We start from the raw sequence: 72,089 nt of genomic DNA, 5'->3' as shown, positions 1-72,089 counted from the left end.
GCTAATGATAATGATAAAGTTAATGATAAGGATAATGTCATTGATAATGATAACGATAATGATAATGATAATGATAATGATAATTTTATATATCTATTTGATGAAAAATATCAAAGGAGTAAATCTAATAGGAATAGCAATAGTAATAGCATTAGTAATAGTCCTACTAATGATATCCGTGAAGCGGTTCAACAGAGTTGTTTTGCCAATTCACCGATATCTGTAAACATAAATGATGATCTATATTCATGGTTAAATGATGATGATATAATTACTGAATCCGCATTCCCAGATAACTTTAGATGTATAATATCTGGTCCTAGTGAATGTGGTAAGACATTCTTATTGAAAAAACTAATTCTAGCTAGTATAAACTTTGATAAGCTATACATCATTGGACCTACTGGTGATCAGTACCATGGTATAGAAAGAATAAACCCAAAAGCAGATGTTGAATTTATTAAAGATTTAAAAGATTTACCATCTCCTGTTAAATTACCCAAAGGCTTAAAGAAACTAATGATATTTGATGATGTTAGAGCCAAAGAACCAGTTATTAATGAGTAATTTTGTAGAGGTAGACATAATAACTGTAATATGATATATCTTAATCAAAACCTGTTCTCTCTGGATAGGCAGAGTGTTAGAGAGAGCTGTAATCTATTTATTTTATTTGAAAAGAGAGGTAAAGTCCTCATATCTATATATCAAGATTTCTTTAATAATGTTGAACTTAGTTATAATGATTTTGCTAATATATGTAATAAGGTATGGAAAGAGCCTTATAATTATATTGTCATTGATATAACTAAAAATAAAAATATTAATGGTAAACTAAGAATTAATTAGGATCGGAGAGTTTTGTAGTTTAGTTTAAGTGTAAGTCTAAGTCTAAGTACAAGTATCAGGGGACCTGCTGCGTAGATAAGTTTAAGTACAAGTATCGGGGGAACCTGCTTCGCAGATAAGTGTAAGAATAAATCAGATCAACGAAGTTGTTAACACAGATGTAAAGTAAAACTTAATACATCACCATTAAAGTCTATAGGTCTTCCATGCTCATCTTTAATATGAAATTCAATATATTCTATTCTATCTTTAGTTACATTTTGATATAAGATATTAGTTGGTATAATATTTATCAAGTAACCTGGTGGTTCTGTTAGATTAAAGGTATATAGTATGTCTGTATCTTTACCATTATCTTTAGCTCCAGATATCACATTACAATGAATGTGAATAGTACTAAAATCCATAATATCAATAATTTTCCGAGATTTATATCTACGTTTTTTATAAATTATTTTTCTAAATCCTAATAATGAGGCTAGTGAGTTTTCTATATCAAAGCTGAGTGCTCCTTGTTTTATTTCCATTAAACATTTCATCGTATTCTTATCAGGTTCTATTATAACATTACCATCAGTTTCTTCTTTTATTAATTCTGCTATGTCAGTTAACTGATATGCTCCCGGTGTAATAGCTGAATATAGCAACGGGATTCCTTTATAATTATGATTAAGTATAGATGTAATGTTTGGGCTCGAGGTAGAGATAGAGTTAAGGATAGGGTCAGAGCTAAGAGACCGAGGTAAAGCTTCATCATCTTCTATAACAGTACTAGCATATAAGAATTGATTGTTTCTCCTATTCACATTAAACACCGAATTATGAACAGATAATCTAATTAAACCTAACTTCGTTGTATTAAGCATAGGTTCACTAAAGTTAAACTTTTCTGTTGGTTTTATCATTCTAAAATTAAGTGTATACTCTTCTTTAGTTTTAGTTAAAGCTTCGTGTATATTTTGTAGTTCATATAAAATCAAGTTGTCTGTCATTTTTTATCTAATAAAAATGGATTTTAATTTGGATACAACTTATGGTTATAATAATGATATACATAAAAGTAAGATTATAAAATATAAACCTAATAATCTAGCAACAATGATTACGGTTAATACCAATATTAATATCAGACTCAATAGAGAAGAGAATCACTTAAATATACATGATTCATATCTAGAGATAGAGTTTGTTGTATCAGATGATGCTGGTGCTGTAATTGCTAATGATGCTAATATCAGATTAGTTAATTATGGTATGATGGCATTGTTTAGTTCAATTAAGCTTGAAACTAGTGGTGGTAGGACTATTGAATATATAGATCATTGTCATCCTAATCTATTGATGTATAAGTTATTAACTAGTACTGATGATAAATATGAGAGTGGTTTTGTTAGAAATCAGGGCAATAGAGATAGCCAACTTAAAGGTGACCATATTGCTGCACAACGAGGTCATATGTATATGATGATTAAGATGAGTGATCTATTTGGTTTCGTAAATGATTTAGAAAAGATTATATATTGTTCAGGATTTAAACTAATATTAATAAGGAATAATAATGATAGAGCTCTATATAGAGTTAATGCTAATCCTGGTGCAGTTGCCAATGATGGTAAAATAGAAATTAGAGATATATCATGGTGTGTTTCTAGTATTGATCCTAGTAATGATAATAGAATTATTGTGCAAAACGGTTTAAATAAAAAGAATAATGTAGACTTTAGTTATTATGAAAGGAAGACATTTTATAAGAATGTACCTAATGCTACTAACTTCTTGTTTGATATAGGTATGGAAAGTGGTATGGAAAGACCACAATATATCATAGTTGGTTTTGGAAATAATAATGTTAATGAGCAAACTCATGATGCAAGTACATTTGATGTAATGAATGTTACTGAATGTTATTGTAAGATTGGTAGAGAGTTTTATCCCGAGGATAGAATAAATTTTAATTATGGAACCAATAATTATAATGAGGCTTTTAAAGAGATTGTTAGCTTTAATAAAGATTATAATGGGCTACCACATAATATAAAACCATATATAAACCATAGAAAATTCAAGAGTAGTTATAGAATATATGTATTTGATACTAGATATCAAAGTGATCATATAGGTCCACAACCAATACAACTTAATTTTAAATTTAGAGCTGCAGTTGCTGATGTTATATGTCATGCCTTAGTATTAACTAGAAAGGTTATTAGTGTTAATAGTGATGGTAATAAGATGGTTGATATAATATCATAGATATAATTTAAGTCATAGATATAATTTAAGTCATAGTTATAATTTAAGTCATAGATATAACTCTTGCGATAATTAGAATTTTAGATATAACTCTAGCGATAATTATTTTTTTAGATATAACTCTAGCGATAATTTATAATTATAGTATAATATAATTATTGTTATAATTATGTACTTATACTTATACATAACCATATACTTATACTTATATTAATAGCTAGTCAGCTCTAATTGTTACTCTTGTTAATACCCAACTATTTCCTATTAGTATTAACAAAACCTTTAGCATTAATAATGTCTAATTTCTTTTTATTCTCTAGAGATAGGACTCCGTCCCATCCTGGATAAGCCTCTAGCTTCAAGCTTAACCTTGGGCTTGGGCTTAACCTTTGGCTTAGGCTCAGTCTTCGAGCTTCGCTCGCGGGTGGAACCCGTAGTCTTAGGCTTAATAAAAACAAAGGGATTATACTTTTTAACTTCCATTTTTTTTTATATATATAAATGGGTCTTTTAAATAAGTTCAAAACTAATTCATATTGTGTTGGAGGTAGACATTATAGTGGTACTGTTAATATAAGAGGAGCTATTACTTCAAAAGGAACTAAGATCTTAAAAGGTAATTGTGTTTTATGTAGAAGGAATAAATCAATGACAGTATCTGATGCAACAATAGAAGCAGAAGGACTTAAAGATTTCTTTAAAAGTGTTGGTAGGGCTACAGTTAACTTTGGAAAGAAAGTAGCTAATAATCCAGTAAGAGCTTTAGAAATAGCAAGTAAAATAGGAAGTGCAGCTGCATCTAGAAACCCTAGATCTGCTTTATCAGCCACACCTGATTTCACTAAATTTGCAACTACTGGTGAAGGTATAAAATTAGTACAAAAAGGAAGAGGGTTATAGTTAGGTACAAAGAAAAGATAATTATTTGATTATGATTATGATTATATTATGTTTATGATTATGTTTATAATTTTGATTATAATATGATTATATTATGTTTCTGATTATATCCATGATTATATAATGTTTATGATTATGATTATAGCTATGATTATGATTATATATTTATGGATAAATATTAATACTAATATTATTATTACTAAAAACATTGTTATTACTAAGCACTAATATCTTTAATCTAAAAAAATACTCAGCTTGTTTTTCTTATTCTTCTCATAATCCTCATATAACTTAACAAATTCATTATACTCATCATTATCTATTTTATTATCATTCATTGATTTAGTATATAGTTTATTAAACTTATCACTAAACTGTTTACTTAAAATATACATTTGTGAATACTTTATAATTTTATTTCTAATTTTAGTATTAATTGTTTTTGATAATGAACAACAAACAGTTGCTGTAGCAAAAGCTGTTGGTATAGAATAAGCTAATCCTATACCTGTTAATGAAACTGATGTTGTTGTTGCAGTTGTTGCTATTGATGATAATGCTATTTCTGTTATCTCAGCTATGTTAATATAATTCTTATATCTACTTAACTTCTTATTATAGTTATTAGTTTCAGTTTCATAATAATTTCGAATATCTTTTATAATGTTAATATTGTTGTTAAATTTATTATTAGCTTGAATCTTTTCGTTTATCAATCTTTCTGATACTGATGACAAATCTGGACATAGTAATCTCTCACTCGGTGCTGTTGGATTGGTCATTGCTTTGCTTTTTTTCATTAATAAAAATTCTTTCTATTTCTTTCATTATATCTTCTTGATTAAAACAATATTGCATCTCAAGTCTGTCTTTCTCTTTATTATCAAGTAACTTACTTTGTAAAAGTATAGCAATTATATATTGTACTATAACACCTCTAAGAGATTTATTGTATTCTTTCATTTCTCTCAGACCGTTAGTAAACCTTTCATCTAAGTGTATGTTAGTTATATTCTGATTAAATTTATTATTATCAAATTCTTGCTTTAATTGATTGAATTTAGAGATAGTATCTGCAGCAACTTTATTACAAAACTTAACAGTATTTCTGACTTCATTTCTTGATTCAGTAAACTCATTATTTAGTTCTTCCTTAACTTGTGTTTCATTTAGTTGTAATGTTTTAGTTGTAACTTTATCAAAGTCACCTTTTCTTAGTTCAGTTATGTTTTTACTTAAAATGTCTATTTTATTAGAAAAGGATAATAAGTTATTGTCACAATACTCTTTATTAACAACATCTTTTTCATCTCTAGGAGGATGAACATTTGTAATTTTATAGGTATCCTTCATATCAATATTATCTTTATCTTCTAGGAATAACCCACGAGCCTTACTTAGTGTTAAGTTGTTTCCATTCCCTATATGACGTTTCGCTTGGTTAAATCTATTTCTTGTCATTATTTATATTAAGAAATAAATCCGGCTTGCCAGCTAAGGACCGTAGGTCTATATTTAATGATTCTAAAACTTTATTATTAGATTCAAAATCAAACTCAGATTTTAATAATTCCTGTTCGTAATATTTACCTTCTATTATCTCACCATTAATACCTCCTATTTTATAAGTTGGTGGTTGTGTTTTTAGAACTTCATTAACTTTAAACAATTCTCTATTCCAATTAGAAGTGTAACCTTTAGAGAGGATATTACGTTTATCTACATTTCTAACATAATCACCCACGTTAAATTTAGGTTTAATATTCTTAAAACTAAAAGTGTATTTAACTTTATCAGGATTATTAGAAGCGTCAACGAAATGGTGTCACATTAATTGTTGAGTGAATGTTATTGTTATATGTTATGACTGCATCATTTAATATATTTAACCAATTACCATCACCATTGATGAACATTGGTTTAATAATTATATGTAATATTGTTCTATTAAATCTCTCTATAAACACAGCCTGTAAATCACTATAAGTAGAATATAGCTCTATCCCTGAAGCGGCTTTGCCGGTTCCATATTCTTTAAGTAAAGATTTAAATGTTTTATTGTAAAACTCACTACCTCTATCTACCCATAACTTTTCTGGTTTTCGTCCTTCTGATAGGATTGCTTTAAAACCAATAGTTATTGATAAACCAGATTTATTCTTTAATGGAATAGCCCATGCATATTTTGTGAATATATCTATAACTGTTAATATAAACTTATAATTATTATTGTATTTACTTAGAGATGACTTATCAATTAAATCAGCTGACCATGTTTCATCTTTATATAATGGTATTATTCTTTGTCTTCTAAACTTTGTTATTCGAGGATTGAATACTTCCTTAGCTAGTTGTTGTTGTTGGTTTGTTTTTTCTATCGTTTTATTTATGGACATAGTCATCTGCGAAGCAGGTTCCCTGATAGCTTCGCTCATTTACCATAATTAGAAACAAAATTATCTAGTTGGTCTCGATTATTTTTATTCATAGATAATAGTTGCTTAGATATATCTAGCATTTCATCATGTAATCCATCATGACCAGCTTTTGTTTCTATTATTAATAATTCTAATCTTCCTATTAAGTTATTTGGGTCCACGTAGTGGTGGCAACTCTGTTGGTCTGGGTTGCTATTTAATCCCCTAACATATACATCATCTTTTGCCCCCATCATACGTTTTATTGTTCTATATCTAGCGCTTTTCTTATCCCCTTTTCCCAAATCATATCTAATATCCTTTAAAAACCTTTTAGTTTTGTTTCCATCTTCCTCAACCTTATCATCATATGTTACATTTGATTTAGTAAGAAAATCAGTAAATCCTTCTGAAAACTCATATACATTATCCTTAACTAAAAATGCACCCTGCTCTAGAGTTATATCAACACCATTCATTTTATATCTCCTACTAGGTAAATCTACGAGCTCTAATTTTAATTGAGGATTAGTTTGAGCCCCCATGTCATGAAGAAGTTTGGCTGTTTTTGTATCAACATAAACTGGTGCTATATCTTGAGTTTGCTTTATGGTCCCCTTTAACGTTTCACCAATCTTGGAAGCAGTTTCATGAACCCGAGAAGCGGTTTCACCCATCTGCAAAGCAGATTCATTAAACTGGGAACCAGCTTGCTCGATCATCTTAGTTTGTTTATCTAACTCTTGATTTTGCCAATCTATTGCACTTAATGTTTGTTCACTTAATGCTAGATTCTGTTCATTGTTTGCGTTTAAAATTTTGGTTAGCGGATCAAATAACTCTTCTATTTCACCATAATATTCTTGTTGTTTTAATTTATCTTGTTTTTCTTTGTTTTTCTAGATTGTTTTTCTAGATTGTTTAATTCTATAAGTTTATCTAGTTTAGTCATTTTATATGCATTGAAAAATTATAATAAGAGTAAAAAATGGATAATGAAAACAGCTTCTCTCTTAATCTAAAAAGATGTTTAGCTTGTAAAAGACGTTTAGCTTGTAATACTATAGATGAGTTTTTTGATCATATTAAGGAACCAAATCATGATGATTTAATAATTTCAACTTATTTCTAAATATGTAGATGGGGCTGGGAAGATAATAAAATTTCTAGAATATAATAAAAATATAATAGCTGGAGCTACACTACATATGAATACAAACATGGGAGACGCTATGGAAAATTATATGGCTCAGATAATGATTTATAATATACTAACTACCAACAATATGGATGTAATGAATGAATTAGGTCTATAATTATTTGTTATAAAAATTAGCAAAGCTCGTTATATAATATAATAGCAACTTCAATTAACTTTCTATCATCGTTAATGGTTAGTTCTAGAATATTATTAACCAGTAGGTCTTTGTCTCCATCTAATGATGCTTGGTGGATCATTTTTATTAAATCTCTTTTGAATAGATATAGATTCTCATCATGAGGATAGCTTTTAATATTATTTAAATAAAACCTTTTATCATCAAATATATTTAAACTAATCTTACTTGTTTTTCTTGTTGTCATGTTATCGCCAACTTTTTGTATTTTACATTCATCTACTGTTCTCCGTGTATTATTCATTAATGCATCATAATATTCTATGTGACTAGCATTATTATGCTTCTTTATTCCTTTTTTTTAGTGTTTTTAGGATAATTTTTGAAGCTAAATGTTTTGGGGGACAATGCTATAAATTCCTCAATAATACTACTCACAAGCTTGTGCTTAAACTTGCCGGGGACTTTATTGTTAGTTTTTATAGGTATGTCTAGATTACTTAAGTCCATATGCTCATCACTAACTTTACCTTCACTATAACTTAATACGAAACTGTCTGTATCCATATAATGGAGTTGTAGATCTTTGAGAAATGGTTGTAGAATATTATAGAATACATCCTACATGTGTAATTTACTTAATTCTAAGATAGTAACACCTAAATATACTGGGGAATCATATTCCATTTTTTTCTTTATATATTCTATATGGCTATAATCTCTATATCTAGTTATATTCTTAAATGTTGGTTTACTTACACTTTTCATTATCTTTTCTTCATCTTGCAAGAACTTGCTTTGAAAGAAGTGTAGAGGATTCATGCACATTCTTCCATATAATGAGTTATTCATTAATTTCCTTACATCCTTTTCTGCTTCAGTTTTAGCTGTTGCTCTTTTATTTGTATTGTTTTGAATATAATCTCTACATATATAATCTTGTTTAAATTTAATTACCTTATGTATTTTTGCTAGTTTTACTCCCATCTTAACATAGAACTTTAACATTCTATAATGAACCATATATTCTGTTTTGTTGTTTTGGTCTAAGATTAATTTCTCGGTTCTTGCTTTACTTTTCTTATGCCAATACATTATCATTTATCTTTCTCTTATTAGGCATTAGTGCTATCTGTTCTGTTCTCTCTTTACATTCATTAGTATAATCAATATCACAAGCTATATAGTAATCATGATCACTGTCATCTGGAGTATTCAATATTACATCTAGAGTAGTAGTAGTAATAAACTCAAAATCCATATAAGGTAACTTTTGCATCATTGCAATAACCATATAGGTTGTTTGCGTCTATGTACCATATATTTCTATTAATAACTTTATCATAATTATTAGTTTTAGTATTAGTACTAGTATTAGTATTAGTATTAGTATTATCATTAATATTAGCATTAGTATTAGCATTACTATCTGCGAAGCAGGTTCCCTGATTATTTATATATCTATCTCCCATTATTCCACATATACCACCTCTCTTTGCTCCGACAAAATCATCTAGCATTTGTTCATCTTATAACGTATCTAATGTTACACCGCTTGACATTAACCAACAATCAAAACTATAACCTGGGAGACTTACATAGTGTAGGGGATTGAGCTTGAATTCTTTCATGCTTAGTTTAACATATTCATTCATGCAATAGTCTAATATTTCCACATCATTCTGTAAATACTCTATAGTTAGTTTTTTTCCAGTTTTATGACTGTTTTCATTATTAAAGTTATCTACTTGCTCTTGTGTTGGTAATTTATTATGTAGTGAGGACTTGAGGTCTTCTATTTTTAGATTGCCTATAGCCTCTTGGTAGGTAGCTTTGCTACTATACGACTCTAAACCAAAGTATTCATATGGATATAATGTTTTAGTTTTACATCCGTATATCTTTGCCATTTGATCTAGAGGCATAGCTAAGAAGTTATAACTGTCTAAGAATTTGAGACAACCAATGCTAAATATCTTAGATTTACCAGCAGCTAGTGGTATGTTATCCACTTTTCTTTTATCATTATTCTGTTTGAAGAGTTCACTGTATAGTAGGTTGAAGTCATAGCCAGAGCCATTATGGAATATTACTGGAATGAAGTTTTGTTGCTTGTATCTTAGATTACATATTTTACCTGCTGGTCCTCTATATTTACCAGTTTCATGACAATGATCTCTTACTTTATTAATACATGTTTTGCTGCAAATATGACAAGTGATATTAGTTTCATGATATAATTTATCTTCTTCTGTGAATATCATCTTTTCATTAAGTTTGAAATTATTCTCAGTTTCTATTTCTAACAGATCTCTAGCAAATCTTTTGATGCAGCCTAGACCGAAGTAGTGCTTGAAGTTAACTTGCCAGGTGTAACCCACAGCTATTGGAATATGTTCAGCTATTACATATTTACAATCATTAGTTGTGACATCGGTGAAACCGCTTCGCGGATCAACAATGCAACATTCTATATCGGCAGTTATAATATTTTTTATATTCTGACGCTTGTGTTCATTTATAAAAGTAATATGTTTTTTCTTAGGACAAACAATCTCTGGTTTGAATGAGTTGTTGCATTCATGTTTGTCATATTTAATTTTTGAATCAAACCAATATGTACATCTATCACAGTAATAGAATTTGTGATTCATTCTATTTGGTCGACATAACAAGGTTTCTATGTTTTTAATTAGAGCACAGTGTTCTATTTGTCCATTACTCCAAACTAGTATTCTTACATCTTTTCCATCTTTTTTAAAATCATCCACTTGTTTAAACAATTCTATTTTACCATTACCACAAGATGTGTATAACCAAATATTAATATTATACAATTTCTGTATTCTTATTAAATAAGCAAAATCATCTTCATGTTGTTGTCTTGGTTCAATTAGTTTATCTACATATTTACTTTCTCGAGTTGCATGGTGTGGGGCGGGATGTAGCCAAGCAGTAATAGTTAGTTGTAAGCAGTTGTTTTTATAACTACGTATATTTAATATCGATATAGAATTTTTTGAGATCTGGAGGTAAATCTATTTAACTACCAATAGACGCTTTAGTTGGTTCAATGTTTAACTGCATACTTCTTATTCCAAGAAACTCAAAATCATAACCATAACCTTCATTTATTTGCTTTTCGAAATCTAGCCACCTATTGAAGTCACCATATTCATATATTGCATTATTATTAATATAATCAGTATTGAAAAATATTTTAGTAGTTTTAACTTCTTCTTTGGTTCTCTTCTTATAATCACATTCAGCCGTGATCTTATATTCAAAACTCTTAACTTTACAAACTGGTAACAGTTTTTAATTTCTTCTAAAGAGTAATTAGTTGCTTCATCTATATCTTCAATGTGATTCCCACCTTTATCAGTAATACAAAATTCTCTCATGTTCTGACTTGAGTTTATATCGAAGTCTTCTGTGTTTTCTAGATACATGCGATTGTGACTATATGAATGAGTAGTTAGAGCTACTTTACTTCTAAATTCTTCATGACATTCTTTACATTCATACTTAATTCTGGTGTAGATATCCTCTTCAGTTTTAGTATTAGGTTTGGTGGCTGGTTTAGTTTTAATAATATAATCATCTTCATCCAAATTATACACCCTCTCCGAGATTTCCTCTTCTTCAGACTCAAACATTTTGTCCAATAGTTCCTTATGTTTGAGATCGTATGATTGATGCCTGTATAAAGCCTTCTTTGATTGAAAGGATAAATTACAGACATCACAGAGGTTTATGACACTAGTATTAGACACTGATTGAGACATGATGTATTTTTTAGGGAAATAATCAAAAAATAATTTTCCGAAAAATGAAAATGGAATGCGATAAGTGTATAAATAAACCTTGGAAAGAATGTTGTAATAATTGTAAAGAATTAGAATATTCTTGTTATGTATGTATAAATATGGTTAAGGTTAAAGATTATATAGAACAATTGGGATATCATTATTCTGATCCTGATCAATATCTAACGTCTAGTATGTGTAATGTTTATAAACATATATCATTATATAGATTTAGAAATAGGAAATGTAGACTATGTATTTATCTTCATAGATATAGATATGGTCATACTAGAAATCAATTCAGAGAGCATGTTTATAAGTATAATATTCAAGAAGACATAGAAAAACACTAATCACTGTGTTTCCACCGATCTCAGTGTTTTTGACTGTGCTATTATTGTTCGCTTTCTTTCATATTTAGCAACCACTAATAGTACAAGAAGTCAACAAGCTTGGTTTAACATCGCATTACACTGCTTAGCAGATCGAATAAAAAGTGCATGTCATGCTAAAATGGCCTTCGCCATTGACAAAGAAAGCCACCACCACTAACAGAAAGAAAACAAGTGAAAATTTCGAATATCAGATACCCTCAAAAATTAGCCAGTAAAGTGAGTTTTTATTAAAATCTCAATTTCATTTTTAATAGATTATACAAATCACTCAATTTAATAGAAGGATTTAATTATTATTTTACTTTAAAACATGTAATTACTGGGGAAATGATAACTAATTTTAAGTTAAAAATCATGTCAGAATATTCTAGAAAAAAGAATGTTCTAGAATAATTCTCCACGTGGGACCTTTATTCTCCACGGCATTTTTTGGCTGTTCATCATGAGCTTCACTTCACTACAAAAACTGTAAAATGATACATTAATATTGTTCAGTCAGCTTAATATTAGACTTCAGTCAGCCTAATAATTAAAATTAAAAGTGTTCAAGCATTCTGTAGTTGCACCCTCCCCCCACAGTTGCCATTAAGAAAGGTCGAGCAGTACTGCCGTAGCGTGGTAAAGGCGAGTCAACCTTTTATCAAGACCTCCCAAGACTCGGCTCAAAAATGTAACCAGGTACATAGAATCACTCAGTTAAACATCATAGATCAATCGTCTCCTGGTTAAAGTCAAAAATTTTAAAGAAACTTGTTTCTTATTATCCAATTCTAATAATTTTGAGTTATTTTCTGTCCATCCGATTCTATTGAAAAAAAACTTTGTGAGATGATTAACCTGATTTATTTCAGTATAGTTTGGCATATTAGATATGAAATTAGGCTTAAATCTAGCTTTGAGAATTTTTGGATATTAGTGTATGAATTGCATAAATTATACTAGCTATGTACATTTTTGTACACAAATGTGCGCGTAGTATGTATTTATACTCGTGAATATAGTAGTGGATAAAACAAGGGATTCAACAAACAGTAAAATTTGGCCCGATTCGACATGCGCGATTAGCGTTAGGAGAAAGGGACAACTTTTACTGGTGGTTGAATCCCTTGTTTTATCCACTACTGTTAATATGTAAAAAATAGCAAGTGCTCCTAGGGGCGTAAAACATATAATCCCACTAAGCTATGGAGCCAAAACAGAATAGATCCAATTTTTTTTGCAACTAGAGGGGGTGCTCCCCTTTTGTTTTACAAACTAAAAAAAACTCACTGAGCTAACAATAAAACTAAAAAAAAGCTCACTGCTACTCACTGAGTTGACAAATTTCTGGGGTCTTTCCCATTATAGCCCCCCCCCATAAAATTGCAGCCCCCCCATTATGGTATAATTACCATGATTGGGGGGTGGGGGTGGGGTGGGGGCTATATTTTATCTGACCATTAAGCGGGGGGGCTATAATGGGAAAGACCCAATTTCTGAAAGCTTTTAGTCTTCACCTTTTTGCGCAATATTCGTCATCATTTTTTTGTTCGAATATCTCCCGCTCGTTTCAGCTGAATCAATTCTTTTGTTTTTTAGTAAATGTTTCCCAGTTCATATTACCTACAGTCTGCGATTTTCAGTTCTTTTCATTCAATGAGCTCAAAAGCGTAAGAAAATTCACCCCTAACAGGCCGAGGTCTTCTTGTTTCTATTCAAACACCGCCATGACTACATTTGTCGAAAAAGTCCATCGGAGACAACAAAGAAACAGTCAGAAACTTTAGCTATGATCTGCTTTAATCGTAAGAATGCTGTGCTGGTCGAATAAACCCTAATAAATTTTGTGACGTTTAAAATCGCCAATTTCTCTAGAGGCAGGGGAAACGGAAAACTAAATATCGTTTTGCGAAGCATTTCAGTCTTCCCTTCCCCTGGCATATAGCCCCCCCCCCCCCAGACAAACGCTGTAAATTTACCATAAATGCACCATAATCGAGATTATAGTTTTGTGGGGATATGGTAGACACAGCAAAGATTCCTAGCTTATAATATTAACAGAATCCTAAGTACATACCATCATCCAATGCCGTGACGTCATCCAATACGGGTGCAACGTCCTCGATATAAATTTTCAAACTTTGTGCAAGAATAAAACTTTACTGGCCTCATCAATAGCTTAATTGTGGTTAGGATTGTGTAAATCTTTGATAAATATAAAGTAATTTGAAAACAAAGGGATAAGTCTAACGCAACAGAATTGAAACTTATTGGATGAATATTATTGGAATTACAGGATTTTTGGATTTTTTTCAGTTTGTGCCTATGATTTATGGAGATTTAGTATCAATACAACGGTCATACAACATTTTTTTGCTGCAAATCAAGCAGAACAATTTTCAGGGTCCAAAAACTTTTTATGCACGCAAAATTTCACTTTTTTCAAAAAATTTTATTGAAAAATAAAACAAAAAAAAGTCGTAAAAGAAAAATTATTGCATTTTATAGTAACTGAATTTACATAATTGTTGATATCACTGAATGAATAAATTCTCCATTTATTAGATTGTTTGCAGTTTTAATTAGAATTGACGATTTTTTTTATTTCTTTGAAAACTTTTTGAGGTGATGGTTCAGTTTCCTTTGCAATGGCAAGTTTTCGCTGGATTGATAGGCTCTCGATTGTCTCAGGAAATATGTTGTTCGTTGTTCGTACAATGAATGCCCTGGGCAAAAAGGATTGCTATCTTGCTATATCTTGCAGCATCCTTATAAAACATGGTCATCTTGTAATTTCTGACAAAATTCTTTCAAAAGATGGTTATCTTGTAAGATCTGACAATACAAATGGCAATCTTGTACGATTCTTGCTAGTTCAATCCGGTTGAGCTTCACCCTCATTGGTTCTTTTCAGCGTATTTATTTCAATTAATGCATTGGAAACTTGAGAAATGGCTGCGCATTTTTGAGCAATTCTTTGGCATTGGCATTACCCGGACCTATCTGTCATAGCATTTCAGAGCTGAACCATGAAAAAAACATGCTGGATTTTTGCGTTGAGCATGAATCTGTTCATGTCACATCTTTCTATTTACAGTCTGGCTGTAAAACTTAAAATGACTCATCCGTCTGAGCAGTCTGCACTTATTTTCTGCCTTTCATCTGAGCAGCTATAATTACCGCATGTCCTCTATATGCGCAACTATGATTACCGCATGTCCTCTATCTGAGCAGTTTGGTTACACGCCGCAATTATCTCTCTCTCTCACTCTCAAAACGCGCGGGGAAATGAAAGTTAAAATGAAAGCTAAATTGAAAGTTGAAATGCATGCTCAATAAATATATGAATTTATTTAAAATGGTATTTAATTTAAAATCGTACTAATGGTATTAAAATGGCATTAATTTAAAACGGTTTAATTTAGTTCAAGTTAATTTAGTTTCAAGCTGTCGCCCTCCGGAAGTTATAAAGCCGCTCTCTCTCTCTCTCTCTCTCTCTCTCTCTCTCTCTCTCTCTCTCTCTCTCTCTCTCTCTCCGACTGTTGCCCTCCGGAATTTATAAATCCGCTCTCTCTCTCTCCGACTGTTGCCCTCAAGAAGTTATAATCCGCTCTCTCCGACTGTTGCCCTCCGGAAGTTATAATCCGCTCTCTCCGACTGTTGCCCTCCGGAAGTTATAATCCGCTCTCTCCGACTGTTGCCCTCCGGAAGTTATAATCCGCGCCCTCCGGCTGTTGCTCTCCGGAAGTTGTAATCCGCGCCCTCCGGCTGTCGCCCTCCAGCTATCACCTTGCAGGTATAACGCGACAGGGATGAGGCCAACTTTTCACCCGCCCTTGTCAAACGGACCTGGCCATTAGGAACATCACCTCGACCTCCGGAGGATAGAATTATAGAACGCACACATTTGCTGTAATCTAAAATAGAGGAAAGCGAAGCAGCATCTTGAGTTCCAAATAGAAACGATAATTGAAATAACCGACTACCTTCAGGGGAATTGCTATAAAACGACTGATGGAGGGGGTGATGTGATGAGGGGGGGGGGGGGGGGGAGGGGGTGATGTGATTAGGGGGGAGGGGGGGTGTGGAGGGGTGATCATAAAAAAACCTGACACATTTCACTGACACATTTTCCGACTTCACTGACACATTTTTCGAATTCACTTTCACATCCATGATAAACAACTAACTACTATTTTTCCACGCACACAATTCACAAGAGTAACAAAAACAACTTTCAATCAATCTGAAAAACACAAAATATGATAAGCATTGAGTCTACTATTCTGACACTGGAAAAAGATAAACTGAAATGGACTGATAAACAAACACTGGGATTGACACCCCAAGGGCGAAGCCCTAAGCTTGTTCTACTACTACTACTACTCTACTACTACTACTACTACTACTACTACTACTACTACTACTACTACTACTACTACTACTACTACTACTATTACTACTACCACTACTACTACTACTACTACTACTACTACTACTACTACTACTACTACTACTACTACTACTACTACTACTACTACTACTACTACTACTACTACTACTACTACTACTACTACTACTACTACTACTACTACTACTACTACTACTACTACTACTACTACTAATACTACTACTACTACTACTACTACTACTACTACTACTACTACTACTACTACTACTACTAATACACCACAACTAATTCTGACTCAAACATCAAACTCCGTCTCCGCCTCCGACTCCCGCCTCCACCTCCGACCCCCGTCTCCGCCTCCGACCCCCGTCTCCGCCTCCGACTCCTGCCTCCGACTCCCGCCTCCGCCTCTGACCCACGTATCCGCCTCCGACTCCCGCCTCCGCCTCCGACCCCGTCTCCGCCTCCGACCCCCGTCTCCGCCTCCGACTCCCGTCTCCACCTCCGACCCCCGCCTCCGCCTCCGACTCCCGCCTCCGCCTCCGACCCCGTCTCCGCCTCCGACCCCCGTCTCCGCCTCCGACTCCCGTCTCCACCTCCGACCCCCGCCTCCGCCTCCGACTCCCGCCTCCACCTCCGGCCCCGCCTCCGCCTCCGACCCCCGCCTCCGCCTCCGACCCCCGTCTCCGCCTCCGATCTCCGTCTCCGCCTGCGACTCCCGCCTCCGCCTCCGGCCCCCGCCTCCGCCTCCGACCCCCGCCTCCGCCTCCGACCCCCGTCTCCGCCTCCGATCCCCGTCTCCGCCTCCGACTCCCGCCTCCGCCTCCGACCCCCGCCTCCGCCTTCGACTCCCGCCTCCGCGTCCGACCCCCGCCTCCGCCTCCGACCCCCGCCTCCGCCTCCGACCCCTGTCTCCGCCTCCGAACTCCGCTTCCACCGCACAGATGTAAATGCACCAATATATGGTATAGTTCGAGCTAGAATAGCTTTTGTGGGTATCGCCATATTAAAAGTTTTAAGCATGATATCAGCTATTCGAAATTTTCAAAACTTGCTATGTTCGTTGTATGTACAGTCTGATGATGTGAAACGTTCTGTGCAGTGTTCAGCAATAATGTAAATTAGGCTGCGAAGAAAAGGGACAGACTGGGATGTTTTTTAATCGACTCTGGGCAGACTGGCAGAAGTATTTACACTTCTATTTGACTGGTTCAGTAATGGTTACAATTGAGAGTCAATGCTACAGCGCTGAAACTCACTGTGAGCAAGGTCCGGGTAGTCTATTTGAAAAGTTGCTTTTCAAGATAACAAACTCAAATTTTACTGCCTAAGTTCAAAATTGTTACTTTTATTTTTGGTTTAAAGCCAAAAACTGAAGCTTCCATAAGCTTGAACTCATTATAGCTTAATTTTTATTTCTTTGTTATACGTTTTTTTATCTTTGAAAATTAAGTTGTTGAATTAATTCTCTTTAAATAGATGTTTTCCTTTTACACTCAATCTGGAGAAACAAAGAAGACATATATTTGCACGCCAATTACTATTGGGTTATACTGTTTTTTCTCAAAAATATATTTTCTGAGTTTCAATTTTATACCATTGAAAATCTTCTGACACAACCTTACAAGATCTTACAAGATATCCATCCGCAACTTACTCGCGTCTGAGGTAGTTGATTTGGCCTGGAAACCTTTGTCTTGCGGTGTGGGTTGACGTACGTGTGGCTGCCTTTCCTTTCGAGTTACTCATTGGTGATAAAACTAATCTTGGGGTAACTGTGTATACGCGAACTCGTGAAGGCACTTGTTCCTGATTGGCCTATCCTAGAATGTAACCGGAATGTGATGTGTGTGAAAAATAAAAATTAGTATTCGGGATTCGTCCATACGAGTGCGTCCAGCTTGCTATCCTTAGCCTAACTGATTTCCTTACATGCCTATGTTCTAGCTCTGTTTTTGTTTTACCTTTTTGATTATTATTTGCTGATTGTCTGTTTCCATTTTTTTCTGCTGATTGTGTTGCGAATCTCTTCGTCCAATTATTTACCGTTGCTGGCGATAGAAGATAGCACCTGAGCTTTTAATTTGTTCTCTCCCAGGTTGAGGTCGCGCTCGAAATCACCTCTGATCAGACCGTCCCAGACAAGTGGGACCTCTGGTCAGACCGTCCCAGACCGAAGTGACCTCTGATCAGACGAGTATGCGCTCGAAGATCATTGTGCGCTCGAAGTGCGCTCGAAGCCGCCTCTGATCAGACAGCTCCAGACCGAAGTGACCCCTGATCAGACAAGTTCCAGACCATTGTCCAGACGAGTTCCAGACCATTGTCCAGACTAAAGTGCGCTCGAAATATTGTCCCAGACTAAAGTGCGCTCGAAATCACCTCTGACCAGAGAATGATTTTGAACATGAACAAATCTCTCAATATCGTTATAATATATTCATTTCATCTATCATTTTATCAATCTTATATTCAACTAACAAAAAAAACCAATCCTGAAAGTATTGTTAATGAAAGTAAATCGAAAAAAAATGATCAAAAAAATTACTGAGAATGCCATTTTTTATGCTTTTAACTGAAAAAATGAACTTAGACAGCTCTGCATAAAAACGTCTTGATCTACTTTGATTCAAAATCTTTTCTTGAGGGGACCGGCATTTGTTATCAGCTGGACCCCTTGGTTCTGATCAAACCCATCAGATTCTCAGATGAAGTTCCGATCAGAATGCTGTTTTATTGTTGTCTCTCACCCGAGACAACCAAAGTCAGTAAGAAAACAAAAAAAAATTGAAAAAAATTTCGCTCGAATTGGTCTCTGGTCAGACTAGTGTGCGCTCGAATCGGCCTCTGATCAGACTAGTGTGCGCTTGAAACTGCCTCTGATCAGACCGTCCCAGAACAAAGTGGCCTCTGATCAGGCAAGTTCCAGACCATTGTCCAGACAAAAGTGCGCTCGAAGCCTTTTCCAGACCATGTAATTCGAGCGCACCGGGAACATGTGTGCGCTCGAAACTCGTCTGATCAGGGGTCACTTCGGTCTGGCCACCTCGACCTGGGCTTTGTTCCGGAATAGAACCTAGTAGTAGGTAGTCCGTGTAGAGGTATCTAAAATATAGTTTTCCAAAATTGTGTTCTTTTTTGGCTCCGCTTCTGTTGCGTAAGCGTTTTTCTCTACTATTATTTACGAATCAACAAGAATGATTCTGTCATTTTTGGTCTCTGTCTTGTTTTCTATTGTGTTCTGGTTGGTTGTCTCTGGAGTTTCAATAATGTTCACCTGAATAAATTTTTGGTAAAGTTAATTTGCTCTCTATTTCTCTGCTTAGCACTTTTTGTTGATCTGTTCATTTTTTTTTGAATTTCTGCATGTCCAAAGTTTTCATCTTTGAAGACTCCTCGCTAATAAAATTTTTTCTTTTGTTTAGACAATTGTCGTGTTTCGGCTCGGGTAGCTTTTTTTGTTTTTGACTTCAAGCCTCCGTTTTGCTCCTTTTTTTTATTTCGGTAGTTTTTGAGTAGACATAAATCTAATCGTGATTTTTTTAGTTGTTTGAGAGGCTTAATTAAGCACAGTAACTTTGCGAACCGAAAAAACTTTGCGAACTGTTTCTTGTGCATTTTATCAAAACTATAAATCCACTAATTGATGATAAAAAAAGTTAACAAATAAAAAATCTCCATTGTAAAATCACAAGTGCAACAAGCGCTTTCATGATTCAGACGAAAAAAATAAAGTTATATGATTTTGTAGTGTACTGAGACAAATGTACAATTTAGTAGTTAACAAGTTAATTTGTAGTTAATTTTATAGAAACTCCCGGGTCACCACTTCTTAGTAGTCATACAAGGATCTTATATGGTATCATACAAATCATAACGTATTTCCTAGTACAATCCTTGTATGACTACTAAGAGATCATATATGACAACTAGGAAATCATATATGAACCTTGTATGACTACAAAGAAATCATAAATGATCCTAGAATGAATACCAGGAATCATACATCTATTTTTCGAAAATCTTTAACCATTTATGTCTTTTAAAAATTTCATTTGTCAAGGACTCACTTATGTGATTCCCCGGGATCACTTTGTGATCCGCCAAAATACCCAAACGTACAATATCATTTGCAAAGTTGGGCACGCAATTAAAGAGTAAGTCCAAATAGATAAATCAAGTTCTCATATTGTTTGAAGCCAGCTTAAAACTATAAATGCTCATTTATAAAAAAAGTATTTGAATTTTTTTTGCAGATAACCTCAAATTCGTTATCGGAATATATTTAAGCTGGAAAGTTATTCTTTTCACCCACACAAAGGGTCAAATGTGGAATTCAAATGCGATATAATAAATTCTTATGTCCTCTGACTTCATTATACGGGAATTTGTGGAACCAAATAATGTTTTATGTATCATATATGACCTTGTATGATTTCCAAGAAATTTTTTCAACATGAACAGAAATTGAAAGATATACAGTTTTTAGGCTTTGATTTTTTTTGTATGATCCCTAGATGATTTCTAGGAAATCGTATATGATACTTGTATGGCTACAAAGAAATCATACAAATCATATATGACCTTGTATGAATACTAGGAATCATATATGACCTAGTTTGACTAATAGGAATTGTGTATGATGAGCAACCCGGGCTTTGAAAAAAATGTTTACCATAAAACAGTGAGTTGCTTAACTTTAAGATACCCTTCAATTAATATGGTGTTTTTCAGTTAAATTTGAGGTAACTTAAAGTTCGCTAATGTAAGGAAAAACTCCTTGAGCGTTTCGAGAAAGTCAAGGTGTTTTTTAGTTTTATTTACCCGAACATTTATTAAATTGTCCTCGAAAAAGTTTTCTCTCAACTGTATGGTGATATGGTATCTAAGGTTGTTCAACCCGGACCTGGGTATCTAAGGTTGTTCAACCCGGGATTTAAAAAATCTCTAATTGGGGAATAATCAGTTCAAAAAAGAACCCTGGCTATTTATAAACAAAGGGAAACCTAATTTGATATCAATGAGCGCTCATGCGGATATGAAAAACCTAATTTATAATCAAATTTATTGAACCGATCAGCCGTGATATTATCAGATCTGGTTATTTTTTAAGGAAGAAATTACTTTCCTTTAGATTTGCCCATCCAGGAAATTATTGTAAATTAGTAATATCCTATCATAAACCCAGCCATTACTTTTCATTTGAACTCTTATCAAGATCAAAATGTAAAAGGAATGTACTGAAGAATTTTCTGAAGTCAATATCAAGACTCAACTTATGAACTGTAATTCAGGGACTCTAATTTGGAATTTTAGCATGTACCAGAGTGTTATTATATATCAGCACTGATTCATATCAATTCAGAGCTAAAGTATGTCAAAACAGTTCTGTATCACTATAGCCAGGGCTTCTTATAGACCTAGTCTGGTCAGATCATCTTCAAATTCTATTTCTTAATGAATCTGGAACTGACTGTGGGTTGTAAGACGAATGTTTATCTTGTAAGATTCTGTCAGAAAATCTTGTAAGACGATGCTTCCTCTTATAAAATTCTGTCAGGATCTTGTAAGATCTTACAAGATAACCATTCGGAAATGTCCCGGGTAATGACTGATCTTTTAACAGATAAAAAAACCTTTTAAATTTTCGTGAGCTTAAAAACTACAGCTCATTTTGAAAAATTTCAGCTGTCCATTCAGTTTTTTTATGAGCTGTTCGGATCGCGTAGCGCTGTGATTTTTAACTTACATTCCCAGGCCGAGAAGCTCATTCAAAATTGCTCATCATCGAAATTTTTCAGGCTCGATTTTTGTCTGAGTAGACCGAAGAAGACCAAACAAATTTATGATAATTTTGCGGCTTGTTCAGTTATGTCACTGGGTAGATTTTAAGCAGACACTGAGTAACGTGCTCATCCGTGTAATGATGAACAACCTAATGAGCATTTTGGAACGGTCGGAAAATAATTTATATTGAACAATGAAGTGAACCTGAATTATCATTCGATGATCATAACACGCAATTTTCCAGCAACACTTAATCTGGGTCTTGATTCAGGTTGCGCTGTATTGTTGTGGGACCCACATAGTTGGGGAGACTATATGCTCAACAGTTTTTTTTGTTCTTTCAACTTTGGCCGGTCGATATGTTTGACGTAGAAATACATGAGTGGTATCATTCGAAATCCCATCAAGCGTAGAGTAGTTTATAAAAAAATTTAAATCATCGATCTATTCGAGGAGTTATGGAAGTTTAATTTCTCTGCGAATAACTCACCGTAGTTTTGTTCACTTTTACCATAATTTTCAAACAAATTTTAAATATATTTCCTAGTTAGTATCTTCTAGTACGCTCTTGTTAGTATCCCTCTGGTGTTAACAATCGAAAGATTTTGGATCATACTTTGGAGCCATTTTTTGCAAGACCGTCACATTTAATTGCAAATTTTATTTACAAAGTCAATTAGAAGTCAAAACAAAAAAATGATTTGGTAACGCTGGAACAGTTAAGGGAGCAGAAGAATGAGTGTTTCAAAGCGTAAAGTTTAATTGACTGGCTTTCAAACTGTAAGGAGAAAGTGTTTTGCTGTTTTTCTCTTGATTTTTTGCAATTGCTAATGAAGCTGATAGACGTTTTCTAAAGGTGCATAGTTGAATTGGCCAACGGACAGAATTTTTTTTGAATGTTTACTTTCATTATCAATGAAATAATTGTGTCTTTGTAGTTTTAAACGTATTGCTAGTAATTTTTGTTATGCTGGTCTTTTTATCCATTAAATATATATATATATATATATATATATATATATATATATATATATATATTGTTTTTTATCAACAGCTTGCTTTTTTTTATTTTGATTTGTCTCCTAAAATTTTGCCGAATTTTTGAGTTTATAATTGTTGTTCTTTTTTTATCCAATCAAGTGAACCCAATGTAACTATATTATTTTGACTCTCTACAATAGCTTTAAATAACGTTTTCACTGGATGACTGACTGTTTTTTTCAGACAAAGAAGCCACATGTCACTTGGCTTTTAGAGTTTTTTGTGGTATTATCCCTGCACTGGTTCTCACTACTGAGAGCACCCTTGCGCAACTCTAGAGAACTATTGTTGAGTTTTTATACTGTTCAAGCATTTAATGACTTCGAATTGGTTTTCTTTTTAGAAAATAATTGAACTTTGCATTTTTGCATCTTCTTATCAGTTTCTTCTTGACTAGTTTATTAGTTTGAAAAGCTTCAATTACCATTCAAGTAACAACAAGCCAATCTGCAACGCTCTTTTTAAACATAGGATCAAAACTGCCTCCATAGGTTAAATTGCAACCATAATTTCACAATTGCGTTTGTCGACGAAGGGAGAAAATAACAACAAGGCAGTTAAATACCAACAAATGAAGGCGGGACAAAAAAATCATTAATAATTGTCAAAAACAAAGTTTTTCCCATTGCGTAATTTAGACATTAATGCTCTCAGCAACAATAATGGAATGACTGAACCTCGAAATTTGCATTAGAAATCGGATAAAACCTGTTTCTCAAGAATAAAAAACAAGACAAAAAATAAAAACATTGACAAAATTTAAAAACAGACAAATTTTTGTTAAAACAGCAGAAATAAAGTAAAAATTTTTGGATGAAATATAAAAACACTAAAAACAATTGAAACCAAGACAATAATTGAGTTATTACATCAATTTTAAGTTTTAATAATGTTTTTTTTTGATGGCTTGTCTTTTATTCTGAAAATTAGTTCTCATCTTTTTAAAGCAACTAGGGCTTAGTTGTTCAGAATTTTTTTCGAAAAATGTTAACGGTATTTAAATCTCTCCTTCATTTGTTGGTAATAACCTGCCTTGTTTTTCTTTATTCACTTTTTCAATAACCGCAATTGCGAAACTATGGTTACAGTTTTGAATTATTGAATACCAAGAAGTGATCAATGGTTTTTTATTGTACTTTTTCAGTGTTTTAACAAGAAATTGCGTGTTATTTAACGTTGACGCTATCAACTTTCAATTCAGTTAATTTTTTTGCGTTCCAGCCCAAATAAGGAATCTTATTGGAGAATGAAAAATCTAAACAAACTAAATAGGATTTAATCACGCTGAATAATCATAAACATTTGTTTTATTTTACAAAATTTATGTGGTAAGATTTTGAGCGGAGAAATCGATGGAAGTTATTATCAGAACTTAGTTCTCGTTGTTTGACGAAATTAAGTGTATAAATTACCAAATCTCCTGCTTGTTTTTTCTGCTTGATTTAAATATAATGTTGATTTTCTTCAACTAATAATGAAATGGTTCTCTCATTTGAGCCTCTGTTCATTATAGTGAGAAAAAAAATAACCAGACTGGTGTTATCTTCCTTGATATGTCTGTTTTTTGGAATACTTTCGGTTTTAATAGCTTGATCTAATATTTTGAACTTCGTTCTATCTGTTTTATTTAATTTGGTAGATTTTGAGCAAAGAATCTGGAATGAGTGGGGTCAGAACATTTTGTGCAAATGCACTCTGCCAAGCCTCTTTGAGAGACTTTTTAATAATAATAATCCGGAACCGTTGAAACTATTAAGCAGAGGTTACGCAATTCTGCTTGCAGTCACATGCACTTCTGGCGTTCATCGAGAACCGTGCTCCGGTCCACATATTCAGCCAGAAAGCTGCGAGATTTCTACAGAGTCACGTAACTCTGCTTAAAAAAGGCAATTTGCATTTTGCGAATTGCGAAAACTCGTGGAGGGTCAACTTCTGGCAACGCATAAAGAAATTTCTGGCATTTTTCTCTTGGGACAGTGCAGGCTTTTGGCATTTTAAAACTGGAAAATCGCAGGTGCGTGTTTTGATGGAAGATTTTAATCTTGTACGAAATAATATCCAACAGGAGTTAACCTCCTGATCTACAAAAATATTAAAAACATGCTATGTTTTTGGGAGGATATTGCAGTGAAAGATTTTCCATGAAAACAGTTTGAATGAGAGGCTAGGAGGTGAACAATAAGCTAAATTTCAGCCCAAATTGTATTCAGGCCTGATCTCCAAATTGTGGAACGGGTCGAATACGAGTTAAACCGCCATGTAGTACCATTAACTGTGTATGAGTCATAGAAAGTATAGTTAAACTCACTCGCAAAATTATAGAAAAAGCCGTAGACTTGGTCACGTTTGAATCGAGAACACATTCTGTCTGGTCAAAACATTTCAAATTGTTTTTTTTTGCAATAAAACTGACTTCCACTGTAACGATGTGAACATGAAAACAACTATTTGAATTAAGTTTAAAAGTAATTTGAGGTCTGGTAGTTGATAGTTTTAGCGTTTATAACGCAGCTAAGATATCATCTCAGAGCAATAATTATAATTTCCAGGTGCTTAAATTTTAATATTTCTTGCACGGTCACTTGCAGAAAAATTACTTTCAGCTGTGAATAATTTAATTGTAGTGAATCAAATTAGGCGCTAAGGTTAAATTTTTCAACTAAAATTTTTTTCATCATTTTTGGTACTAAAAACTTCTGGTCTTTCATTGTCCGGGGTCTGAAAACCAGGATCTTCTATCAACCAGGATTTATTTTTTTAAGTATAAGAATAATCATTCTTCCTGAATTTAACTTGGAATTCGAAAACGGTCAGAGATATGAAAATTAATGGTTTTTTGATCAAAGCTGTATTAATCGTTTTGCGTAGATTAACAAAAAGCCCAAGGGTTCTGGAGTCTAAAGGTGTACTATCGTGCAAGTATTCGAAATTATTCTTTGCAGAATTTTTCAGATAAAATAAATCATGAAGAAAACCTCGGACGTTTTATCAGTTACACAAAAAATTTCTGCATCATCAATCAAATCTTACCCCCTATAAATTCTGTCCCGCAAAATTTTACACATGTTGAGATATTATATGACGTTATTTAGCTAAGCTATTTCATCAAAAGGGGAGATTCTAATTGACAACATCTATCATTTGAAGCACTGGGTGATACCATGCACATTTTCAGTTTCAATCGTGCGTTTAGCTGAGAAATACAACTCCTTAATGGATGTTTAAGATGTTTTATGCAGTAAACATCAAAACCTTTGTATAAAAACACCAAAAGTATTTTTTCATTGAACAGACATTACATACGTAAGAACAATTAGAATACTTAAACTATAGGATGGCTACTAGTATCTACATCATTCTAATTTGTCACAGATGCCAAAATTTTGTTTGTTTTTTTAATACTCTGTATGAAGATTAATCTATAATTTTTAAATTTCTCAACAGAATTATGCAAAAACAATATATAAGCTTATATTTATACAATTAAATAAGTGAAGTATCGCAATTAGTCACAGAAATTTTCCGTCAAGTGTGGAAAGGGAACAAACCATCAAAATCTTCAACCAAAATTGTGTGGCTTTCTGAAAAGCACTTCACCCGGGAAAAATAGTATTAATCTTTTTTTAAGAATCTTGTCGCTTGCTTCCTTTTACATTTTCAGTCTTTTAGCGCTCGTTAAGATTTTCTTTGCAATGGGTTCTGTAGCGTTTAGGATGCTTTTGATTAAGGTATAAATTAGAAATATTTCGTATACTTTCGAGGTTTGAAAAATTGGTCAGAAAACGGGTGATTGTTATGTTTTAATGACGCAAGCTAGAATCCCAGAAAATTCTGTTCTTTTCGCCGTTCTCCTGGAACTAATAATCAATTAATTGCGAGACTCAAACTATTAAGTATTGATCTTTCCTATTCTTTAAAGATTTTTTCATCTTTCCGAGAAAGCAAATATCAATAAATTTTGCGTTTTTTGGAATCGAGTAACCAAAATTAAAACGTGTCCCCACTTTTCACGATTCATATACAACTTCTAACGATTCAATTTCGGTACTAAGTTGGTTGGAAACAAAATTCTCATACCGTGGAAATCGTTTACATTTTTTCAGGTGTATATCCACAACTTTGAACGTGTCATTAGCCTATAACATTATTGCCCAAATTTGATTTGCAATCACTCGAGATCCAATTCAAAGACCTAATTGTTTTTGTGAACAATGAAATGTGTAATAGCAAAATCGCCCATTGCCCTTATAGCCCGCAATTTATATCAAGATTGAAAATCATCACCATATGGACTTTTTTTCATTTCAGTCTAAATAACGCTATTTGTGTTACCTGGAAACAGTTACTTATAGTGTAGAAACCTGCAAGTTATCAAAGTGAAGACCATTCCGTGATACAAATTGAAGCATTTAACCTGCTTGTCATTCGATAAAACCCTGGTGTTGTGTTTCACTGGCGTCCTATAATTACAATAGCTTTTAAATTTCAGATCCTATGGCTAACTTCAATTTAATCCAATTATTTATGAGAAATAATTTGGTTCATTTCATCTCGTTTGAGTCAATTTGTTTTTTTTGGTGAGACTGGACTGATGGTAACCTATAATGTCCAATTGTAGTACAGTGTGCATAAAAATATGAGTTTTATGGAGTTTTTTGTGCAATGATAGAAATTTTGACTTATAGTTGGTTTAGTATGGTTCTGTTTTGCTCATTGTCTAGAATGCTTCAGTGATTGTTTACTATGATATCAATGTACAGTTATAATAAAAGATCATCGCTGAGTAACAAAAACAAAGCAAAGAGTCTTGACAACGGCTACATTGCGAATCGTAAAAAAATTTATATGTATATTTTAGAATTTTGCAACGATGTACGGATTGGTTCCAAGAGGAATCTGGCCAAAGCATCGTCCTTGCCTAATATCAACTGATTCGTCTCCTGACTCTTTGTAATATGTCAGGAGAAAACACCGAATGCCAAATTACCCAATGTGATAAAATACCCAAAAAGTACAGAATATTTTTCACCATTCTCTTAATTACCAGAAAGACCATTTAGCATATACAGACATCTAACTGAGATGAGTTAGAGTGTAAATAAGTATATTAATCGATTTTGAAATGTAAGACTAATTGACTTGGCCATTTTTAATCGGGCTATGGAACGAAATGGTTTGTCATGTGATAAACTATCATGTAAAGTCATTGTGGAGTAAGCCATTCCTGAACGTTCACATTTAAACACTATTTTCACCCCCCCCCCCCTCCATTTTTGTTGACCGCTCTTTCGAACTAGCTAAAATTTAAATAAGACTAGTTATAATTTGTAAATTTTATGACTGACGAATCATTCGCCCTTTTGCCTTTTGAATTTGCTTTTTGTTATGTTTTGCTGTTTTGTTTGCAAACGGTGTTAGATCGATCCAACAGATCTAGTTTATGAAACATTTTAGCTAATGTCATTCGCAATTCGACCAAATACACACCAATACTTGTTTAGTTTGGTTTAGTTTAACTAATTGAACTTGATTTATATCATTATATGAAATTATGATGCGAATTTGAATTTCGATATAGTTTCAATTTGAGTAAGTGAAATAATGGACCCAGAAATTAAGAGATTAGTCGAAGAAGTCGAAAACCAACTAACTGTAGCTGGTAAGTATAACTTGTTATAAACCTAGTTATAACTAACTATCTAAATTGATTTTGAAAAATAGATATGTCTATTAAACCCATAGATTCATAACATCGAGAGAAACTTGTTTAATATTCGTGAATTTAAGTTCTGGTTTGAGATTGAATATACAAGAGATTAAGATATCTTAACTTTAAATTTCGTATTTCGTTTCAGTGTTCAAACTTTAAACGTTGGTTCCACGATCAATGATGAGATAGTTCTGTTTTCGTTTTCTGCGTTTTATATTAAAATTAAATCGTTTTATTGGACAATCGTTGAATTGGTGATACAGCACGTACCAAAAAATTCAGCGAACACCATTCATTTGAATGGTTTTTTATTCACAATTGACAATAAAAATAAAAGTTAGGATGATGCGTAATTTCAAAACATAAATAACGCTAAAAAAATTAGCAACGAGTCCATTTTCTTTCATTTTGTCCAGGAGTTGACCTTCAAAAATGGAAGATTCTCAGACAGGAAATGCAGAAGCGAATGGTCCAGTCGAACTTCCCAAAAGTGGGAGACAAGATATATGCCAAGTACTTCCAGCACCAGTACTTCCCTGCCAGGGTGGACTCTCTGGACAAGGATAAGCAGGAGTTCCACATCACTTGGGACGACAATGATCCGGATGGTCGGGTAGTTAAGGTCAGAGTCTCTTAAAGTGCCATGATTACATCATTCGAGGTGACCTTACCACCGAGGCAATAATGACCTCTGTTCAGGCTCATTTAAGGCCATTGCACAGACTTTCGTGCGATCGAACGGAGATCCAGACAACATAATTTTGATCACAGACTTTCCTCTTGAATCCACGAAGATGACCTGATCATGTTTTACTTACGGTTTTCACCCAAATGGTCGGTCAATTGAATGCTAGTATCAAGTTGCAAGAATGGAAGATTCTCGGAGGTTTTCAATTCACCTGCAAGAATTTTTCTACCATTTCGATTCATCTTCTAAGATAACTTGCAGGATCAATCAAAAAGCTCAAAAAATGAATAAAAATTTTTGCAAAATGAATAAAAAAGACTTAGAAAATGAATAAGAAAGATTGCAAAATTAATCAAAACGCTTGCTCCATTCGTGCCAACGTGTCGAAATAATCGAAAGAATCTTGCAAATATCTTAGAACCCGTACGCATTCGCTTGCAAGATAGTATCATAAACAGATTTCTAACAAACAAGAGGCATCGGTAATGTTCGACTGCACATAATGTTGCGACACAGCTCTAACACATTTTTGACTTAATTGTCTGCCATTGAGGAAGAGATAGGAAATTTTCAAAAAACTTACATTATTCGAAAATAATTGATGTCTCAAGTTAAAAATCGCTTTCAGCTCAAACCACTAAGCAAAATGAATAATGGCTCTTAAATGGCTGATGATACTTGCCATTAAAGGAGATAAGCCTGGATATAACACTAACAACAAAATCAAATGATAAGAAAAAGTATTAAATAGGACCAAACCTCATTGTTCATCTATTTTTTAACAAAAAACTTAATAACAAAGTCACAAAAGCAGAAAATAAAATAAAAACTAAACAAATTGAATTTTATTTCAGCATCAAAAATATGAAACCTGTCTTTGTTGAACAAAATTAACGTGTAGACAATTACAAAAAAAAACAAAAAAGGTAATGATGAAAAAAACGTTTATACTTTTGAGAACAAATAATTTCTTTGAATTATCCATCAACTGAAATTAATAATTTGTTTCATTTTTACCTACATAGGAAACCCTCGAGACCTAAATTTTTATCGTGATCAAGATATAACTTAAAAAAGAAGCCGGACTGGCAAAGATCAAAAAGTCAGTTAAATTTTGTGAGAAAACCGATCAAAAAATAAACATTAAATTTAACCATTAAACCTTGTTACAACTCCATTAGTGTGGTGTTTCATTTGTTATGAATCTGACGACTGGAGAACCCAGCAAAAAGATACAAAAATTTGGAAAAATCCGAAAATGGCAAAAAATTATGAAACTCTTAGGATCAAATCCAAAAAAATCATCCCATAATTGATAAAACAGCAGTGCAGACAAATTTACAACTTTACAAATTCACTTAAAAAGGACGTTAACAATTTCTTTACTTAGACTACGCTTAAAGGTGACAGAAAACAATGAAAAGTGGCGCACCACAAAGAGGCAACTTAAAAAACAATATAGTAAATAGGTTAGACAAAAACCTTTTTCTTTTCAAAAACCTTTTTCAAAATCCTTTTTGTCGAGCAACTCAACGATGAGACCAAAACTGACTTTGCTATCACTGCGCGGCTGCCAAAAAACAACATTGTTCCCAATTATTGCGGTATAGATTTTAGCTAACAAGATTCTTAATATATCAAAAAAGAATTAATGCAGTTTTGCTAAATATCGATATAAATCAGGGAAACGCAGCCAAAATGTTAGATCCAGAGCATTTTCTTCGAAACCGAAGGTACAATTATTCCTCGTGTTATTAAACAAAGGTCGTTCCAGAAATGTTTTGTACTGCATTGTTGCTAAATTTGGTCTCAATGGACTAAGGAATCATATTTGGTGCCATTTTTCATGAAAAATGAGAAAATATTGTTAAATTGTCCAAACTTTAGGCAAAATCTTAGCCAAAAGTGTTGGTTCAAACAGTTAAGCATTTCTTTTTTGTCTTTAAACGAATAATAAACGAGGATATCATTAAAACTTTAGCACTTTCTCATTAAAATTGGTCAAAAAATTGGCGAAAATTTTGAAAAACTTTAACAAAGCAGCATAAGTGAGCCTAATGTTCATATCATTTCAAACGTTTGTAATTCATTAGAGAAAGAGAAATTTTAAAGAAAAAATTATTAATTTGATATTCTACGCTTGACAAGATTTCTAAAGATACCACTCACAATCTCCACCTTGAATAAATCGAATCGACGAAAACTGACTGACAAAAGTGTAAACCCAGTGCAATTTTTCAAAAGTACACTTTTTCACTCATAATAAGGACTGTATTGACTAATGCACCCTTTACCCTGGTAATTGTGAGGTAGATTTATGGTGATACCTCGGCCCGGGAACGGCTATAAGGTTTAAATTCGCTTACTAATTTATGCCAGTTCTGATAAGGCATTTTAAGTAACTATTTGGGCAATAACTATTTAGGTATTTCCTGGCGTATAATAACTTGCTGTCGTTTGTTCTCACGGGCTTCCCGGACCCTAGTGCCGTAGTAAATCAGTGCTGAAACATTGTATTCCAATTGTATATCGTCGGCCCAGTACTGTATCAGTGTATCCTAAGAATATCTTCCTACTCATGATGTTCAGTACAAGTCCCATAGATACTTTTTTTCTGAAAATAGAGCGAGCATTCTTGGTTTTGATTCCCATGATGTTCAAAGCAAAATCATGAAAAATTGTAAAAATTTCGAAAAAAAAATTTTGAATTATGAAAACACGCTCAACAGAGAAAAATTTCAGGTGGGTAATTGTTTCAGGTGACAGACGTTGCCTTGGACAAGGTACCAGGAGTGGCAGAGATTGGAGTGGGTAGCAATGTCCTGTTCCAACAGGGTTCCTATGGCGCCAGTGGGGACAGATCGGGGGGCACTCGATGGCACATGGGCCGCATCACAAACATATCAAAGTCGCCCGATGGTACTGTGAACAAATTTAGAAAATTGAACAGAATTTTTCTCTGATATTAAGAGATAAAAGACATGAAAACCACCCGTTGAGAGTTTACAGTGAGCGGGGGGGGGTTCATCGACCTAAAGAATGCAATGTTTGATAAACAAACTTTAGGAACGTTCCTAATGTTTGTTTATCAAACATTGCGTTCTTTAGGACTATGTTCAGACTTTCGTGCGTTCATGTCCAGACTTTCGTGCGTTCATCAGACCTTTCGTGCGTTCATGTCCAGACTTTCGTGCGTTCGACAGACCTTTCGTGCGTTCATGTCCAGACTTTCGTGCGTTCGACAGACTTTCGTGCGTTCATGTTCAGACTTTCGTGCGTTTTTTGATGTTTCCAGACTATGTAATTTTGAACGCACGCGTCCCCGTCGTGCGTTCATCTTGGTCTGGACATACTTGCTTCTGTCTGGGACCTCAACCTGGGACTGTTTCTTTTTTTTTTATTTTTTTTTTGGAAAACTAATTTTCTGTTGTCATATCACTATGTGAAACAAAAATGAGTGTTTTAGCATTTGTTATGTCTTGTACTACCAAATAAAAGGTGGGATTCGCAATTACAGAAGAACGGTCATTCTGTACTGTAAAATTGAACTAACCAGAATGGGTCAATATAGATTGTTAATGAACAAACACAACTAGCGGTCAACTTAGTAGAACCATGGTTAGAGATCACCATATTTAATTAAATTGCGTTAGAATCAGTTGTGAATAACTAACAAGTCAAAGTGAGCATAACTATCGAAGGGTTAGTAAATTAAAAGTAATTGTAACTGGAGAAGAGAAAGAAGGGCATGTGGGCTAGAATCTGAGATAAAAAGGTTTTTGAGAATGAAGAGATAGCCAGCACCGAGGAATCTTCGTTGCTGCATAGCTTTCCCATAGTTTTCCGGTTCCCCTGGCAAGCCAATATAAATATAAAGTTTTGTGCGAAAAGCCTGTGCAAAAATTTGACAATTTGAGACCCAGTAGCTGTCCGCCCCCTTTTTGTTCACAACCACAGTCTTGATGCCAATAATGAACTACTGGATTACATGAATGAGTTACTGGACCCATGCGATCAATTCCAGGCACCAGAAAGACCCCAAAACGCTTAATTGGTCCGGAAATTAAAGTTTCATTATCCATTTGTCGACCATCTTGACTAAATTTTACTAAGGGCGTAATGATGGAACTGGTATAATTGAAATTAAAAAGGCTCTGTGCCACAATGACGGTTGGTTCTTTGTGCGCAAAAGCAAATTCTTTGCTGGGATTGAAAGTGGCTTAACAATGAGTTCGTCGCAGAAAATTATTACTATGATAAGGTTGTTATTCAATCTTAGGGCCGAAAATGCTATTGCTGTAGACAGAGGAAAAGGCACTTGTAATCGTTGCTAACCGTTGCTGCAATTATTTTGATCTAACGCGAGAGCGAGATGTTGACAGCCGCTGCCTTCTGTAAATTTAATTTTCTAGAGCAATTTAGGAAACGCCTTTCAACTCTCAACTTAGAATATTTGAGTTACCTGCGTTTTTTTCAGTGATTGAGAAGCTCGGTAACTTGCAAAAATTTTGCAAATTATTTTGTGTGGGTTTTTAAAGAAATCGATAGCGTACAAAAGCGGTATAAGATGCCAGTCATCGTCGAATTAGTTCGATTTATGTGTTGTTGTATTCTTACGAATTACTGCTATTTGTTGTAGAGGTGTTGATAATTAGATTGTTATAACAATATCGCTTAATTGATTAGTTACAGTGGCTGTTTTGAATCTGGCCGGATGATCGAAATAATGCGTTATACAAAAAAGAAATGAGCACCAAATGAAACCTTTTAATTTGCCCGATCGGGGCACTAGTTCCCGTTTTAGACCGGCTATTATTGTTCAAGATCTCTGCACGGGGTGGGGGGGGGGGGGCAGTTTCAATGTCGCTACTTTTTACCTGAACAATTGCCAGCTGTTACCTAGTTACCTAAATGGTAGTTAGTAGCTGTATGAGAGCGAAGAAAATTTATCTAAAATTTGATCCAAGACAATAAGTTTTTAAACAGAAAACACGGAAAGCTGATTTTCAAAGAACAAGTTGGTTTAAGTCAAATTTTTGAAACTGACGTACAAATTCACATTTAGTCTAATAAATTATATTTTTTTAGAATTTCTGGTTGCGTCTCGAATTCTGTAAGACAGTTTCAGTTTGGAAATAGGGAAGCCGTCCCAAACAGATAAAAACCTGTTTATCAATCAAGCTTTTAGCATCATTTTGTATTTTATTTTTTTTCTGTTTTTCTGGCATATAACATTTTTAAAAATGGCGCTCTTGGTCCTTTAAACAAGTAAATTTCTCTCCGCTGGCGAACACGCATTTGGGGAGTTAGACGGCAAATGGGTACCATAATAGGGATTTAAAGTGACATCTGGATTTAAAAGCTTCTGAAAATACTGCTCTAATTTTTTTAATAGGTAAATTCCTCTACGATGGTGAGCACGTATTTGGAGAGGAGGACGGGAAATGGGTAACATATCGGGGATTCGAACAGACATTCTCAGCTCTCACAATCGAGCGTCTCCGAGTTTCGCCAAATGCTCTGGAATCCTTCGAGGGCTCCATCTCCGAAACTACCAGTTCCAACGCCAGTCGTTTCTTCGACCTTGACGTGTTCGTGTGCTATTCTAACAAAAACACTTCAGGGAAAGAAATCAACCCAATGCGAATTATTTCAGATGTCGAGGAAAGTTTGGGAATCAAAACAAACTTGAAGTTCCGAAACCCGTCATTAGAAGAGGTCGCTATCATGATTCAAAAATGCAAAGTTGTTCTGGCATTTATTTCTAACGAATTTGCCGCTGATGAAAGTTGTCAGCAACAATTCCAGTTCGCTAAAAAGACCAAAGCTGTGCCTGTAATTCCGATTGTGGTCGGGAATGGTTTTGATTGGACCAGAACCGTTATTGGGTTATTAATCGCTGGTGAGCTTTACATCCATTTCAAAGATGAAACTGTGTACTCTCAAAAACTGCAAGAGCTAGAACGATCTATGAAAAAGTCGCTAAGTGGCCCTCACGAAGATCAGCAAAACTCCGTTGCCCAACAACCCAAAAAGGAACCGTGCCCAGTTTTTGTAAGTTACTGCTGGACGAATTCTTACCTTTCATTCGAAGCTAATGAAATCCGTAAAGTTGCGGGTGGTGTCTATTCGGATCCGAGGAAGGTCAAAAAGGACGTTGAGAGGCAACTTCAAGGTCAAAAATTATGGCTTGACATTGAACAGCTTGGAACGTCAAATCAAAGTGACCGGAATTCAAGTATGTTTGAACAAATTGCTGAGGGTTTAGCCGGAGCCCAAGTCATTTTGACCTTCATAAGTTCGGAATATAGTAAAAGTGAGAATTGTAACATGGAGTTTAACCACGCGGTCAAAACGATGAAGATTCCTACGGTACCCATCATAGTCGGCGAACGGGGTTCTGCGGATTGGGTGCAGCGACAAGTCGGTATGGTTCTGGGGCAAATCGAAGCAAAAGATGAAAGAAGCGAACGAATTGAAATGCGTGAAATAGATGACGAATACAACTATCAAAGTAAAATTACAGAAATTTGTAACAGAATTTCGAGATACAACGTTACTGGGCAAGTGTTCGAGAGACGGGAGCAGGTTGAGACGAAGAGCCGAGCTCCTAAGATTGGCGACCATGTTATTTCTCACTGGCAGGGGGGACAGTTCTTTTTCTCAACTATCGTGGCCTATGACAAGGTACTTACAAATCGTTCATAACCTCATTTTATCAGTGTCAACAGCGTCCCGACCTTAACTCAATGAACGCCGGCAGACAAAAAAGTAACTGAGATAATTTTTGCAGATCTATTCTGTCCCCCCCCCCCAGTGTTTTTTATGACCCCCAGTTACAAATTAATTAAATGTTGTTATATAGCAGGTTACTATGTAAGAAAATAGCACATGCGCTTGGGGGTCATAAAAAAATTATAAGCTGGGGGGGGGGGGGGACAGAATAGATCCGAATATTTGAATCACAAATGAGAGGTTAAGTGCGATACAGGGTTTGAGTGTTATATTCAGGTCTTATAAGACATATTTAGATGGATGGTGAAACCCTAAATTTTTTACAAGTGGCCTGGAAGCTATATTGGTGTAGCATGTCTGTCCATAAGTCGATTGATTGAAATTTTCATTTTTTGTGATCTGGTCTAAAGTCTGAGTCCCGAGGATGAGAAGAAGACCACACTACTTCTATTGTAGATATTGCTGACAATCTTTTACTTACGCACAGGAGAATTATTTCGTACTTCGACTCTAAAATGCTATTTATCACCGTAGCTTTTCAAAATTGTTAAGTAACTTAGAACTTTTACATTTTTTAAAGATTTAAGGAACAACTGTTTTGCACATTAATAGTCCTTCTGACTGTATTGTACCCTAATACACAAGTGGTTGCTTGTCTGAACTCAATTTTTTGTGTTTTTTTGTCACAAAAATTTTTTTATTTCTCTTCGGAGAACTCTTACAGTTCCTTCACATCATATACCCACCTGTCTGGTAACGTTTCAATGCACTCTCTATATTTCTTCTCTATTTTAAGCTGCGTTAATTTTTGTTTTCCTTCCAAGAAAACTGTACATTTCGAATCACAGCAAAATAGCAAATCAGCTTTACTTTCGTTTCTTTTTGTTAACTTCTATTAGTTTTTTTAACAGATAACTGTTTCTCTAGAAAAATTGAGTTCATTCTTAGAGAAAATAAATTGTCCTAAGTAAACTTCAATGAGAACTAGTCATATACCTCTCAGATACAATAAACACTTAATGATTGTTTAAGCGCTTGGTCGGCTAATAATTCAGAAAACTGGAATTGTTTCTCACAAAATCCCATTGCATAAGGCCGAATTTTTGGCGTGTCAGAGATTATGGAGACATATAATTTGCCTGTCATTTTTTAAAATTTTTCGTTAGATCTCGCGCGATTTGATTTTGAAATAATTGGGTCTGAGCGTAAATGGATATATTGTCTCAAAATTAACAAGGATATCGGATTTTAAGTCTGGTGCCTACCTCGTAAGAAATAGCATGAGACTTTTATGCAAAGCATTTCAAAATATGAACATCGACGTTCTCCTCTTTTCTTTTTTGTGCCCCCTTCATCTGCGGCCTGGGGGGTACAAACAGAAAAAAAACAATAATTTAAAAAATATCACACTAAACTGGCTCACATACGGAAATACCCGGGTCGAGGTTTGGCGGTGAATTTTCGTAAGAAATGCGGTGAAATGCGATGAAATATTTGTTTTCACCGCATTCACCGCAATCACCGCAATTCTTACAATAATTCACCGCATTCATCGCATTTCTTACAAAAATTTACACAAAAACCTCGACACGGGTATGATGATGTTTGCACAGGATACGATGTGTTTTACTGTTGACTGGGACGACGGAGACACAACAGGCAGAGTGGTAAAGTACAATGAGACTGCTAAAGATGAACTTCTAGAGGAGGGTGAGGGGGATGTAGCTGTAGGGACAACTGTTCTATTCCCTCAGGGACAGTACAAGTTGAACTCTGCAGATGAGAACTATTCTGGGTTCCGATACTTCGAGGCAAGTGACGTCAGCTTTTTCGTAATTTTGCTTCGTTGGAGAAATATTTGGAAAACACGCTCTTTGGTGTAATGAATTTAGGCATTCACCGTACTAGTCTTGGAAAAAATTAGAAAGCTAACAATTTTTGCCCTCAAAGGTTTTTTTGGATTCATTTTTTGTAAGAGGATTAACGTTATTGTTACTTTCCCGCAATTCACATGCCAAATCAATTACTAGTCACTTTCTTTACAGATTTGAAAAAGACCAATTATCGGTAGATTGAAAATTTTTCCTCATAAAATAGTACGTCGAAAAATTAAACATGGATTAAAAAAAAACAAATCAGTATAGAAAGTGAGCCAAAAAAAACAAATCCCCTCAATGATTGATATAATCTCCAAATATTGCTCTAAATTACTGCTCAAGGTCATCACAGCTCATCAAGGCAAATTAAAATCATTACATAACGCTAAAAACGTTCAATTTTGGACTTTTTCAGAAAGAAGACTAAAAAATTTATTAAAAGACCAATTTTTTCGCAGATAACAATTTAAACAGGCAGTTTTAGAAGTCTGTCAGGGTAGCTACAACATATGATGTTCATACCACACTGTTGACAATTTTGTTCTATTTTCAAAAAAGAAAAATACATTTTTTGAATTTTGTATCTTTGCTTTACTCAGTTGTTTTCTTTTAACCAACAGCGAGCGCTTTCCTTATGTTATCTAACAAAAGGGGACCTTTTTTCGGTTTATTCTTCGACACTTGGTTATCACCGTTTTTGGAGGCTTAAATTGTTTTAAAAAATCAACTTTGAAAACATTTTATTAGACTTTCTAAATTTATCCGAAACAATGTTAACTGATTCTTCTAATGATAGACATGCGGATAAGTCGGTCATAATTTAATTTTTTAAAATTCCAGTGCTTATTAGGCTTAATTTGCCTCAGGATGCAAATTAATTTACAGATGACACCAGCAGCCAGTTTTGGCTCTACCCAGTATTTCTCTGTGTGTGTGTATGTGTATGTGTGAGATTTTTCTTAAGTTTGATGCCAGCGTTTCTTCATAACTGAACTATACATTGCCTACCAAGTATGCATACATTTTTTTAAATAAAATATTTGCTATGTTTGAGAGAAGGGTCAACAAAAATCATTTACTGGTATACATAGTTAATAGCTATGGGAAAAGCATAACTTAACTGAAAAAAAAATTCAGTTTCAAAATTGACACAAAGATTTCCTAAGTATTCTTTAGTCGAGAAAGGATAGTTATCTTGTAGGAATCTATCCTATTCTGGCAGATTCTTACTTCTGCCAAAAATGTCTGGCATCTTCCTGCAAGATAACCATTTTTCTGCCAGATTCCTGCATGAAAATCATTTTTCTGCCCGATTACTATAAAACAATCATTTTTTCCCGATTCTTACAAGATAGCCATTTTTTGTCAGATTAGAACAAGGTCAACCAGTTTTCTACCAGGTTACTACAATATAACCGTTTTTGTGCCTGAGTCTCACAAGATATCTAATTTCTGTCAGATTGTCGAAAGATAACAATTTTTTGTAAGGTTCCTATGATATAAAAACATTTCTGGGAATAGCTTCGAAACTGATTCTTTTCTGGGAACTTTTTTATTTTAGTTAACTGAGCAAAAGCAAAACGCAAACTGAGCTTGTAATGTATTCTCGCAATAACTAATAAAAAATATTTGAAAAACAGCTAAAATAAGAAATTGCGTTTGTTGTGTTATTTGTATTTCATTGAGGCACAATAAGTATATCATGTACTCTACGTGAAATATAAACAAAACTACAATTTTGAAAAGTAAATCAGTAAACCATCATATCTAGTAAATTTTTATCAAGCACTGTTTTATCTTTTGCAAAATTTTTAGTGCACTTTTATAGGATCGACAGGAAAACTGTACCTGGAAATGATTTTCTGAGAGAACAATTTAAGCAGAATACATATTATTAAACATTTGAGATGCAGCTCAAACGTAACGAACTCTTTCTTTTTTAACTGAATCTTGAAAGATAAACATTTTTCTGCCTGAATCTTGCAAGATAGCCATTCTCCTGGCACATTTTGCCAGATAAGACGTTTTCTGGCCGAATCTTGCAAGATTATAGTTTTTTTGCCAAATTCGGAAGATATCAACGACCTATCTGTCAGTGGTAAGATTACTGCAAGATAACATTCCAGTCTCGACCAGGGTTTAATGGTTATGTTATTCAACTGAAAAAAGTTTTGATTAGATTTCTACTTCATTCATAAAAAAAAACATTTTTGACCGACATCAACATTAGGTCTTTTCGAACAGTCAATCAATGAGGAAAAAAATATATTTGCGTTAGACCACATACAAGGGATATGCAAACGAATGATTTTCACAAACAAATATATTTTATCTGAGCTCCTGAAGAAGAATTGAACAGAAAAAGAGTTTATACTAGCCAAAAATTTCAATAACATTTAGCAAAGCATTCAAAAAACATCTTCTTCAAACTTCTTTTAAAAGAAGATGAGGAAATAAACTCCCTTTTACACATCAAAAGTGTTTCGATCAAAAATAAGACAAACTGGATGAAATTTCGGCGTAAAATCAGCGTCACTTGTGCATCCATCGTTTTTCTAATCAAAAAAGATTCAGCACATCCTAGAATAGTAGCCACGTGCGATTGGCCCAATTTTGCATACAGACAAAATCACAAGATTTTTGTCAGGAAAAAAACATGAAAAATTTTATTGAAAAAATTCCAGGTTTGTTTTTCTATTCTTTTATTAAACCGGATATTTTTTAGCTAAACAGATATGAAACACATGTTTTTTTCATTGCAAACCCGTATTTTGTAACCTATCACATTCATTTAGGGTTTAACTTTGGGAGCATCCACTAAACTGGAGGGGTACACATGTAAAATTTCCAGTTTCTTAAATTATCGTTTTTGTCACAACCCGATGAGCCGCCTGAAAAATGAACACTTAGAGTTCTGATAGTACTGCTTAGTGTCAACACTCTATTCTTTCTATCATCACCTAACAAACAATTGCTCGCTAAATAATACAGGTCAGCATTTCTTTTTGCTTTTTTTCCACGCACAAGGCATTCACCAGCAAAAGCCTTTTCAGATCCATTTCTTCACGGTATGACGCGGTTAATGTCAATCAGGCAACGACCTTTAATGATCATTGCGTGTATTCCGAATTGAAGGAACCAAATTTTGGAATCATTTGCAAATTTTCTCTACTTTTTTGTAGTTTTCTTAGCTTGTACTCTTTCTTGAGTATAAAAAAATGGTTAGGGTACCATTTGGGCTGTATAATGTTTTCCTATAACGCTGATTATCTTATATATGTTTGGTCGGAACGCAATTAAATTATTTCAAAATGCGTCCGAATCTACGAAAATCTACATTTAACATAATTTTCCTTAAAAAAGACAGAAAAAAAAGAACTTATTTCGTTTCAACAGCAGTGTTAATTTTACAACACTAAATGAATATCTGGGACAGATATTGAGGTCAATCGATCTTTTCTTTCAAACTGCTCTTATATGCTGCCAATAAGCTGTAATACTCTAATTCAGGTTAGTTTCTAGGGTGAAGTGACGTCAATGCGTGAAGAGGATGGCAAGATGCTCTACAGTGGTCATCACTCCAGATACGAGAGAGGAGAGACTCCCAGATTCAGAGGAGTCACTTACGAGTTCCACGATTACCCTCTCCAGAAACTAAGACTGGCTCCAAACGCATTCGAAGTTCTCAACATCGAGTAGTTTCTCATCTACTTATAAAAACAGATTGAAACAGACAGATTTTCAGCATTAATATTGTAGTTATATTTATGCTGACAAGTAAAGATGTCGAATATAGTTACCAAGTATAGATTCGTCATGCTTGCTTGTAAACTAGAAGTTTTAAATTTATCTCATTATTAAAAACAAAATAATATCCCTAAATTTCTTGCTATCATTTGTGACCAAATTTAGTTTGAACGAATTCTATAACAGTAAACAGAAACCGATGTTTCTTTTTGTAGATTCGGAAAAAAAATTGCTTCAATAGCTTAATTGACTGCTTCAGTTTTTCTATGAGAAGCGATAGACATCAACGATGGTCAAAAAATGAAGTTTTGGTCATCAGAAAATGCTTTCTAGACATTCAATCTTATCTGGTCATCTAATTTAGAGGGCAATCTTCTCAGAAACTCTGAAATTTGCCCCTTATTTTTTGGTTCATTGTTAAAGAACGGAGATTTCTAATTTTTTTTTAAAGAATAATCTCGATAAAAGTTCTGTAACAATTCAACGTACTTTTCAATGACTTTAATGATGTGCCCCACCGGAGTTTGTAGCAATTATATTAGTCCTGTCGGTCTTTTTTTAATGCGATTTTCAGCTTGACCGATTTTTCGTCTGACGCTTTTGACTTTTCCTCCTTCAAAACGGGATAAACAGGTAGCGCCCAGCGGGCATTTAAAGCTCTTAGAGCCTTTCAGCTCTGTTTCAGCTCAAACTGTTTTGGAGACTTACACTTATGGTGTGAAGGGCGGTTCTTAGAGGTTGAAGACACCCCCACCCCCACCATTGCCCCCACCCCCACCACCGCTGTTGCCCCCACCCCACTGTTGCCCATCCCCCCTCCCCTTCAGCTCCCAGTGCACCCCCCCCCCCCCCCCCCCCCCCCCGCCGGTGGCTACTGACAAGCAACCGATCGCTCTAAAAACACGCAATTTTATACTAATTTTCGAAGTTTTTTAAAGCTTTTTGAAAATTTTCGTCTATTTTGAGTTCTTTCAGCCCTGGGTGTCAAGGAACTTCCTCTAGGGTTTTATAATAGGTTACTGCATAGTTTCTAATGGTAGTGCAATTGTTTCAACAATTTTAACATCACGAATTTTAGCATTTGACAAAACGCGCAAATTTTTTTCAATTTTTTTTATTCATTTTTCTTTTTTCACGTCTTTCAGGACGTAAGGGCAGAAAATTTCCTTAAGGGTTTGATGATAAGTTATTAAAAAAATTTTATTTGCTATGTAATAGCTTTCAATTTTTTAATATGACAAATTTAAGCAATTTTTTTTGATAAAACCTGCATTTTTTCATGTTTTTTGATTTTTTTTGTCTGTTTTAGGTTTTTCCGGTCTCAAGAGCCAGCAAACCTCCTGAACGTTTTGCTAATAGGTTACTAAATTGCTTCTAGTGGTATTAGAATGGTATTCGGCGTTTTAACATCACGAACTTTTCTTTTTTTTATGAAACTTTCGATTTTTTTTTCAAATTTATAAAATTTATTGTCATTACCTAAGTTTTCCGAGACTCAGGAGCCGGGAAGTCTCCAATAGCGTTTGATAATAGGGTTTTAAAAAATTTTATTGGCCATGGATTCGTTTTCTTTATTTTAATATTACAAATTTTAGCAAAAGTTTGATAAAACTTGGAACTTTTTTTCATTTTTTTTGAAATTTTTGTCAGTTTAGGGTTCTCCAACCTCAAGGGCCATCGAACCTCCTGCAGGAGTTGATAATAGGTTACTGCATAGCTTTTAGCGTTAATAGAAGGGTTTTCAACAGTTTAACATCGCAAATTTTGTGCAATTTTTTGATGAAATTTTTCAAATTTTTTTTTCAAATTTTTCAAATATTTTGTCACTTTTAGGTTTCTCTAACCTCAAATGTCACCGAACCTCCACCAGGGTTTGATAATAGGTTACTGCATGTTTTCTAATGGTAATTGAATGGGTTTTCAATATTTTACCATCACGAATTATAGCAATTTTTTTTGACAAAATCTGCAATTTTTACACAAGTTTTTTTGAAAACTTGTCATTTTTAAGGTTTCTCCGAGCTGAATTGCCAGAGAGTCTACTCGAGCGTTTGATTTTTACTGCATGTACTTTTAAATGTAATTGAATGTTTTTCAAGAATTTAATATCATCAATTTTAGAAAAACATTTGCAATTTTTTTAACTTTTTGAATCTTTTTGAATTTGTCAATCATTTTTCCGGCGCCAGGGTCCTAGTTCTCCTAACGGTTTGATAATAGGCTGGTGCACAGTTTCTAGAGTTAATGGAATGATTATCAATATTTCATTGACTCCAGCTTGAACAATTTTCTAGCAATTTATTTTTTGTCAAAATTTAGGAAAATTTATGTTTTCCCAGTTTACGGATTTTATGAGCCAGTGAAACTATTTAAAGCTTGAAATAGGGATACTGGATAGTCTCTTTGGACAAGAATTGGTTTTGAAGATTTTTTTTTATTTTGGCACGATATTGTTAAAATTTGCGATTGTTTTCAAAGTTTTTGAATATTTTGTCTTCTTTTTTGAGTTTAACAATCATTAATGGCCAACGAAGCTTTTCAAAACGTGCAGATGTCAAAACGTCAAAAAATGACATAACTGAAGAGACAGAAAATTGTTTACAACATTTTCACTGCAAAATTTTGGAAGCTTTTCTTTTAAATTTTGCAATTTTTTACAATTTTTTAAAATCAGTTTTTTATTTGATTTAATAACGAGGCTAGAAAACTAAGTTGAAGAAGATTTCGAATCAAGCTAAAGCTAGCCTCACGTAACCGTGGCTGGCTACTGACGAAATCAACCGTTCACCGTTGTTCTTGAGACAATGAAATTCGTTTTGAAGATTTTAATATATTGAATTTCAGCAAGATTTTGATAAAATTTTCGATTTTTAAAATTTTTAAATGTTTTTGTCCTTCTACGACCAATATTGGCAACTGGCTGACGGAGCTTTCCAGGTCAAGCAGATGAGTTACTTGACATAAATCTAGAAAAAAATAGTTTGGAACCCTTTTTGTCTGCGAATTCTGGAAGCTTTTTTAAAATTTTGCAATATTTTGCAGTTTTCTAAAATATCAGTTTTTTATTTGATTTATTTACTAAAAAGGCTAGAAAACTAATAGATGCAGAGTCGAATCAAGATAAAACTGGCCTCACCTAAATTGTGGCTGGATACTGACAAAGCCAACCGCTCGCCGGTCGTTTGAGGGCAGTTCGCCCGACGTTAGTCGGTTATGTTAATTATAAGTTGGTAGAATTTGCAAGTTTCATGAAAGTTCTTATGAAACAATACATTGCATTGCAAATTTGTTGCCCTAAATCTTGAAAGTTTTAACGAGTCAACCACATCTTATGCAAAATACCGCATCAACTCGTCAACAAATTTTTTAGTGACATTTTCACCTCAAGTTGAGTATTCTATCTAGCCTAAAGAAAAATATCAGAAAAACAGTTAATTTATTTGAATGTGCAAAGATGCAAATGTTTGTAACTGCAGTTTGAAGAAAAAAAATATTTGAGTGTTCAGTGGATCCGAAAATGGCCGATTAACCTTCAGTTAAAAGGAATTCTCTACTTGCGCTTAGTTTCTTCGAAAGCTACAAACGCAAAAAGTATTGTTATGATTAAAAAGGGATCAATTATGTCTCCATTTCAATGTTTTCTTGACGATTTTTCGTTTTTGATTTTGCTTTGCCAGTTCGTCCAGTCTCTCTTTATGCTTTTAAAGAGTTTATATGAATTTCGAAAACTTTATGGTCAATTTTATTGAATCTCAATTCAAAGTTTATTTTATCATGATCTGCTGTCTTTCACATGAAGCTTATTGGGGCAACAAAATTTCAGAAATTTCAACGGAAAAATTTAAAAGTATTGTATCATTATAATCTTTTTATTCTCTAACTTGATATTCAAAAAAGTGAAACAAAAAACTACAGAAGAACCTATATTATTTTTTTCAGTTTTTTACCAGTTTTTTTCTGATCTACCTATTTGTAGCCTTGATTTTTAGCTTCACATAAGAAGCAATATAGTACGCTGAAGCAAATTTTTTTCACAATAATTGGCTCATCTACTTTGATTCAGTTAAAAAATTTGATTTTTTTAAGATGAATTGTTAATGAAATTCGTCAGCTAGTAAAGTCTTTTTTTTCTGCTTCATGTTTTTGAGCAGAAGTGTTGAGAAATACTCAAATGCAGAAGACAAAACCAATCTGCCGCAAAATGCTGAAACAGTGGCAAAGGCACAAAAAAAGAAAGATCACTTTGGCAGGCAGCATAACGTGACCGTTAATGAAGTGAAAAGAAAGAAATTATGGACTTCTTTAACTGGCGGATTTATTTAACAATTCCTTGTTCATCGAGATCAAATGAACCCAAGCATATAAAAATAAAAGGCCATGTGAATAAAAACTTATATGTTTTAGAGTTTTAATACGGCGAATATTTAAAACATTGTCGAAAACTACTGAAATTTTACCCTAAACGGAAAGCAATGCAACATGTATTTGAAATAAGTAATAACAGAGTAACTAGGACCGTTTAAGAGAAAAAAATCATAGCAATTAAATTAGAAGCTTCATTAGTTTACGCTTTATTTGTACAGATAGATTAGATTGAAAGGCTGCCACAACAATGAACCGTTACGGAAGAAACCTTGAATCTTAATGCAATAAAATTTTCAAAAGAAAGTAAACTTTTTGTGGAAGCGAGTGTTCAAAACGTGTCCACCTGTACAAAATCCATATGCCACTTTTAGCCATCACATTTTTCTACGCAAAACGTCAGAATAAATCACTTATATTGTGGAATGGGTTACATTTTATCACGAGTAGTCCTGGATTATCAAAACCCATTTCCACAACATTGAACGTGCAATTAATAAAGCCTAAAATGCACACATTTTGAGACCCAATTAGAAAACCTAATCGTTCTTGTGAACAATGATATGTGTAATCACAAAACTGCTAATAATTTTCTCAATCCGCAAAAAAGAATCGAGAGGGAAATTTCTGAAACAGTTCACCAGTTGGATATTCTTCAGTCATTTCAGTCTAATTGCGATTATCTTAATTATTTGGAAAGAGTTACTTATACCGTGAACACCAGTTTTTTATGGCGTGGAAATTAGCAAAGAAAGATTAGGACTCTTCAAAGTTTTCACGTTCGTTTTTTTGGACATCTGCCACGTACTGATGCCCTCAAAAAGACAAGATGTGCTTGAAATAAAAAAGGTGTTAATTTGAAATTCCCACGTTTTCTCTTTCAAAGTATTGGGAGCAGAAAAAAGCAGTTCATATCTTATAACACGTTTAAAAAATGAAGTTAAGCAATGTTTGTTGCCACTTCGGTTTTCTTTTGAAATTTACTCACGGATTATTGCTTTCAACATGCATGTTTTTTCGTCTAATTTTGCATTAAGTGAAGATAATAAATGGAAAAGAGCCAAAGAGAGACAAACTTGATCGAAGCGAATCTTACAGGTTTACACTCCGACTTAAACCGTCATCGTTCAAGTTTTTGCCTTTTGTACACGAAACATGGCTTTGCAAGTTTGTTTTTGCATAAAAATGGTATCTTCTTATAAGATAACTATCAACATTTGCCCCAGTAAATGCATCCATTAAGGTATGCATACATCAAGATTTGTTACACAAATCATTCACAAAACACAATATGCTTGGGAATTTTTTTATCAAATAGGAAGCGTAGTTTTTTTCAAAAATTTATAAGCTTTTATTTTGTTTGCAGCTGTGTTTCGGTTGTATTTTGTCAACTCGAACGATCAATGAAAACTCAAGAGAAGAATGCGAATCTGTCTGTCCTAGATGGGATTTTTTTCATAAAAGATCATCGATTCTATTTGGCCACATCGATCGAAGCCGTTAATTTTTATTCTGTTTCGCCGGTTTTTGTTAGTTTTAAATATAAGAAGCTTCGGTTTTGTGGTTTTGTTGGTTTCGAAACGTAGGTATCATACAGTCCGCCCTTGTTTAAAATGACTTCCTTTAGTTTGTTTGCCACGTTTTTTAACGTTATATTTTAAACGTCATAGCTAGTTCATGTCTTATGAGGCTATGCAAACCATTGTGATTGCAAAAACACTGATTTTTTCACACAGGTTAAGGATTTAAAAAACTTTGTTCACCAGGGGGGGGGGGGCAGTACCAAACTTTACAAGAGGCATTTCCAAGGGTGTTACGAATGCGAAAAATACTGAATTATATACAAAAAATTTACGAATCAAAAGCAGAAGAATTTCATCGAAACCCTTAACCAAACATAGAAATGGAACTCAATCAAGAACTAAGTTCCAAGTTCTCGATTCCACTTTCAGTAAGTCTCGAGTTCTTTTTCAACCGTCTCTTGGTAAGCCATTATGTCTTCGTAGATCTCATCTTTGTGATCGACCATTTCTTTTGCAAGTTGTTTGATTTTACCCGCCATGTATTTGATCTCAGTCATCGCGTCTTTCGCGTCGTCAACCGCCTCGGCTCCGCTTTCCGAATCGTCCCGAACCATTTTGTAAGCGTCCCGCGCCGCCGTGATCACATTCATTGCCAACTTTGTCAACTTTTTCGACCATTCGGAAATAGCCGAGTCATACAAAGCGGTGTCGTTCTTTACCATTTCGAAAAGCGAAAGGATATCGGTGATGTTAGCAGAACCCGATTCCATAATGTCAACAATCTGGTCTGTCAGGTCCCAAATTGAGTCGGTGTCATTTTCGCCATCGGAGAGGGTCTCGTTGCATTCTTTGATGACGTCATAAAGGTCACTGACCTGAATCGCGATGAATCCGTAAGAGAACATTGAGTCTTTCTTCGCGGCCTCGCTATCGGATCCCACCTCATCGCTCCCATCGGCCGATTCTTCTTCGATTTCCATTGTGACGTAATTTATTTTGTTGCATGCTCGCAAAGTGTCCTTCGAAAGCATGTACGCCTCAAATCCGAGTGCTTTTGTAGATTTCCGAATATCATCGTCGAAGACTAAGGGTTCTGCGGTTGTCACGTTTGCATCTGTCGCGTTCGGACTCAAAGTAGTCGATGTGGCAACCACGCACGAAATGCAAATGAGCGCCGACGCTGGAAATAAATAAAAGCATATTTATTCCCAAAGCAACCTCTTTTCCCAAATAGAAAAAGATATAATAAAAAATTAGAAAACTAAGGAACAGAAAGATTATAATCTTGTCTACAAAAGTACTCGGAGCGGAAAACTAGGTCGAGGTTTCATCGCTTCCCCGGCCGAGGTATCACCGGAGATTTTTTAACCGGAAAATTGTTTATAATTGGTTGAGAATAGCAGTTAAATTATGTGAGCTAAGGGGAGGATGTTGGATGAAAAAACAAAAATTACTTCAATCATCACATTCAACTTACAAAAAAGTTTTTGAAGTGAAAATAAAGCTTTCCTATTTTTGCTCTCTGCAAAATTTGTAACGCTTCAAATTTACAGGTTGTCCCCTTAACCTTCAAAAAGCTTTCATAACTTAGTAATTTAATAATAAGTTAAATTCTTGAGGTTATTTCAGGTGATTCTCTGAAAAATATTCCCGGAGCTAATCGCATTAATCTTAAAAAAAACAACTCACCGATCAAAACATGCTCCACCAGTTTGGCCATTTTGTAGATTACAGTATAGAATATTTTTGGAAAGATAAAGAAATAGGAAAAATAGCACAGTAAGTTTCAGCTAAGCTTGGTTGCGCACTTATATTCAATAGAATAGTTTTTACAAGTTTTCCACTCATGAAATTTTAGAAATTTTCATTTTTAGCATGAAATTTTGAAATTTTATTGCAAGGATTATCATAGTCTTGCTTTGATAAATGACATCAGTGAAAGCAACAGATGTTCCAAAGGAATCCAAAATACATAAGAACAAGTTCCGGTTGGTCACCCGAGCGTCAATTTATATCCTTTTTAGAATCAAATATCAACTTATGTACAATTAATTCCTCTGCAACTTAATCTGGCTTAAAGTTATCATGCGTCTAAGTTTAGTTTGTTCAATTCAGATCCGCAATTGTGTGAACAAATTTCAAATCTTAAAAAGGTTTGTGTATGTGGTTAATGGAAGTTGAAGTTTGATCCAATTTGATATACCTTCTCAAAATTACTTCAGCTGAAATCTTTTGAGAGAAGAGAGTAATCCAAATAGTCGTTCGAAACTCGTTCCGATTCTTTGATGTCAACTCAGGTTGAGGTCCATGTTCAAAACAAGTAACTTGTGGTTCAAACTTTGGCTCGTTCAATGTTTTGGTGTGTTCATGTGCTCCTTTAAAACTCCGTGTGACAAACCCATCCAAAACAAAATTGAATATGACGCACGATCACGTTGTGAACAGACCTAGGAAGTCTTGCAAAATGCATGATCTAGAATCGAGCTTCCTCAGATTTAGGAAAACACGATACCTAAAAAAATGCTTATGATCCAGACATGAAAAGCGCCATTGAAATTTCTGCAGTTAACTCCCGATGGCTTTGGTATATTGATTTGAGCAAAAACGTCTTACTTAAACTGTTCATCCAGCTTAAATTGTGACCTCTGATTAGACCATCTTTGAGCAAACACATGCGCACGGTGCGCTCGAATTAGATGGTCTGGAAAAGGCTTCGATCGCATTTTAGTCTGATCTTTGGCCTGCAACTAGTCACTTCAGAGGTTGCTTTGGTCTGGGACGGTCTGATCTGAGGCGGAATTGAGCACACACTAGTCTGACCAGAAAAAATTTCAAGTGCAATTCAATCTGATCAGAAACAAATTTTAGCGCAATTTTTTTTCTTTCTAGTATTTCTTGCATTTTATAGTGACAGATTACTTCACCAATATAGAAACTTAAAAGAAACCTTCTGATCAGAGAATCATCAAAGTCTGTTGGCGCTGATTAGAACAAAAAGGGTCCAGCTAGGAGGAATTGCTGGTCTCCACTAGATGTAATTTTATAGTAGATGAGGACGTTTTCTATGCAAAACTGCGAAGTTCAAAGTCAAAACATGATTTAATCGCATGCTATATAAAATGTGCTATACAATTTGATACTTAGAATTTTTTAAGCGTTACTCTTAGAATTAATTTTATTAAATTGTTTTGTAATTTTATCAATACATTACTGGAAACATAATTTTTTGTGAAAAAAATATACATTGAGACTAAGAGATTTGTCCATGTTTAAAACCATCAAGTAGTTTAGAGCTCACTTTCTTGCATTTTTGGGCTCACTTTAGTCTAATCAGAAGCAATTAAGAGCGCACTTTAGTGTGATCAGTGGAGGAACTGAATTCATGCTTTTCTGATCAGGAATAACTTTTGAGCGCACATTAATCCCGTCCGAGGAGGCTTTTGAGCGCACTTAAGACGCACACGAATTCTGATGAGAGGTCAATTAAGTTTGGGTCGGTCAGATTAGAGGTCACTTTTGTCTTGGAGGGTCTGGGACGGTCTTTTCTCTGGGACGGTTTTTCTTTATATTTCGACGCCGCTGCGATTGAATTGATATTCTTGATAATTATACAGTTTTCTCCTTTCTAAAAAATCAAAGATAATCACATCTTCTTGTTGCCAAAAACTTTTTGGAATGTCGAGCAAAATTGCCAATGATTACTACTGGAGTGAGTAGACTACAATTCTATCCCAGTTAACATTACTGACCCAGGACAATTCTTTTCAGAAAAAAATAGAGTGCGTTCCGAAAAAAAATATAGGTGTTATAGTGCGTTCCATATTACACGCTCTAAAATCTGCTATGGTCGCACAAAAATCTGTTAAATGTTTGCAACAAAATCCTACCAGAGACAAGAGTCTGGAAATAGTTCGACACACAACTTAATTGGAGAGACTTAACTGACCGTTTGATAACAATATTTTGGAGGGCACAAAAATTGCTTCGACAAATGTTTGTTGATAGTTTCAACAATCAGTTGTATGCTAACTTTAACTTAACTATAAAAATTTTCTTTTCAACTCTAAAACTGTTCAAAACTACAATAGGATGCAAATATTATTGTAAAAAATTTCGTCTCATCAGGGGAGCTTTGGCTGCAAAAAATTTAGCACAAAAAATTCGTGTTGCATGAAAGTCGCATGGAAAGCTTGATCGAATGAGTGTTCTTGATAAAACTCAATGGTCTCACTTTGTCTGATTGCTAATTGGGATACTGGTGTTATTGGGGTGAAGGACTTCAACCTGGGTATCCCTAATTATTGCTTCAGACGCGCATTTCTTGGGATGAGTGTGAATCGGTTGTGAGTGTTGTGAAGGAAATAATGCCCTTGTTCTAATGCCTTACAAATGAAACAAAGGATGAAGTAGAGCATCCGAGCCAGCGCTGACTAGATTGTTCAACGTCGCGAACGGTGGGTAAACGACAGCTCGAGCAGAGAGTCTTAAAATAGTAACAACGGTCTGATAACGGCCCCGTCTACAGTCTGCACAGTGTGGCCAACGTACTACCTATGGTCTGGAAAATCCAATCGGTACCCTGCCCGCATTCTCGTGGCCTAATCATAGCGTTTTATAGGCTCTAAATAGTTGTGTGATAGGATCCTGGTAATCCTGTCAAAGTCTGATGTAATCCCCACAAAGAGTCTGCACAGTCAGATCCGAAGCTTTTCAGAGTCTGTGACGTCTGACCACAACCCAGAATTTCAGCGAAACCATTGACCAGTCCCCAAAAAAGAAGATAAATTTAAGCCTCGAGGGGACTGCTTTTTTAAGAGCGTGTCCGGATTTCAATTTATGAAAAAGAAAACTACGCAAACGATTGATTATTAGTACTTGTTATTGAGCTGTGGTACAAAAACAAATGACTATTAGTACTAAATTACCTTACCCTCTACTTCTCTCACTCATACTACCAGTTGTTTGATCAGATCTGGATTTTTTAATTGACCTAAAACTAGTTTTTCGTAGTCTGTGTTATTTGGTTACGATTTTACTTTAATTTTGGAAAGGAATTTGTGTCTGAATTCTCTCAATGTTCAATGAACGTAACCTAATTGAGTTTGCCTTGCAATAAGATGAACCTAAGATTTAATTGCATCGCTCAGCCCTTCCAGTTACTTTGTTAGTCGATTCATTCGCCTACAGTTATCAAACTGATGCCCGACAGTTTAATTTGGGAGGCCGCCACGCAAAGACGCAAAAAGCCCTTCTAGGCATAAAACCTTTCTTGGAAAACTTAACGTTTGAAACCCTTATGTTATTGGCATATTTACGTATCTATTTGAATCTATCAAATTTAGCACGAGAATTAATATCATTGGATGTCCTTTTGAGTATCTACCTGAACACAGGCACGGAAGACCACCACAAATTAAATTCGAAACAGTCAAATGTTATTTCTGATGAAACAACAACAAAGGATTTCTGGGAACTCCGGAATAAAATTTTTAAAAGTCGGAATGTAACCTTGATAGATACATTTTCTCCACTATATTAAAAGAGGAACCAATTGAAAAGATTTCTGGTCACCTAAAACATCTGAAAACTTCGATAAAAGAGGCCAGGAACATTGCATCAGTTGGGATATCCTTGTAGCCAATATTCTAGAGAGCGAGACACAGCGCGGATTCTAAAAGAAACTGTAGAACCCTATCGGGCACTGGCATAAGCACCTAATATCAAAACGGTATCTAAACTGAACACCAATGCGACAACTGAAGCACGCAACAGTCAAAATGATACAACACACTTCGATCGCGAACGAAGATTAATACTGTAACACGATTTCTGCCCCGCGGCAGACTCCATTGGACATAGTTTAGCGTTTGGAGCGATGTACCCGCTTAGCGTTGGCGGAGCTCATATTACCAAAATGATTTGCTTATAAATTGAAGAGAGTAAGAGATCTACAATTATTTTGTTACTTTGCGGAACTTCATGTTATATTATCTGTTTTCTGTAGTGTTACTTATTTTGTCTTTAATGTATTTAAATAGATGATTTAGTCCTAATATATTTTTTATGATATTTTTAGAATTCATTGGACATCACATAACAGAAAAAATTCCGGTTTGAGAAAATTTTATAATAACTTTGTGATGCTAATAACTTCTTAAAATTAGGTGGTAATCGCAAATAAAACTATTATAATTAGTCATTTATCTGACAACTATCGCCAAGAACTCGAAACTAACCACTCCTCATCGAATGAAATATCAGTGTTCAAATTGTTAACTGAGGATTTTTCAATTAAAATTGAACAATTAATTTTTTCAATACAAAACGGACAAAAGTAAACCAATGTTGGTACATTTATATTCAAGAGTACAGCCAATCAGATATTGGCCTTTCGAAAACATTTATAAAGATTGGACGACCAAATGATAAACAGCTAAAATCTCTTAAATCATGCAACATAAAACTTTGGGAAAATATAATCTGTTCAAAGTAACCAATGGAGAGCGGATCGAGTTGTGAAAAAGACGACCGAGGGTCACAGAGTACAGCGAGGAAAAAATTTGTTTCCAAGGGAAGGCCTCTTTTTGTAACATTGTCTAAAATTTAGCACCGTTTATAAGTTAGAGTAAGGAACATGTCCAATTGAAGAGAAAATCAGATCAGATTACCTTGGATTGCGTCTCAAATTGGTGAATTGCGTAACAAATTGTCGGATCATAAATTTACAATCTCTTCTCATGAAAGTTCCATTGGAAATGGACACGGACTCATTAAAAGGACGACCGGATCAAAACCCATAAACATCGTTCAGTAAATATAGGTCCTGACAAACTTATTGTCAAACTCAAAGTTTTAGGGTAATTATCAAAAAAGATTCCAGAAAAGAGGTTGTTTTACGAATTTAATGTAGTAGTGAGTAGAGGCTGTAGAAAAAATTGATTCAAAACTGTTTGATCATACCTGAAGAGTTTATATAATGGTAATCTCTGTGTTGTTATCTCAAACATTCATTTTTCTGAAAAAGACCTCATTTCAGTTGTTTCCAAACTTTCACATTGGAAGAGCTTTAAAACTGAATACGAAGACATAAGCTTTAAGTACGAACACCTAAAATCTTAAAATAAATAAGATCAATTATCGAGAACGTTTAAATTTTGAATAAACTTACCCACAATCTAGCGCATTCTCGCCATCATTCGCAACCATTTGCAGAGAAAAATAAAAGATTTATTTGAACCCGTAGTCCTCAAAATCTATTAGAAAAAAATGCAGGAAAAATAACGAAAGCTACAGAAAACAGACAAAATAAACAAAGCTCTGCAAAGTGAGTAATTGTGAATTGCTATCTGCATTCAAATTATAAGTCATTCATATGATGAAAATGAGCTTTGCAAACGCTAAGGGAGTATATACTTTACTAACGAAGAATAGGTAAAAAATAAATTCAGTATTATTGCCATTACAACCTAGCTGGCAACTACTATGAGGCTAAGGGGAGTTTTCCAAACAGCGCCAGCTACGGACATAAGCTTAAATATATCGCAAACCATATGTTCGATGTCGCACCAAGATGATGAACAGATGAGGGCGCAAACTTAAAAAAGTGTAACCTATGTCAGGTACTTACAGAAATTTTTCTGGCGGTCTTAACGAAAAAAGATTCAATTCTGAAGAAAACATGAGATTTACTGCTAGAAGAAGATAAAGACAGATGCCAGAATGTCAGTCTCTACATCCTTTTCTTCTCAAGAGATCTCCTCGTCAGCTGCTTATGTGCGGACCATTGCACCGCTATTTCCATTGAATAGGGAAGCGGTGATATAATATTTTCATAACGCACATCTGGGTAGTTGCTACATGATGTGAAAATCTCAGATTCTATGGCGGCCCTAAAAATATAGCTACACTTTGAAAAGACCTCTCGAACATGTTCCTTGCATGTTAAATCGCTTTCTAGTATAACATATATGGAACGAAATAAAGGCATTGAAGTGGGTTTTTTTTAAAAGGGAACCAAAACCTATCTTTTGCATGTAATTTCAAGTATTCAGCCACGTTTTGAAGTTTATAATTTTTTGAATAGAATGTTGGGACTAATGAAAAATTGTTTCTAAAAGATGTATTTATTTTTTTTGTATCTAGAAGAACTCGCTAGGTTATCTTCTAGCAAAATGCTTGGTAAATAATAACATTATTAACTTGTCTATAAAAATAACAAAGTAATTTGTTACATACCATAAATGGAAGATTAACCTGCTTGAAGAAACCCTATAGTGAAGAATAATCAACAAAATTTGCAGTTAGGTCACTTTTCTACCAACTGCAAATACGTAAATCAATATAAAAATAGTGGTTTTCAAGACAAACTTTTGAAGGCATTGAATGCAATTCTAAGTAAAGTTTGTGAATAACGTATTATTCTTATTTGAGCTTTTGAAACGTGTTGAACAGGAATTAGATGCCAAAATTGTACCTTTGCAAGAATATTTTAAGAAAAACGGATAAGCAAGACTTGAAAACAGTGTTCTCAACGTCCAGAAAGCAATCTTCAAAAATGAGACACAATTAAACCGAAAAAACACTTTTGAGGTTCAGAGTATAATAAAAAAAACAAGGACGCCTATAACTCGGATTACATCCCTCAGCATCAAGTTAGCACAAATTCTTTTTAGCACAAGGGAAGCAAAAATCACGGGGCAGAACTGAATTTCTGAAGTACTGCAACCTGAATAAACATTGACAGAGTTATTGCAAACAAGATCCATTCTCACTGAGCCTGGATCCATTCTCAGTGAAATATCAGTGTTCAAATTGTTAACTGAGGATATTTCAGTTAAAATTGAACAACTAATGTTTTCAATACAAAACGGACAAATGTAAACCAATGTTCGTACATTTATATACAAGAGTACAGCCAATCAGATATTGGCCTTTCGAAAACAATTATAAAGATTGGACGACCAAACGATAAACAGCTAAAATCTCTTAAATCATGCAACATAAAACCTTGGGAAAATATAATCTGTTCAAAGTAACCAATGGACAGCGGATCGAGTTGTGAAAAAGACGACCGAGGGTCACAGAGTACAGCGAGGAAGAAATTTGTTTCCAAGGGAAGGCCTCTTTTTGTAACATTGTCCAAAATTTAGCACCGTTTTTAAGTTAGAGTAACGAACATGTCCAATTGAAGAGAAAATCAGATCAGATTACCTTGGATTGCGTCTCAAATTGGTGAATTGTGTAAAAAATTGTCGGATCATAAATTTACAATCTCTTCTGATGAAAGTTCCATTGGAAATGGACACGGACTCATTAAAAGGACGACCGGCTCAAAACACATAAACATCGTTCAGTAAATATGGGTCCTGACAAACTTATTGTCAAACTCAAAGTTTTAGGGTAATTATCAACAAAAATTCCAGAAAAGAGGTTGTTTTACGAATATAATGTAGTAGTGAGTAGAGGCTGTAGAAAAAATTGATTCAAAACTGTTTGATCATATCTGAAATGTTCATATAATGGTAATTTCTGTGTTGTTATCCTAAACATTCATTTTTCTGAAATAGACCTCATTTCAGTTGTTTCCAAACTTTCACATTGGAAGAGCTTTAAAACTGAATACGAAGACATAAGCTTTGAGTACGAACACCTAAAATCTTTAAAAAAATAAGATCAATTATCGAGAACGTTTAAATTTTGAATAAACTTACCCACAATCTAGCGCATTCTCGCCATCATTCGCAACCATTTGCAGAGAAAAATAAAAGATTTATTTGAACCCGTAGTCATCAAAATCTATTAGAAAAAATTGCAGGAAAAACAACGAAAGCTACAGAAAACAGACAAAATAAACAAAGCTCCGCAAAGTGAGTAATTGTGAATTGCTATCTGCATTCAAGTTATAAGTCATTCATATGATGAAAATGAGCTTTGCAAACGCTAAGGGAGTATATACCTTACTAACGAAGAATAAGTAAAAATAAATTTAGTATTAATGCCATTACAACCTAGCTGGCAACTACTATGAGGCTAAGGCGAGTTTGCCAAACAGCGCCAGCTACGGACATAAGCTTAAATATATCGCAAACCATAAGTTCGATGTCGCACCAAGATGATGAACAGATGAGGGCGTTAACTTAAAAAAAGTGTAACCTATGTCAGGTACTTACAGATCTTTTTCTGGCGGTCTTAACGAAAAAAGATTCAATTCTGAAGAAAACATGAGATTTACTGCTAGAAGAAGATAAAGAGAGATGCCAGAATGTCAGTCTCTACATCCTTTTCTTCTCAAGAGATCTCCTCGTCAGCTGCTTATGTGCGGACCATTGCACCGCTATTCCCATTGATTAAGGAAGCGGTGATATAATATTTCCATAACGCACACCTGGGTAGTTGCTACATGATGTGAAAATCTCAGTTTCTATGGCGGCCCTAGAAATATAGCTACACTTTGAAAAGACCTCTCGAACATGTTCCTTGCATGTTAAATCGCTTTCTAGTATAACATATATGGAACGAAATAAAGGCATTGAAGTGGGTTTTTTTGAAAAGGGAACCAAAACCTATCTTTTGCATGTAATTTCAAGTATTCAGCCACGTTTTGAAATTTATAATTTTTTGAATAGAATGTTGGAACTAATGAAAAATTGTTTCTAAAAGATAAATTTATTTTTTCTTGTATCTAGAAGAACTCGCTAGGTTATCTTCTAGCAAAATGCTTGGTAAATAATAACATTATTAAATTGTCTATAAAAATAACAAAGTTATTTGTTACATACCATAAATGGAAGATTAGCCTGCTTGAAGAAACCCTATAGTGAAGAATAATCAACGAAATTTGCAGTTAGGTCACTTTTCTACCAACTGCAAATACGTAAATCAATATACAAAAAATGTTTTTCAAGACAAACTTTTGAAGGCATTGAATGCAATTCTAAGTAAAGTTTGTGAATAACGTATTACTCTTATTTGAGCATTTGAAAAGTGTTGAACAGGAATTAGATGCCAAAATTGTACCTTTGCAAGAATATTTTAAGAAAAACGGATGAGCAAGACTTGAAAACAGTGATCGCAACGTCCAGAAAGCAACCTTCAAAAATGAGACACAATTAAACCGAAAAAACACTTTTGAGGTTCAGAGTATAATAAAAAAAAACAAGGACGCCTATAACTCAGATTACATCCCTCAGCATCAAGTTAGCACAAAATTTTTTTTCGCACAAGGGAAGCAAAAATCACGGGGCAGAAATGAATTTCTGAAGTACTGCAACCTGAATAAACATTGACAGAGTTATTGCAAACAAGATCCATTCTCACTGAGCCTGGATCCATTCTCTGTGAAATATCAGTGTTCAAATTGTTAACTGAGGATATTTCAATTAAAATTGAACAACTAATTTTTTCAATACAAAACGGACAAAAGTAAACCAATGTTCGTACACTTATATACAAGAGTACAGCCAATCAGATATTGGCCTTTCGAAAACATTTATAAAGATTGGACGACCAAATGATAAACTGCTAAAATCTCTTAAATCATGCAATATAAAACTTTGGGAAAAAATAATCTGTTCAAAGTAACCAATGGAGAGCGGATCGAGTTGTGAAAAAGACGACCGAGGGTCACAGAGTACAGCGAGGAAGAAATTTGTTTCCAAGGGAAGTCCTCTTTTTGTAACATTGTCCAAAATTTAGCACCGTTTATAAGTTGGAGTAACGAACATGTCCAATTGAAGAGAAAATCAGATCAGATTACCTTGGATTGCGTCTCAAATTGGTCAATTGCGTAACAAATTGTCGGATCATAAATTTACAATCTCTTCTGATGAAAGTTCCATTGGAAATGGACACGGACTCATTAAAAGGACGACTGGCTCAAAACCCATAAACATCGTTCAGTAAATATAGGTCCTGACAAACTTATTGTCAAACTCAAAGTTTTAGGGTAATTATCGAAAAAAATTCCAGAAAAGAGGTTGTTTTACGAATATAATGTAGTAGTGAGTAGAGGCTGTAGAAAAACTTGATTCAAAACTGTTTGATCATACCTGAAAAGTTTATATAATGGTAATTTCTGTGTTGTTATCTCAAACATTCATTTTTCTGAAATAGACCTCATTTCAGTTGTTTTCAAACTTTCACATTGGAAGAGCTTTAAAACTGAATACGAAGACATAAGCTTTGAGTACGAACACCTAAAATTTTAAAATAAATAAGATCAATTATCGAGAACGTTTAAATTTTGAATAAACTTACCTACAATCTAGCGCATTCTCGCCATCATTCGCAACCATTTGCAGAGAAAATTAAAAGATTTATTTGAACCCGTAGTCATCAAAATCTATTAGAAAAAATTGCAGGAAAAATAACGAAAGCTACAGAAAACAGACAAAATAAACAAAGCTCCGCAAAGTGAGTAATTGTGAATTGCTATCTGCATTCAAGTTATAAGTCATTCATATGATGAAAATGAGCTTTGCAAACGCTAAGGGAGTATATACCTTACTAACGAAGAATAAGTAAAAATAAATTTAGTATTAATGCCATTACAACCTAGCTGGCAACTACTATGAGGCTAAGGGGAGTTTGCCAAACAGCGCCAGCTACGGACATAAGCTTAAATATATCGCAAACCATAAGTTCGATGTCGCACCAAGGTGATGAACAGATGAGGGCGTTAACTTAAAAAAAGTGTAACCTATGTCAGGTACTTACAGATCTTTTTCTGGCGGTCTTAACGAAAAAAGATTCAATTCTGAAGAAAACATGAGATTTACTGCTAGAAGAAGATAAAGAGAGATGCCAGAATGTCAGTCTCTACATCCTTTTCTTCTCAAGAGATCTCCTCGTCAGCTGCTTATGTGCGGACCATTGCACCGCTATTCCCATTGATTAAGGAAGCGGTGATATAATATTTTCATAACGCACACCTGGGTAGTTGCTACATGATGTGAAAATCTTAGTTTCTATGGCGGCCCTAAAATATAGCTACACTTTGAAAAGACCTCTCGAACATGTTCCTTGCATGTTAAATCGCTTTCTAGTATAACATATATGGAACTAAATAAAGGCTTTGAAGTGGGTTTTTTTGAAAAGGGAACCAAAACCTATATTTTGCATGTAATTTCACGTATTCAGCCACGTTTTGAAATTTATAAATTTTTGAATAAAATGTTGGAACTAATGAAAAATTGTTTCTAAAAGATGTATTTATTTTTTTTGTATCTAGAAGAACTCGCTGAGGTCAAGCCAGTTATCTTCTAGCAAAATGCTTAGTAAATAATAACATTATTAACTTGTCTATAAAATTACAAAGTAATTTGTTACATACCATAAATGGAAGATTAGCCTGCTTGAAGAAACCCTGTAGTGAAGAATAATCAACAAAATTTGCAGTTAGGTCACTTTTCTACCAAATGCAAATACGTAAATCAAAAAAAAATAATGGTTTTCAAGACAAACTTTTGAAGGCATTGAATGCAATTCTAAGTAAAGTTTGTGAATAACGTATTATTCGTATTTGAGCATTTGAAAAGTGTTGAACAGGAATTAGGTGCCAAAATTGTACCCTTGCAAGAATATTTTAGGAAAAACGGATGAGCAAGACCTGAAAACAGTGATCGCAACGTCCAGAAAGCAATCTTCAAAAATCAGACACAATTAAACCGAAGAAACACTTTTGAGGTTCAGAGTATAATAAAAAAAACAAGGACGCCTATAACTCGGATTACATCCCTCAGCATCAAGTTAGCACAAAATTTTTTTCGCACAAGGGAAGCAAAAATCACGGGGCAGAACTGGATTTCTGAAGTACTGCAACCTGAATAAACATTGACAGAGTTATTGCAAACAAGATCCATTCTCATGGAGGCTGGATCCATTCTCAAAAATTCAGTGAAAGCGAGAATTTTTGATAAGGGAAAATGTTTTCACGAACGCTTTTTGTGGACCGTTGCCCTAAGCTACATCCAAATAGATAAACATAACAAGACCATGACATCATTTAAAAAAATGAAACGAGGGCTAAACCACGCCAGCGCAAACCAACCTTGGCTGTTTTCCTGATAAACACTATTAATTTTACGGGCAATTGCATGCAGCAAACTTTTGAAAAAATTGACCACAGAATGCAGAAACAAGACACTTTGGAAATATCAACTCGGCCATCACCTACTACAAAGTAACCATCCACATCGTTATCGGCTCCAACATGGGACAAAAAAGCAGTAGAAATATATCAAAACTTGAGGGTTTACAGAAGATGATCTGTCACGAACAACTTTTTTAACAACTATATGGACAAAATCAACACACCAAAGAAAATCTAAAAAATCGAAATGAAGGAAAGGACCACCAAAGCAAACAACAGTATACTTATTAGAAATCAAACAACGCCAGCAAGAACATTACACCCCATCACTTCCCTTTATAGAAGTAGAGACCAAATTTTTTGACCTCACGGCCCTCAAATTGTTTTTTAGTCAGAGACGCCGAAACTGAGCAGCTGCTAAACTCACCTTTAAAAGCAACGAGATATTCTGTTGCCAAATATCAGATGTTGCTACTCTATAATCTTTCATATCATCTCAATAAAACTATGCTTAATGTTGTTGTTGAGAAATTACAACGGAGACAGAAACATTTTCATTTTATGAAAATGACATTTGATCTGAGGCCGACAATAAAATTTAACCTAATTACCTAAGTAGGGTTAAGAATAAGTCAAATCAATTCTAATTTTTTTGCAATCACAGATTATTTGCCAGGTATTAGTTTTGTGTAGAAGAATTTTTTCTCACCAAATATTTCCACGTCCTATTAAAAGTTCTTTTTTTTCAATCTAGCTTGTTCTCTGATGTTAAAAAGATTTTCCATGTAGTTCACCGAATGACAATTTCGCTTTTTACAATTTGTGTTCCCATTACCTGAATGATTTCGTTCAATTGCTCTTCGCTTTGAGGTTTGTGAATAGTATACAACCAACGTTTACTTTTGGATGTTTTTACTAGCAGTTCTTTTAGATGACTGAACATTACCAGGGGCAAACAGTTCTCAGAATAAAACTGACTTCCTTCTTCGACGAACCGTTTACTGTAATCTTTCCGACAACATTAATCTGGAATTTCGCAAGGACCAGTACCACTATCCTCGTTTTAGTATTGTATTTTACTCTGTTCAAATGCGCAGGCAATGTCAATCGCATATAAATTCCTAATTTGATCAAAGTTTTTTTAACAATGAGTGAAATCTTTCTCTCAAGCAAACGTAAATTTTATTTCGTTGTTTAGACATTTCGTCATTGTAAAATCTCCTTGACAAATCGTCCGAAACACGTTATCCTAGGTTTTTGGAACTTATTCATGTCTAGATAGTAACCATCAGATGAAAATTGGGATTGTGTTTTCTAAACTGAATGATACAAATTTGATATATGCTAATTAAATTATTTCACCTCTTCTCAACTTTCAAGTGATTGAAGACCATCAGGGATCATCTCGCATTAAGTGTTTCCTTCTGCTAATGTTGTGATTCTAATAAATCAAATCAATTGAATGCAGTACTCAAAACATTGGGCCGGTCATTACTAAAGAAGCAGACAGATAACAAACTCTACAGAAAATTTTCATTATAAAAGAGAGCTCTGCAAAGTACCGAAGTGAGTAAATGTGAATCGCTGTCTTCATTCAATTCATAGGTAAATCTTTTGTTAAAATACTTTGCAAAATGCTAATCGAGTTCATACTTTACAAGCAAAGCAGAAATGAAAATAGCTCTGAAATCAGTGCCCTTTCATTGGAGCTGGCCACATTAATGAGGTCAAGGACAGTTTGTGAAAGAGCGCCAGCCACGGACACAGTTGTAAATTTAGCGCAATTCGTAAGTTCGTCACAGCACCAAGATAATGAACAGTTGAGGGCGAAAACCTGATGAACGTATAACTTATGTCAGCTGCTTACAAAACCTTTTCTAACTGTTTTAAACACACGAAATTGAAGCTGTTTTTGAAAAAAAGGAACGAAACCATTTTTTTGCTTGTAAAGACAGGTAAGTTTATAAGAGAATTGGAACTAATTATAAAAATTTTCAAAAGATTGTATTCCTTTTTTTCTAACTACAAACTGCTGTTTAATTAATAACATTATCAACTTGCCTACCAGTCACCACACACTAATTGGTTTAATGGACAAAACGATGCAGATCATAAATTGAAGATAAGCCTGCTTGAAAAAATCTAATAGAGGGAAATAATGAACAAAATCAGCAGTTAGGTCGATTCTCTACCAAGTGTAGGTATGTAAACCAAAATACTTCAAACAACACTTTTCAAGACAAATTGTTGGAGAATATTGAATGCAATTCTAAATTAGTTTAATGAAGAAGGAGTAATCACAATTGAGCATTTGGAAAACTGTTGATCATTAGTTAGATGACGCAATGGTACCAATACCATCAGAAACGGATTAGTGATTGCGACGTCCAGAAAGTAATCTTCAATGATGAGAACGACGCAATAAAACTGGAAAAACACTTTTGCGGTTCAGAGTTTAACCAAAAACAAGGATCCCCATATCCTGGATTAAATAATTCAGCATCAAGTTAACACAAAATTTTTTTCGCACAAGAGCAGCAATAATCACTTAGCAGAACTGATTTTCTGAAGTACTGCAACCTGAATAAACTTTGACAGAGTTATTGCAAACAAGCTTCATTATAATTGAGCCAGAAAAAGTCCAGTGAGAGCGAGAATTATTGATAAGGGAAACTGTTTTCAAGAACGCTCTCTGTGGACCGTTGTCTTACGCTACAACCACAAAGATAAACATAACAAGACCATGACATCATTTTAAAAAATGAAACCAGGGCTAAACCACCCCAGCGCAAAATAACCTTGGTTGTTTTTCGGATAAACACTATTACTTTTACAGGCAATTGCAGTCAGCAATTTTTAAAAAAAATTGACCCTAGAAAGCAGCAACAAAAAGTAGCGGTAATACCAGCTCCGAGTTCACCTACTACAAAACAAACATTGACATCGTAACCGGCTTCAACAAGGGAGAGAACGTTTCACATACAAAATAAAAAATTGAATCCAACAGGACCGAAGCAAACAACAGTTATCCCTATTAGAAATCATACACCGCCAACGGGAACTATTCACCCCATCGCATCACTTTGAAGATATAGAGATCTCCAGTCCGTCAAAGTATTTTCATCGAATGTAGTTATCTAGATTATGAGCAAGGAAATGTTAGTCTGAGACGCAGAAGATGAACAGCAGCCAATCTCAATTTTAAAAGCAACAAAATATTCTGCTGCTAACATTTACATTTCGTTACTCTACAATCGTTCAAGTCAACTGTGATTAATGATGTTGTTGTTGTGATTATATTCAAAGGTTTTTAGTTGATTTCGGTCATAAAAACGTCCATTCAGTACTACAATTCTTGCATAGCCACAATATATCTGTCAAGTATCAGTGTTTCGCTCAAAAATATTTTTTCATCAAATATTTCCACATTATATTATTATTTCTACTTTTTAATCTAACTCGTGCTCTGATATTGATAATTTTTCCATGTAATTCACTAATTGACGTGTTTTAAATTTAGCTTAATTCTAAGTTTTTGCTTCTCGTGTTCTCATTAAATGGAAAATTTCACTCATTTATTTTTAGTTTTGTGGTTTGTCAATTTTATACAACCATCGTTTTCATTGGGATTTTTTGATATCACTAGCAGTTTTTTTAGCTAGTTGGACATTGGCAAGGACAAACAGTTCACAAGTCAAAACTGTTGTCATTCTTCTACGGAATCGTTTACTGTAATCCATTCAACATCCTTAATCTAGAATTTTGCCCACAGCTGCAGGACTGTCCTCGTTTTTAGCATTGCATTTCACTCTTTACAAAATCGCATGCAAAATCAGTCATGTATTGATTCTTAATTAGATCACTATTTTACAATTGAGTGAAATCTTTCCCTCAAGCAAACAAAAAATTTTATTACGTTTTTTCGATCTTTCCTCATTGTAAAAACTTTTTGACAACTAATCCGAAACAACTGTTCCTAGGTCCTCCAAGGTGAAGTATACATGTCTAGACACTGCCCCATCAGTTGAAAATCGGGATTCTTTTTTCTAAACTACGCTAATTAGATTTTATCATCTCTTCTCAATTTTTAAGTGACTGACGACCATCAAGGATCATTGCATTATATCTTACATCCCGTTAATGTTGAGATTATGATGAATTAAAGGAAAACAAAGCATAACTCAAAAGACTGAGCAGGTCATTTCCAAAGAAACAGACGGACAAATTGCCTGGTTTGGATCAGTGGATACTTGCGGAAGCTTAGATGTGATTATTACTCTATCGTAGCTTGCATTGTCATACAGTTGGTATTTTGGTTCTCTGGATACCGATTTTCTTCATCTAGAAGGCAACCACCTACTTCTTCGTTCTCAATTCTGCTGACTATTTCGTAATGGGTAACTTAGCTTAAATTTATCGAAAAATTGTTTGAGAAGGCATTGATGTCTGAGCCCAGGTTGTCTTCAAAAACTGTGTCTACGCAATTCGGGAACGAAAACAAGTTTGTTCAAACCTATCGTTCTTTCACAAAGCTTTGCTTACTACTTATCGTGTTTACCGAAATATGGCTGTAAAAGTTCTTGGCTATACATTTCTCAACATTTTTACTGCCGGCGTTAGGCTGCTAGTTATCAGCAAAAGTTCATTTTATTTTTTAGATAAATTAATGATTTCTCCTACAATTTTATTTAACAATTGCGTTTCATTTCCAATGGGGAACATAAGCATTAGAATTTTCAGCGAATACGCCATTATACATTGGTATAGAAGATTGGCTTGAATTTCTAGTTGTTGAACCAGTTCTGCTAATCCGTCACAAATTCAGTAATTTTTTAATTTGACAGATTTATTCTTTATTTATGCATCAGTTTATAGGTTTTTGTATACACTAGCTAATATGAATTTCAAATTTCAGATCATTGTATATAAAAAACTAAAAAGGATTAGTTGTTATTGTGAGAGGTGATCTACTTCTCTCATTTAACAGGAAAGATATAATTGCAGCTTGTATAGCCGTGCGTAATTAACGTACTTGTAGGATGTATGGGCTAAGCTTCCAGGAAAGAGTCTGGGGGCTATCAAATTTAAGTTCTCATCAAAATTTTGCTTTCGGTTTAAAGTGTTCACAGTAACAGAGGACGGTCCAGGAGCACTTTTAAATGTTGTTGTAGTTTGGTCATTAAGATCTCAAGTCAATCTAGTTTTTTAAACATGAAATGGTTGTCGCAAAACACTTTCTCCTTTTGATGTCAGTCAAAATTGAATATAAGTGAAATTATGTAAATTTTTTTAAATTTCCATTTCGCCCCGGGTACGTTGTTTGCTTGGTTCAACATCCACGATTTTAATGTATTTACTGTGGTCACATTAACGTAATAATTTTCCTGTATAAGATGTTTTAGGTACAACATGCATTACTTTTGAAGCCTTACCGGCGGCAAATTCAATTTGTGTGTGTTGTTTTGTAAGTCTCCTTACTAAGTATCGAGATCAGTCTTATAGTTGTCTTCCGCAACCTTTCGTTCTGTTTCAAGGCTGTTTTGTTCGGGTGCCAAGGTGGCGACGTCTACGTCAAATATCCGGCAATTCCATGTTTATTAAATAATTTCTAGCTTAAATAGATTTTTTGGCAGACGTGTTGTCCCTTTCTCAAAAAGTTTGATCGTCGTTGCTAGTTCTCCTCATGATAGAGAATCTTGATTTGGAAAATTAAAGATGCAATTTCATTGCCAACAAAGAACCTGTATGCAAATCAACATAACCTTGCACCAGTCTTCCGAATTTGAAGTGCAAACCCTGCCTATCCCCTTAGAGAACTTTGGCAGTTGGGGGCAATAACTCTATAAAGTAGCCTCCTCCACTGTCAATGAAAAATGCAAAAAAAAGCTCAAAATAGTCCATCTTTTTTATTGGGGTAACAGAAATACGTTTAACAAGCTAGGTGATAATCGTAGTATCCTCAGAGATAGCGGTGTTAACAATTTCTTAGAGACATAAATCTGAAACAAGCATTGATACAGAAACAACTAAAAGTAGAGGAAAATATATCAAAAAATGTTTTTTCTCAGTTTTCTAGTACATCAAACCAAAATAACAAAAAACTTTAAAAAATAGAAAGCTCAAAACTTTAACCAGAAAAAAAACGTATCTCAGCGTCTTACAATCCAGACATACACCTCAAAGCGCACTTTAAACTGCAGTGGTCTGGCGTCGGTATCTAATGAGATATTGGAGAAAATGGCAATGAATGCAAAGTTTAACCTAAAGAAATCATATGGAACCAAAGTTAAATAGGTTTGAAACAACCTGAGAGCTTTAACGTACCAGAATGGGTGGAAAAATTGGAATCCAAAACGAAACGGAAATTATGGAGAAATAGATAGACAGCACGTTAACAATAACATTGCATTATATCTTACATCCCGTTAATGTTGAGATTATGATGAATTAAAGGAAAACAAAGCATAACTCAAAAGACTGAGCAGGTCATTTCCAAAGAAACAGACGGACAAATTGCCTGGTTTGGATCAGTGGATACTTGCGGAAGCTTAGATGTGATTATTACTCTATCGTAGCTTGCATTGTCATACAGTTGGTATTTTGGTTCTCTGGATACCGATTTTCTTCATCTAGAAGGCAACCACCTACTTCTTCGTTCTCAATTCTGCTGACTATTTCGTAATGGGTAACTTAGCTTAAATTTATCGAAAAATTGTTTGAGAAGGCATTGATGTCTGAGCCCAGGTTGTCTTCAAAAACTGTGTCTACGCAATTCGGGAACGAAAACAAGTTTGTTCAAACCTATCGTTCTTTCACAAAGCTTTGCTTACTACTTATCGTGTTTACCGAAATATGGCTGTAAAAGTTCTTGGCTATACATTTCTCAACATTTTTACTGCCGGCGTTAGGCTGCTAGTTATCAGCAAAAGTTCATTTTATTTTTTAGATAAATTAATGATTTCTCCTACAATTTTATTTAACAATTGCGTTTCATTTCCAATGGGGAACATAAGCATTAGAATTTTCAGCGAATACGCCATTATACATTGGTATAGAAGATTGGCTTGAATTTCTAGTTGTTGAACCAGTTCTGCTAATCCGTCACAAATTCAGTAATTTTTTAATTTGACAGATTTATTCTTTATTTATGCATCAGTTTATAGGTTTTTGTATACACTAGCTAATATGAATTTCAAATTTCAGATCATTGTATATAAAAAACTAAAAAGGATTAGTTGTTATTGTGAGAGGTGATCTACTTCTCTCATTTAACAGGAAAGATATAATTGCAGCTTGTATAGCCGTGCGTAATTAACGTACTTGTAGGATGTATGGGCTAAGCTTCCAGGAAAGAGTCTGGGGGCTATCAAATTTAAGTTCTCATCAAAATTTTGCTTTCGGTTTAAAGTGTTCACAGTAACAGAGGACGGTCCAGGAGCACTTTTAAATGTTGTTGTAGTTTGGTCATTAAGATCTCAAGTCAATCTAGTTTTTTAAACATGAAATGGTTGTCGCAAAACACTTTCTCCTTTTGATGTCAGTCAAAATTGAATATAAGTGAAATTATGTAAATTTTTTTAAATTTCCATTTCGCCCCGGGTACGTTGTTTGCTTGGTTCAACATCCACGATTTTAATGTATTTACTGTGGTCACATTAACGTAATAATTTTCCTGTATAAGATGTTTTAGGTACAACATGCATTACTTTTGAAGCCTTACCGGCGGCAAATTCAATTTGTGTGTGTTGTCTTGTAAGTCTCCTTACTAAGTATCAAGATCAGTCTTATAGTTGTCTTCCGCAACCTTTCGTTCTGTTTCAAGGCTGTTTTGTTCGGGTGCCAAGGTGGCGACGTGTACGTCAAATATCCGGCAATTCCATGTTTATTAAATAATTTCTAGCTTAAATGGATTTTTTGGCAGACGTGGTGTCCCTTTTTCTCAAAAAGTTTGATCGTCGTTGCTAGTTCTCCTCATGATAGAGAATCTTGATTTGGAAAATTAAAGATGCAATTTCATTGCCAACAAAGAACCTGTATGCAAATCAACATAACCTTGCACCAGTCTTCCGAATTTGAAGTGCAAACCCTGCCTATCCCCTTAGAGAACTTTGGCAGTTGGGGGCAATAACTCTATAAAGTAGCCTCCTCCACTGTCAATGAAAAATGCAAAAAAAAGCTCAAAATAGTCCATCTTTTTTATTGGGGTAACAGAAATACGTTTAACAAGCTAGGTGATAATCGTAGTATCCTCAGAGATAGCGGTGTTAACAATTTCTTAGAGACATAAATCTGAAACAAGCATTGATACAGAAACAACTAAAAGTAGAGGAAAATATATCAAAAAATGTTTTTTCTCAGTTTTCTAGTACATCAAACCAAAATAACAAAAAACTTTAAAAAATAGAAAGCTCAAAACTTTAACCAGAAAAAAAACGTATCTCAGCGTCTTACAATCCAGACATACACCTCAAAGCGCACTTTAAACTGCAGTGGTCTGGCGTCGGTATCTAATGAGATATTGGAGAAAATGGCAATGAATGCAAAGTTTAACCTAAAGAAATCATATGGAACCAAAGTTAAATAGGTTTGAAACAACCTGAGAGCTTTAACGTACCAGAATGGGTGGAAAAATTGGAATCCAAAACGAAACGGAAATTATGGAGAAATAGATAGACAGCACGTTAACAATAACATCTCAGGAAAAAGGTCAGAAAATCTATAGCCAAGTATCTGAGAGGAAAATATGAAGACATCTGCACACGAAAAACGTCTGCACCCAAACAAAAACGCAAGATGCACAGCAAACTATATCCAAATTAAGTTGTTTTTCTCATCTGCACTCGGCAAGGAAGAATCAAAGAAAAAAAGCTCAAAACTAGCAAAAACCAGAATGTTGCAAATACATCGATAGAAGGTTTATAGATTCATATACTGGAACTATGCAACAACGAGTTGGCAGTGGAAAAGCGTCGGTTGTCTTACTAGATTATTTGATTTTCCTCAATTGCTCGCAAGAAGTTTTATCAATTTTTATTGATGCAGATGCTGTTATTTCAATGGAACACAATGTTCTTTTTTGTTTTTTAATAAGGCTCATCAATTACGTTGAGTCACCCTAACTCTTGAACTCTTGTTACCCGGGTACACTGTCTGCCGAGCTGATAAGCAACTTCCATGACACAATCAAACTCTGTATTTCTATCATTTCTGTCAGGTCTTCACTGATAAGTGAAACATTCAACAGATAACTTCTTATTGATGTTGTGAAGTCACAAAGAAAAGGAATTTAAATAGTTTATTCTACAACCCGCCCAGCAGTGGTTGGTTGTAAAAAAACATCTTTTCTTAAAGCTTTCAAAACTTTGATAAAGTGGCTGCCAAAAATTATTCGATGCTCCCGAGGGTAGCATGTTTCGACAAAGCGTTAAATTTTCAATTTGCGAAGCGAAAAATTTAGACGTTGCGTTTAAGCAACAATTTTCAATCCAGGTCGGCGAAAAAATATAATTTTTTGCTGGCACTTGTTTATTTCCTAACCCCAAGCTGCGAAATTTTTCTTAGAGTCCTCACAACAAGGAGAAAGCTTCTCTCTAGGTATTTGATGCAATTCTCCTGATATCAATCAAGCATTCCAAAAGTTACGGTACAATGACACATTTCATAAGAATCTTGACAATATGGCTAAGGACATATTTGAGCATCTGTAATTTTTTGCAAAATTCCTTGTTTGATTACAATAGCACTTGGCGGTTACTGAAGCAAAGTAAAATACAATAATGGAAACAGATCAACCAGTTACCAAAAATGCCGAGTATTATTGCTTGAAAATTTTGCCTTTAACGGCTCTTAAATCGACAGCAAAATATATCAATAAACTTTTCTTGGTAAATGAGACACCCAGCAAATGTTCAACCACCAGGGAAGTCTGAGCATCACAACAAGGCCTGCCCAAAACAGTGATAAGTGACTGACGTTTATGCACAAACTGGGTCTCTAAAATCATTTTGCTCAATTTGAAAACGTTACTTGGTTCAGTTTTTCGAGATACGGAGACTATTCACGTTGTAGACATCAAAAGAAACAAATTATAATTTTAGTAAAAAAATTATTGGTAAATTTTTAAATCAGTCTTTGAAATGGAATTTCTCTAGAAACTGAGTGATGAAGAAATTCGAGGTAC

General features: G+C 34.3%; 2 protein-coding genes across 2 annotated transcripts; one reads left to right on the top strand and one right to left on the bottom strand.

Moving 5' to 3' along the window:
- Window positions 1-28,626: 28,626 nt before the first annotated feature.
- Window positions 28,627-42,185, top strand: LOC142354527 (uncharacterized). Its single transcript, XM_075406849.1, has 6 exons — window positions 28,627-28,837; window positions 29,305-29,510; window positions 32,336-32,495; window positions 34,972-36,263; window positions 37,925-38,122; window positions 41,711-42,185. The coding sequence occupies exons 1-6, from the start codon at window positions 28,780-28,782 to the stop codon at window positions 41,885-41,887; spliced, it is 2,091 nt and encodes a 696-aa protein (XP_075262964.1). The 5' UTR covers window positions 28,627-28,779; the 3' UTR covers window positions 41,888-42,185.
- Window positions 42,186-48,110: 5,925 nt separating this feature from the next.
- On the bottom strand, window positions 48,111-49,723 carry LOC142354754 (uncharacterized). The gene is made up of 2 exons (XM_075407138.1): window positions 49,510-49,723; window positions 48,111-49,000 (listed from the first exon to the last, which is right to left on the bottom strand). The coding sequence occupies exons 1-2, from the start codon at window positions 49,538-49,540 to the stop codon at window positions 48,246-48,248; spliced, it is 786 nt and encodes a 261-aa protein (XP_075263253.1). The 5' UTR covers window positions 49,541-49,723; the 3' UTR covers window positions 48,111-48,245.
- Window positions 49,724-72,089: the final 22,366 nt, after the last annotated feature.

This window comes from Convolutriloba macropyga, chromosome 15 (genome assembly GCF_964194025.1).
Source record: "Convolutriloba macropyga chromosome 15, txConMacr16.3, whole genome shotgun sequence".
Lineage (NCBI taxonomy): Eukaryota > Metazoa > Xenacoelomorpha > Acoela > Convolutidae > Convolutriloba > Convolutriloba macropyga.
This window is presented reverse-complemented; position numbering and strand designations above follow the sequence as displayed.

Coding starts and splice junctions, on each gene's coding strand:
- LOC142354527 (XM_075406849.1), top strand. CDS start 28,780: ATGGACCCAGAAATTAAGAGATTAGTCGAAGAAGTCGAAAACCAACTA. Junction 29,511..32,335: donor CGGATGGTCGGGTAGTTAAG/GTCAGAGTCTCT, acceptor TAATTGTTTCAG/GTGACAGACGTTGCCTTGGA. Junction 36,264..37,924: donor CTATCGTGGCCTATGACAAG/GTACTTACAAAT, acceptor ATGTTTGCACAG/GATACGATGTGTTTTACTGT.
- LOC142354754 (XM_075407138.1), bottom strand. CDS start 49,540: ATGGCCAAACTGGTGGAGCATGTTTTGATCG. Junction 49,001..49,509: donor GGTGGAGCATGTTTTGATCG/GTGAGTTGTTTT, acceptor ATTTATTTCCAG/CGTCGGCGCTCATTTGCATT.